Genomic DNA, 62,922 nt, shown 5'->3' on the forward strand with positions numbered 1-62,922 from the left:
GTTTGCTGCGCAGGCACACACATGCACATCGAAGTGCATGATGAATGATGATGAATCCATGATCCCCTTTTATATTCCTTTCTCAAAGCATGGGGTTTGATATCTGTTCAAAGCACAAAAGAGAGGATAAACAAGCATCAGTCATTTTTAACAAGAGAAGGTCAGTAAAGGGAAACAAACAAAATCTGTCTTCAGTTTATGCTACCCATAAAAGAAACAAATTCAAATGTTGAGCTTTTGAGGGAAAGCAATGAGAAAAAACCAACCTTTTAGGATTAAAAAATAAATAAATAAAACTAAAGCAACAAAAAACACACCCCAAATCTTGGCAGAGTCGTTCTAGGAAGGAAAAAGGGAAAAACAGATGAAGGAGACAATCACTTTTTATTCAATGAATGCCAGAAAGTGCAAATGGTGCTTTTGAAAAGCCTCAGAAAAAAGTTAATCTAGCTCTGTCAATCATCTAGCCTGTTAGCTCCTAAAACCACCTCCCTCTGATCCGGAAAGAGAAGTCCTGTTGATATCAGAATGACCCTTGTGGGTATGAGGGAGCAACCTCTCTGCCCAGCAACTTCGCCCCGGTGAGACACATTCCAGAGGCTAACGCCAGGCTTACTCTGCACTCGGTAGCAGTCGGTGCATTCAGACTGAAGTATTTTGACAGGTAGGAGGATACCATGGCACGAAGCCATAGTACCAGCGCTGAAGAGAGAGGGGAGAGGCCTTGCCAAAATATACTCCCTCAAAGCTAGCTGCTTACTGTAATCACACATCATTTATTGAATATGAAAGACACTCTGATACAGGCAGGGTGCAATGACCTTGCAATTTATTTCACTTTTCTTTGTCACAGACAAGACACAGCTGGGTCAGATGGAGGTTCTTACCCGTTCTCTGACCAATATATGCTTTTTTCCCTGCCTAACATCAGTTTTCTTTACGCAGACCAATTAGGAGAAATTCCTCTTCAGAAGTGAGCAGCTCAGATACAGTCCAGGTATTTACACTGACCCAGCTCAACTGCTCACTGCCAAATCTGTCCAGAGCACTATCCAGTATCTCAGTGGTCTCCAGATACCGTAGGGGCCCTGCCTTGCTGACCTTGCCCGTGCTTGCCCAACGTGGGAGGGGAGACCACCAGAACTCCTCCCATAGCCATCACAAATAGGACTCGTCCTTGCATGGTGCATCCTGACACTTACCAGCTTGGACTGTCAGAAAAACAGTGCTGAGTTTTTTTCAGATACCGTTTTGGGAACATCTTAGGGTATCACTCTGAGTTTCTTGCTACTGGAATGTACAGCCCTTATTAAATATGTCTGTGTAATTCCCAGCATTGGATGGTTTTCTTGAGTTTTAGCAGGTTCATTTGTTTTGTGGCAAACAACATTACCACATATAAGATATTTATACAGAGTAGGATGGAACCTGTATAAAAATACTAATCTTGTTAGGCAGCTCCACGTTTTAGATGCTGCCCAGTGTCTGAGCTCTCCTCTTGTCTGCAAGTCCTTTTGTTTAAATAATTAGTGTGTTTTGTTGGCATTATTAGGCTGGAAGGCTTGACTGATTTAGAAATTTTAAATGTATACATTCACCTCCTTTCGCTGCAGCCAAATTCCCTTTCAGTCTTTTCATAGCATACAAACAGTGGTATACTCCCTGGAAACTTGACTGACTTCATTTAACTGGAGATAACCAGGATAAGCATTTTATTGACACATAAGTAGATAACAGGATGCGGGCAACTTTTGGCAGATGACCATCTAGTAACATGACAAATGTCCTGCTTTCATGCCAAGTGCTATAAACTACCGTATATGCACTGCCTTTTTATAATCCACGGGGCAGGTTACATAGACAGGACAGTTCAGAGATCTGTTCTTAGGAAATATATATGCTGTAGGTAGCATATGTAGATTGATTTAATTATTGGGCTTACCTGCAGAAAGTCAGTAGCTCTTAAACGCACGTAGCAGCTTAGGATCAGAAAGCACTGTACATATATTCATTCAGCAGGCCCCCGCAGTACTCCTGTGGCAGATATCCCTTTGTTCCAGCTATACTGTAATTTTTTTTTGCTTCAGTTCTGCTAATTAATATTCAACAGTGCTTAATATTATTCTCCCAGGAAAGCACTGCATTATTTCATTTTGCCTGAACGGATCTTCTCTATTTGTTAATGCACTCTTTTCTCTTTGTGTTTTACAGGGCACTAATATGCTTTGCGTGTTCTTGCCTGTTCTCTTGATCCGAGGTCACAAAATATCATAGTGCAAAATGCAGTCCAAGTCTTTTTCCTCATAAATGAAATGAAAGCAAAATATTCAGCTCTGTAGTGCTTTCACAAATCAAAGAGTAAGTGAAGGATTTAGGATTCTCTCTGATGAAAAAAAAGAAAAAAAAAAGCTTACAGAGAGTACTAAGAGGGATAAAGCCACGTAAGGCAAAAGCAACTAAGGTAATTAAAAGAGTTGTGTATACCCCTAGTCTTCACAACTTTTACTCCCAGCACCTTGGAATGTTGTTAAACAATAACATGAACTTGCCAATTATTTTACCTCATGATGGTCTTGCAAGAACAAAAGGAGATCAGCTTCAATACCACTAGAGTCACCCAGGCACTTCTGAATTTCCTAGTGAGTTGGGATCCAATCAGTTTCAGAAAGGGATCCAACCAGTTTAAGAAAGGGGTCTCCCAGATACCACACGATGGATGTGGTAGAACACAGCCTATAGGTCCCTCTTGAGTCCCCTCTGTGTTTCCTAACACTTAAAGCCACACAAACAGATGACATGCTCAAAGAGTTGGAAAAATAAACCCAAACTGGTGTGAGAATGTGGCTGGGGAAAATCAGCTTATGAAAGCCAAATCTGACATTAGTTTTGGACTTCATTGAATTTATTTTTTGCACAACCATAACCTCAGCTGTTGCTCTGGGAATTACAATGTAATGTTTTTCTTCACAGCCTTTAGGCCATCAATTAGTGACTTCTTGGAGATTGTTACTGTTTGTATAACATAAAATATATCAAATTTATCTGCTTTCCCATGGTGTCCAATGAGAGGATGGTGGAGCCATTCTCCTAACTGAACTTTAATTCTAACTTCAATTAACTAAATCCTGATTCATAGGCACTGCTGCTGTAAACATCCTGAGCACACTCCATGTCAACTCACAGTGCTTCTTAGAGAAAAGCTCACTAAAAATTTTGTTTCTAGCTGCACTGTGATGAACTAGCTCATTACTTTCATCAGTGGAGCCTTAGACTCCTCTCCTATCTTCATCTCTGTTTTAGCACATACATTAATTGACCTTTTGGGATAGATGTTGTGAAGATAGTGTAGGACTGGTGAGAATCCTTTCCTAGCATCAAAGCTGGCTAACGGCTCTGGAACAGATCCATCTCCTAGGAATGATGGAAGTCCCTGCATATAAAGATAATTACTGTGAATTTTTTAAATCAGGGAAATACAAAACTTTTTTGTTTTCATCTTCTTCAAGGGCTTATATGCTTTCTTTCTGGTAACTATTGGAGTTCCCCATTTCTGCAGTTCATTTCTTTTACTTACAGAAAACAAAAGTACCTTGCATAAGTCCCGATATTTTTGGTGGTGTTTCCCAGGATCCCCACTGAAGTGCATGAGTGTCACCTGCACAACTGCTCGGAGCAGATCAACACAGATCTTCCATTTATGCAAGCAAATGTCACACTGCAAGTTACTATATGTGCACTAAGCTCTCTCTTGTTCCCTAGTTTCAGGGCAAATAAATCTTTGCTATCAGACATTCAAAAACACAAAATGCTTCTCAAATATTTTGATTCTTTTTCTTGCAAATAGAGTATAAAACTAAACATAAAGGTCCAAGCCTAATGAATTATGTTATAAATAACCCAGTGCTTGACATTTCTTATTTGTGCATAGACATTTTTTTCTTCTTTTCCATTTTAAATCACGATTTATAAACTAGAGTTTCACAATCCAGCTGCTAGCACTAGGAATCCATTCCAGAACAGTCCTGGAAAGGACGGCAGGTCATCCAGAGCAAAAGCTGTCATTGGTTCTTCCAGGTGGTTCCTCACCTGACAATGGCACTAGCTGCAGAACAATGCAGATGTAGCGACAGTCACTGAAAGAGAGTAAGAGGGGAAAAAAAAACCATCTCAACAGAGGTTGAAAATTGATTACAAAAAACTCTGAAATAATTTACATTATTGAAATCCAACTTTGCATATCTGAACAGTTTTGGTAACACATGGGTAGCTTGTACTGCATCATCATGGAATTTGGAAAAAATGAGATTCTATTCTCCAGGCAGTTTTCATTAATTTTAAAAATCATTCTCTTTTACAGAGTTATTTCCTGCCTTTTGTTTACATTGGAGGTGTGAGCAACTTCCAAGAAACAGGCTGGACTTTTCACTAGGAGGTTTGTTCCAACAGACCAGATTCCCATAAGGAGTACTCAGGTGGGAGGTCAGCCGCCACATTTGGCCTGGTTTTCAGTCATGCTGCAGGCATCAGGTCCATGCTGAAAGAGTGGAGAAGGGACTCTGATGTCCAGGAGAAACAACAAGCAACTGCCAGAGAACTAAGGGCAGGAAAGAGCTGCCTGGATGCAACACAGAGTAATCATTGTGTCCTTATATGGCATGTCCAGACCACAACATAAATGCAATCAGAGTAGGGAAAAATGGACTGGGAAAGTCTTGAGATTATTATCAACACTTACCAGCACCATTTCTGTGCTTACTGCATTTCTATTTTCTTCAGTGGAAAGATACCGTGCTGCCAATGGCTCTTCCATAGCTAGCATTTCATTTAGCTCTCTTTGCACCACCATCTGTGAAGATAACAGAGGAAATAAGGACAAAAGAAAAGACAGAAGCTAGAAAGCAACAATTCTAGAAAAATAAGATGTAAAATAGCTTAAGGAGGAACAGGAAAACAAAACACACAGTTAACAGAGCAAAATGTTGGAAGGCAGCCTGGGAGGATCACTGTATTGTCCCATGTTCTGTTAAGGCATGCACTATTTTTCCCTCTACCTTGAAATTTTCATCTCAGTTTGTTCAAAAATTAGAATGAAAACCAGAAGATTATATATTCTAAAAATGGATCTGTGTGTTTTGTCAGAAAGGAGACAGATGAGCATAAGGCAGTGGGATGAACCAGAAATTTCTTGAGGTCCATTCCAACTCCATCTCCTACGATCCCATGATAAGGTAGAAAGTTAGCACAGTCAGATACATAACTGACAAAAATAACTGATCGGGTTGAACAAATGTGAGAGACAAGATCATTTTTTTAAAGAATTCTTAAGAAAATACTGTATATAGGATTTATATTGTGACAGAATGATCTAAGTGATTTTGGTTTATGTTCCAGGATTAGTATCTTGCTTCACGTGAATTGGAACACTTGTTTGTGTTGGATGCATCCCTTTTAACAAATCCCCAGCGGCTTCTTTTTCAGATATAAATAAAGTTGAAAAAAATATGTGAAGTGTGGATGAAGGAGGAAAAACAGCAGGTCCAGACTCCCTGGTACCATTCAATGGCAGCAGATGCCAAGCATAACAAATAAGTCTTACAACAAGCTTTACACACTATTCACCTTTTTCAACAAAACTCTGAGGAAAAAAAAAAAAAAAAAAGAGAGTTTAATTCTGCACCTCTTGATAAGCCCTTTACAACAATCCATAAAACATGAGTATCTCCAGTGCAATGAGAGAATCCAGTGCTTGTTCTTCCATCTATGGCTACAGTCTAAAACTGAGCAAAAGGGATCAGTCTGCAGAAGTTGTGTAGGTCCAGAGGTAACAGATACCACCCTGTGACCCAGAAGAAAGAAAGTGACCCAGTCTGCTCCCTATTCTGACTAAGATCACATAAACACAGACCACTCTTGAAAGACATTGTTCAGACTACCGTGTAGTGTGTTATGAAAGTGTTCATCCACACATGATCAACTCTGCACATATTAGAAAGTTTTCTTATTATATGCCAAAAACTTTCCCAGTTTCCCAAGCCTCTACTTCTTGCCGTATTATGAGGGAAATGCACAATGGTTCACCATCACTTTTCTTTACATCATGCTTTATAATTTCTCATATATTAGATTAGTATCATGTCCCTCATTGTTTTATCAGCTTTTCCTCACAGATCATGTTATCTAACCTCTTATCCTTCTTGTTGCTGTCCCTGGAAGTCCTTTTAGTTTGTCTGCATCTTTCTTAGTGTGTTCTGCAGACACAATCTTCTTGACCTCGGGCCTGAGCATTGAGTTGAGTAAAATTAAAAAAACATCCTTTTCTCATGCCGTATATAAAACGCTCCTGTTAATATTCCCAGAATGAAAATTGCCTATTCTGCAGGTGATGCCCTCAGGATCAACTTGTGGTCTGTTCTGCACCCTCTCTTTCCTGACGCAGTTTTGTTTCCTCACCAGTTAGTCCTTATTTTGTATTTGAGCATTTCATACTTGCTTCCTGAATGTGATACCTTTTTTTTCACTTCTAACAGATAATTCTCAAGTTCTTTAATTTCAGAATTTAATCCTCTTTCAGCTCTTCTCACCTATAAAGCACCTACAAATTTTTAAAGTTGGAATCTGTTTCATCACAAAATCTGTTTCATCAGCTAAATCATGACCGAAGGACTGACCCAGAATAGATACCTGCGGTATCAGCTCACGAGGTCTTTGCATTTTGGCTGTGAAGCATTGATTATTCCTTTTTGATATGGCTTGTTGACTGCCCGTTGTGGTAGATGGATGAGACAACAACTTGCTGCCACTTACCATCAGTTTCAGATAGCTTCTCTGGGAAGCAGATGTGTCTTTGAAAATGCATGTTAGGGTAATTACTCAAAGCTATCAAGTGAAATGGTTTTTCTGTAGTCAACAAACTACTTACGGTTGCGGGTCAGTGACGTGCAGTGGCTTTGATTCAGTAGAGTAGCTTTTTTTAATATTGCAAGCCACTTCTTATTCCTTTGTTCATATATTCCTCATTTTCTTGGATGGACACCGCGTGAAGCATTTTGTATCTGGCTAACTGATGCACAGGATTTACGACGCTTTTCTGGTGCACATCTCCGTGATTTTGTGACTAAATTTGGTATCCACTTTGTAAAGAAGCATGAAGACAAGATCCAGTCACATCGCTTTCACAGTAAGTTTTGTTACATAGAGTTGTCTACCAATGTAGCTACTTAACCTAGAGCTATGGTAGTCCCTGGGCAGTGGAGGTTTGAAGTCACCACCAGAGGGAGTCTACCCAGCTCCAGAGGTAACGAAAAATATTCTGTGATCTCACTAGAAAAGACTACTTTAGACCAAAAATTTTAAAAGAGTGCCTGAGAAGACGGAAATGAGGACATGAGTGGCAACCTTGAAGTATGTTCTGGGTATAAACTATGTTTCCAAGTGTAGCTTAAATACCTACATTAGAAAATTACCGAATTCATAAAGTAATATGCTGCTTATGCAAGCTTTGACATAAATGTCTGGGAAAAGGGCAATCTAATGCATTGCTTTTCTTTGAGGAATTAAAAATACAAAACGCTTTGACTGAGACCAATGGATTTTTCCAAAAGTTACATGCTCATCTAAAATAACAGGTCTGATGTCAACAACTTGGCTTAGCAAAGAGAAATATATTCCTGGAAATTGGTTAGAGCTGTTATAAGGGAACAAAAAGCTCTCTAGTCCAAAATAGCATTTTCTTCATTTTTTTATACTTCTGGTTAAATAACAGTATGGGAATTTCCTGAGGCTGATGATATATGTTCATGTTTTTTTAAGAGAAGGAGTAGCTTCTAAATAACATTACTCTCTAAACCATAAAAGCTAGAATGCATTCCCATCGTATTGAAGTCATAATTACAAATCCATTAACGTTTTCCATTTGATTTAATTTGGATATTCTAATGCTTGGATCTAACAAGCAGCACAATGTCAGCATTTAAGTTTTTCATCCATCAGAACCTCAGAGATGACTTTAATTTTCTCTGTGTTTTAAAAGGCTTAAGTAAAAATGTATAAGCCCTGAAAAAAAAATTAAAGGAATTTATCCCATGTAATCTTCAAATTCATTACACTAATCACGATCTTGAGTCAGTATGCATAAATTGCTTAGATCATACTGAAAGTTGAAGAAATATTGAATTCTTTTGATTCTATACTTAATCTCACACTGCCTCAGGGCATATGGCAAAGCAAAGCAAATGGCCATATCTTTATATACCTGCCTATGTTCTCATTGCCAGCTTTCAAGTACTTCCTGATTGCTCCAGCCATATCCTCAGAATGCCTCAAATACAGGGGAGAGAATACACAGTGCCTCAAGATATGTCCCTGTCCCCCGATCCCCAACCACTCCTCTGTACCCAGTAAAAGGATGTAAAGACCACTGCTGGACCATTTCTTGGAGCCTGGAGGGGGAAGAGTGCTAAGCAGGGTCAAATTCAGTTCTTTGAGAGATGCTAAGCCTTCCTCATCCTTTCTCCATGACCAGTTAGTGCCTAGACCTGGCAACCTGTATCGGACAGCACAGCAAACACCCATCTTCACAGCTTTGTGCTGCCTAAACATCTGTGCAAAAGCACTGGTGCCAGTGCTCAGCTTGCATTTCTCCCAGTCCTCTCAGTCTTCACCAGTTCTTCAGATCATGTTGCCTCTGGGACAAGCCCTGCTACAGGAGCAGCCTGCTCCACAAAAAAAGATGCATCCATGTAACTTTCTCCAGCCTTCCTTGATGAACAGGTACACAGAAGTCAGCTTGGCACATGGACTAGCTCGATGACAGGGTCACAAAATGAAAAAACAGTAGCTGCCAGACGTATACTCCTGTTAATGCACTGTCAGGGACAGCAGAGATGGTGAGGACCATGCAGAGTGTCCTGAAGACTCACCCGCAGGCACCAGCACCCTCTCCCGCAGGGGCTGATCATGTCCTTTCACTGCATAGGCTGTGCTCCATCCTCTCCTCCTCCATGTTACCAACCCTGTCATCTGGGGAGGGAATGGGATATCTCCTCTGCTCTGGACAGCACAGATGAGGCAGCTACTCACTCTGGACGTGGCTCCTACTGCAGTGAGAGCCCCAAGTGGATCTTTATCTTGATGGAGGCAGGCACCTTCCTAGCAGATGCCTATAGCTTGGACAGCAGAGTATGCTTCTAGGAAGTTTCCAGAGTGTTTAGGTAAAAGCCAAAGAATAACTAAAGTTCAATCTAACTAAAAGCATGCAAACAGTTGTCGGTCTCTCTACACCCCTATGCAAATCAGAGTTGTATGTACAACCTTTCTATCTATGCTGCTGAAAAAACTTAGCCCAATGTAGGAACAGGAGGATCACCACAACAAAACAGAACTACAGTCCTATCCCAACCACTACAAAAATTCTCCTCCACATAATAAAATGCATATAGGATAAATCTTCCAAATGTCAAGAAGCAGATCAGTTGTATTTTAAAATGTCAAGACTAATTAATCTAATAAATATTGAACTTAGTTTAACTATGGGTGACACTACATCCAATCAACGTCTAAGCCTTTCTCAAGGTTTCACCCATCAAGTCTACATTCAGATTTTTGTACTGAACCAGATTTATTTAATTTTTATAGATCAAAAATACTGCAACTGAGTAATAGTTCAATCATTGGGTATGAGAACATAAATATTCTCTAAATGTGAAAACTGATTCTTAACTATTGTTACAAAACTATCATGTTTTCTTCACCACTTCTTATATGTGCTATTCATTACTTATTTGCCTTGCAAGTCCTATTTAATATTTTTAGTCCTGTGTTTCTGTCACTAAGTATATGGGAGTTGTTTCCAGGCCACTTGGGCCAAAATCAGCCAGGCTCATTCAGATTGCAAACCCAGCTGGATCCTGCCTGGGCTGGCAAAATCACTTCTGACTGCTCATCTCAGCTGGTCATTTGGAGGATGAGCACAGCAATAACCTCTCGTAGAACAGAGCAACAAAAAAACACAATCGCATCCTCTGCTAACACAGAGGGAACTGGGCCAGACGTTTGGGTGACCTATCTGCACAGGGCAGGTACCGCTCCCAACCCAGGCCTCGAACTACCTGTTGCCACCGAGCAGTTCCCAGCATGTTGATCTCACTGTTTTGGCCGTTCAACAGGTGGATTCCAGGCGTTCACCAGGTGGGACCAGCACCACAGGCAGTTCTGCTGCAGCAAGCAGTCAGCGACTGCGGATAGACAGGTGAGCAGCTGGGAAAATGTTGCTCTGAAACACCGCATGTCCACGTCTGAGCATCTTTTGAAAACGAACGCCTCAACATCGCACATATTTTGTAGAAACTGAATTGGTCTATGAAGAGGAAGGTGAGAACGTTTGTTGGAGGAAATTATTCAAAGTAATTAAAAGAGCTCAAATATCTAGAAATAATTAATTCCAGGGACTGGTTGTGTTTGTTGTTCTGGATAAATCAGCTTGTCAGCTGTTTATGATCCCTATTCCGAGCATCAAGCAGGAAGTGGGAGGCTGCTCTTCCTTCTTCCATTTTAATCTGTAGCACTGCAAACAAGAAGGAGGAACAGACGTAACAGTCCACTATCTTTATATTAATATGCCAGTACACTGGCAGCGACAGGAAGAGAACTTAGTGATCTCCAGGACAAAAAAAACCCAAATTGTTATACGCTAAAAAGTTTGCTTACCAAACTTTGGACTGATATACATGTACACACTGATATAGATATACACACTGATAGATACAGAGAGTGTATATAGACATAGAGAGTATATATGGAGTATATATGCCCTATATCGAGTATTACAGAGTATACACTATATATACACACTATATACCTCTCTCTCTCTCTCTCTAAAAATACTCTATGTACACTGATATATATGTTCTATCTCCCTAACCTTCCACTTTCCATGTATTGTTTTATTGTGGCTTTTCCCATGTGAATCTACTTATTTTGTATCTAAAAGACCAAAGATAAGAATGCTGAAAGTTTGCTTATGTCAAAGATCACGTCCACCTGAGTTGTCCAAGGTAAGGGCCAAAGGTAAGGTAAGACTTGCTATAGGTTTCCTGTATGGTAAACAGAAAGAGATAAGGGAGACAAGTAGGGGTGATCTAGAGTAAATTGGAATTGCTCTCTGAAGGCGTGTATCTCCTGCCATCTAAATAGGAAACATAGAAATGAGGATGCTTACATTACAGGCAATTTAATATCATGCTTAAAATTAGGTAAGGCAAAAAGGTCCTAACAATCAGTCTTTATCCAAAAGGGGAAACCTGCCTAGGATAGAAAGTCCCTCCTTACAGTAATACTGGGATTTTTAAGGAGGACTGGTTAGGTGAAGTAAAGACAATCCCATCATGTGCCACTCTGGAATCCTCATGCAGAATTTCATTAGTATCACTTTAAGTTCATATTAAATTCGTTCTGAGCAAGTTCAGTGATTTCACTAACTAACTTACTGTTAATCATACTTGCAACCTACAGTATTGAAATGAGATGCTCGATGCCCTGTTTTTTGACATATACAACACTAGGTTAATCAAAGCAAATAAAATATGTTGTAGGATACAACATAAGGTAGATAAATAGAAGATTAGAAAGCTGCATGCACTTTTCTGCAGCTAAATTTCTAGTTTATGCAAGTCAAGCACTTTAAAAACCCCTTCTAAGACATCAAGTGAATCTCAAATGTTTGTTTCTGAAGCTACCATCTCTTTATCAATTGATTCCTTACTATCTTAGGACTGTATGCTCCTCTAAGGAGTTCCCTGAGCTCTTGATGCTGTTTTCTTACCAAGAAATTGGAAAATGTGATTATGAACCTATTTAGACAATATGTTGACTGCTTTCTCAACGCTCTTGAGAGATTGTTTCTTTGTCTTACTCTGTGTTTACCATCTGTTATCACTTGAAGTACAAACTTGAGAGAAACATTTTTCCAAGCCCAAACGTACTCCTCCACAAGATAAATTTAGCTGGAGAATAGTGAAATAAAAATTGTCAAAGAAAGACAATGTTGTAACGTCAGATTTTGGCTTAACGTGTCTGAAAAGATTTTCTTAAAGAAAATCAAATACATGTCTTAGATATACAAATATCTGTATTAGATACTGTTTTAGCTCCAGTGGCAACTGCACCAGACTCTTCTTCTGCACTGCTGTTCAGCAGATGTTTGCAAGCTTTCCTGTTACTTATTGGGAAAGCCATAATCAACATTAAATTGATAAACTAATTGTCATAACAGCCAGAGACAGTGCTATTTGGAAGAAATCAATTATGTTAGAAGATTTTCATTTTTCCTACTTATCTTTTGCCTGGTCTGGCTGTAATGTAGACAGATGCCCCAAGTCAGTTTACAGCAAAATTGTAAATGATGCAAATTACAGCTGCATTTGGGCTGTGGAACTTGGAAATAAAGCAAATACTGGTTTGTGCATACTCAGTGCACAATTTTCAATGAAAAATTGCTTTCACATGCCCTTATCTTATATGTTCACAAAGTAGGAAAAAAATCTCAGTGAATTGTAGATTATGCTTCGAAAAAAATGACCAGAGACATTTGAAACAACTTTTTCTGGCGTCTAGCTCTCTTAATCCATGCAAATGCAAACATTTTTGGAGATATTTTTAAGTTTGAGTGTGTTTTTTGTTTTCTTTAATTTTATAGCTCTGTGGTAGTTTTTTTTTTAAAGCAGCAGTAGTATATGAGCCAATGTGTCTGGAGGGGAGGGAAGTAATTTTTTCTCAGACTAATTTTGGATTAAGTATTATTAATAGTATTTCTAGTCAGGTTAATTCTACAGCCACTTCATAATTTTTATGATGATAAATGCCACAATCAGCCAACAAGCCACATTTAAGATTAAGGCTCAATAACTTACAGGGTTTATGATTTAGCATATATGCATGTGCTTTGCTGAATGAGATTTTCTCACCTAACCGCATGTGTCCTGAAGTCAAGCATCTATCAGAGACGAAGAGATCTCATCTTCAGATCAGAGAAATCATCTTTTCCTTTGACTGTCTCCTTCTGTAGCCTACAAATTGAGCTCAACAGCTTAGACTAGATTCCTGCCTTTTAGCTAGTTGAAGTTAAACAGGGATAAACTGTACCCAAAATGCATACGGAAGTTCTACGGGGGAACCGAAGTGCAGGGGTTTAGAGCCATGCATTGGATATACATGTTTGATTTCCGTTGTCTTACTTTCTGCTTTAAAATCAAAGTGAATTACCTCAAATCAACCACATACAGTAAGCTGAGAGGGGCAAACTATTTTAAAGCACTGAACACCTATACAAGAGCAGTTGCAGCATCTCTCTTCTTTTGCATATGCGTAAATGCAGCAGAGGAATTGCTGGAACCCGAAACCCTGACCTTTCACAAGCTCTTTGGAGATCCTCTTGGCAATGTATCCAAAGCCATGAGAACATATAAAATACATTGTCTCCAGTGTCTAGAATATAAATAACAAATATTGTTTCTTATCTATAAAAAAAAAAACTAGTTGCAATATTGCCCTCGTCTTCTATGTGAATTTTATAAACATATTAGCCATTATTATAGTTTAATGTTTTAAGAATGCAGATCTTCTTTCAGAAAAACTCCTGTGATCAGTAAAACCTGTTTTTGTTCCTATGGGAACAACCGAAAACTCTCAGCCACCTTAGGATATAGCAAGGCCCCCATCACTGGGATCCCACAGCACGGAGTAGGCTGTATGTGAGTACCACGGCCTCTGCTTTGTGCCAAGTAAGCAGGAAAATATATTTCCTTCCCACAGGCTCAAGACTTGGCAGAACAAGACAGTGCTCCTGATGTTTATGTTTGTGGCAGTGAACTGCAGACGCGATTACACAAATTTTTGCTGCGTGTCACTCATTTTCTTCCATGCTACTATCTTCTCTACCTTCAGGCTTTTGCCAGGATTCTCCACAAAGTTCTCACACATGCAAAAAGCCTCCTCTTCTTTCACATTCTTGCCTACTCTCTCCTCAAATCTTCTAAACTAAGATTAGCCCAAGAACTTTAACTCTTTGAAAGAGACAGACAACATAAACTTTCTTCACCTACCAAATGATAATGCAAAACTATTTTGAGCTCTCGTCTTACTAAGTTCTACACTAGATGGAGATAGTACTGCTGGCTGAAAGACACACACTGAGATGCAGCACTGGTTACAGGATTTTTTTAACAAAGTATGTGCTTTCAGCAGGTGATATTTTTTTTTCAGTTTAAAACCAGACTCTTAGAAATGGATTGCTGGGTTGGTTTTTTTTTTCTCCCCTGAAACTGTTTTCATTATGCTTCTGACTCTAATGTTCTCACTAGATTAAATTTTCCCTGGAGAAATTAGATAAAAATAAATGGTAATCTTAAATTCTCCCCTGGTGAAGCAGTGATGGTAAGAGCTAGGAGGCATTTCTGAGCAGTTCCTAATGCAGTACCAGAAACTAGCTGCAGAAAAAGAGGATCACCTCTGACCCTGTCTCCCAGCTGAGGAAAAGCAAATGGTTCACAGTTGAAGAAACTTGGAATTCATTAAAGAAAAATTGCATAATAGCTACGTGAAACCTTTTCTCTGACTAAAGGGATTTTTAAATGGTAACTCTTGATGTGCCACACAGGCATGGCACTGACAGAGACTGTGCACTTACTCATCTCTGATGTTGTGTTGAAGGTCCAGCCTCCTTCTGCCTGCTGCTCTGTTTTTCTTGGCACCTCTGTGTCGTCTAGTTTTGGATGAAAGAATGAAGATGACTCAAAACATCAATATGAACAGATAGCTCTAAAATAGGAGTCAAAGAATATGCAGTGAGAAATGAATTTGTGCGAATATCACTCAGCAGCTAAGATTGCATATGAATCTTTAAGCAGACTGACCACTTCCAATGCTCCTACCTCTAAATGAAGTCCTAGCAAGTCAGAGAATAATAAAAAATGGACGTTGGCTTTATTGATTTGTAGTCAAAAATCCTGTAACAAGTTATCCCTCTTAAAATGAGTTAAAATTGATTAATGAAATGCTACAAATTTTCATACCTTATATGGACCCAGCTGCAGACCTTATATGATTTCCTTATGTTCTCTGAAAGTAGGAAAGCAGGTCAAGACAGCTTTATATTTATAGAAATGTATGAAATTGACTTAGTCATGGACCATGGGCATGCAGTTACATGACCCAAAAATTTTACTGGGCTGTAGTTGAAAAAATAATTACTGGATATTTGGGAACCCTTAGCTGTCTTTAATGTCATTAAGACTATGCTTCTCTCTATGGCCGTAAGTAGATGCTGGAAGAAGGGTTAGCTTCAGGCAAGTGCATATGATGCTTCTTCCAAGTATTGTCTCACCCCCAACCATTCTGGGGCTTTTTAGACACATGGCTTCTACTTTCGCAAGGGATGTCTCAGGTCTAGCATCATCCGTATATTTTTTTTCAGCATGACTCCTGTATTGGGACAGAATTCCTTCTGACCGTTGAGAGACAGTGGTCAGTGAATGGGTGACTGAAGCCCAAAGGAAATCAGAGTATCTCGAAGGTTGCTGTGTGCCTCTCATCAAGTTGCAATGGCCCAGTTTAGATTTAAGTCTAGTAATGCCAAAATAAAAACAAAGCTTTGCTGAAAGGCATCCTCTCTCTTACAAAGCGTAAGCAGTGGAGGACAATCCCGATAGCAGACAAATGCATATCACAATAATCATCGTTTCTTGATTAGTTCCCACCTGCCATTAATGCTCATGAAGATGGAAAAAATTACTATTCTACATCATCTTACTATTTTAACAGGATAAACATACACAGCTAATGCTACTAGAGCTTTATATTTTAATATACTGCAACATTAGATGAACTGGGGATCCGAAATTCCCATTCCATTAATTGATTGATGGCAGTGCCTGTCAACTACTCAAAGGCAAGTAACAGAGTAACCAGTAATGGAACCGGACTCTTTCACATATATAAAAATTATTTTTCTCTAGTGAATGGAAACGCTGACCATTCCCTGGCAAAGAATAAAACAAAGGTGACAGAACAAATTATTTTTTTTGTAAAATATGCAATTAAATACCCAGATGGAAAGATCGCATATGTTTCACAGAAGAACAGTCATCATGATCTGAAATGTAATGTTCATTTGGCTGACTGGATGAGTGGGCACACGTGTCAAATGCACAGATTTTGTAAATATTTGTGATTTGTAATTTTTCTTAGGAAGGTTGACTCACTGCAGAGCTTTATTACTTTGTGCAAGTGCAGGCACTACACGATAGCACATTATTCCTTTTAGTATTTTATAAATGGGAAAAAATCGAATCTCCAAAATTCACCTACTCTAATTCTAAGCACTCTGGTCATTGTTGTTTCCTCACTGCATTTAACCATTTTCTTACAGTATCTCCTAGTAAGGAAATACTCCTTCAGTATTTCTTGAACATTTATCTTTTATTACATTTTCAGAAGAAAGCTAATGAAACATTATATTTTATATAGATTTTGACTATTATCAATAGTCAAATAACTTCTTGTAACAATATTGCAATGCTTCAGCATATCTATGGCCTGAACTAGGGAAATCACACGCAGTCCTAATACTGTGATATTGTTCATTTTAAAAGCCATTTAAAATTGAGAGTATTATACTCCTCAGTGAAACCTGTTTCTGCATGACAAAAAGGAAGTTTTTTATTGCATAACGACTCCCAAGAGTGCTTATGCAGAAGACATTTTTGACTTCCATATCTCCTCTGAAGGGCTGGACTGCAAAGGCTCGCAGAGCTCACTGATGTGGGCAGAAGCAGGAGTGCTATGGTGAAAGTTTTGTGCAGCAGACGTATTGACTTGGAGGAACTGCTGGCTGGTGGGCCAGAACCAGAAATGACCATTTTTGGAGGGTTCTCAATTTCTCTGAAGGCTAATCAAGAAAGTACGGGACCTGACAAGGGCTGACAAAAGGAAAGGATGGGAGAAAATAGAGAAGGAAAGAAATAAAAGCCCATCCCTAGAAAGAGGTGTGGGTAAGGCTAGTACTGTGATATCGAGGCTTGCTGCCTAGGTGAAGAAACTGTTGAAATGTTAGGTATTCTAGAAAAAAAAAAAACAAAACTTAGCTGCCTTAGGTTGGGCATCCAAATTAGTAAACACTTTAGGTTTTAATTTTTCAGTCTTTGGTCACTGCCTGTGTCATGGGCAACATACTCCCACAGGAATACTCTGAAGATAAAATTAATCAGTGCCTGTGACATGCTGTGACGAACCTCAGAGAAAAGCTCATGAGGAGATGGGTCCTTTTATCTTCAGAGTAGGGTTGGAATTGTTTATAATAAATGATGTACAGAGCTAACTGTTAGGAAACAATAAGGAAAATCAGTGTCTGTAACCGTGTGGTCAATGCTCCTTGGGAAGAGAGCTCCTATAGAAACGTTAGCATGTAACCAGGTAATTAAAGCAGGCATAGCGGGTATACACAAAGGGCTGAAACAAGTTCCACGTGTAAACTTAGCCTTGATGTTCTACTGTTTGGGTTCTTGACTTTGCAACCTTAACATCCTTCTCACGGAGCATTACAGAGGTGGATTTATTGGCTGCAAAGGAAGAGATGGCTGCAGTTTCCGTTAGGATACATGGGTAGCTTTCTCTTCTCTTCCCATATTTGTTGAATGGCACACATATTAATACCCACACTGACAGTGATGAGGCATGTTTTTAAATCGAGTTTTTGCTTTTTGCAGTAATACCTCACCGTCTCATATGGGATTGACTTTTTGCAATCATCTAAGTTTTCCTGCAGCATTAATGGTTTTCCAACTTATTTCTTTGATTGGTTTTCTCTATTTTGGATTATTTTTCCACCCAGACTTACTAACCCGCGGTTTTTCAAACTGAAATCTCACTTAGTCAAAACCCCAGGTCCTGTACTTATCTTTGTATTATTCCTGGTCCTCTCTGCCACAGAAAATATCTGTAATAGATTTCTGTGGCCACAGATCTCAGAAGAACTGGAAAAGTACGTAAAAAAACCCTCAGCCTATAAATAGAATGTTACTTTGAATCAGAGACTAAACTCCTTACATACTTTTCCTAATGAGTGACAAAAAAACCCAACCCCACAACTGACATCTTTGCTCTTCATTTTATTCTGCTTCTGTAGCATACTCAATTGGTGTGATAGATGACTACTTCAAGGTATTTCAGAGAGCTGATTTACAGTCTAGCCACCTGAACATTAAAGGCACGGGTGTGAATCTTGATGAAGTCAGAAAACTAGTCAGTGTAGTGGAAAACTATTAAACACTTAAGTACTATGCTAGATTAGAAAAACTTGTCAGAAATCTAAAAAATTTAATACATATCATATGATCTTTCTAATCACAGCAAATAAAATTATGGTCAGATATCTTAACGTATAGTGTCAAAGGACACAGAATTATTACTGAGGTGATTGAATCGTAATTTCTAGATAAAGCGTGCACGTGTCAGTTATTCAAAAAGCTTCCAGGAACGGGGTAGCAGAACAGGAATGCCACAAGAAATTGGAAAGGCAGCACGAATATAATGACAGTGGCAGCTGAAGAGCAATGGGCTGAGTTTAGGAAAGGAGTAAAAGTGTGAATAGAGTATATTTAATCTCATAGTCACTGCAAACAACCTAAGCGTCACTACTATTCTAGTTTTGTACAGAAAAGGGAAACATGGATATGCTAGAAAATGTCCCATTCCCACGGAACTTAAAAATGCTATCAAACTTGGTAAATGGCAGCAAGTTATTACATCTTCTAGTAACAGTGATATTGTAGCTATGTTGGTCTCAAAACACATCTTTTACCACAGTAGTGGACAACTTTTTCTCACCTGAGGAAATATGGGAAAGCTTGGCCATTCCTTTTCCATCTACTTCTATACATCTAAGAAGAGATATTGTTAGTTTTGCTGGAACATTTGTTCATAAATCTCTTCTATTTGGTAATTTCTTTTTCATTTGCAATGGGAAACTTAAGAGTTCCAGAGCTTCAACACAAATTTAGCTCTCTTGAGTGGGAGATTTACAAGGTGTCATTCAAAGTACTGAGGCCCTCCGATGTTGGCAGGGATGAGGGACATTCTCTCTCAACTCAGAAGTCCACATCTCTGAGGAGAGAACTCTCCACAGTTTCTTAGTCTTGAGCTTGTGCTGTACAGATAAAATTATGCATGGCACTTACATGTTTCCAAGATAACATGGATTTCTGTTTACGTATTTACAACCTCCTTATGAGGTGATCCGGAAAAAGTCAAAGGAAAGCAACATGTAAGACCATATTCTTTCCGGTTAGCCCTTACTAGGCACTCTGCAAACATTAGCGAAGTGCCACCCTTGCCGCAAAGAGCTTAACAGTCTGTAGAAACAGACTCATTCTTCCTACATGAAGAGCGCTGTCCCAATTGGACGCAGTTTAGAAATTAACTTCAACACAGCAAACATTAACAAAGCCCTCGCGAAGCACAAGCACGCTGAGGGGATGAAACCTGCGCTTTATCAAGATGGAAAATCAAGATACATTTTGAAACTTTTTTCAGTACAGCAGAAACAACAATAACAGCTCAAATCAAGCGTAAGTATCCTCAGTAATGCTTACTGCATAGACACTGTCAACATCTGACTTCATCTTTTTTAAAATTAGCATAACTTAACATTTTGGAACAACTGATGTCATTTGTGAGCTAACTCACAAATGGAGAGGGAAAGCAATGGGCCTGCAAGTACTCTATTTGCACAAGACATCACTTTAGTCGTGATTACCACTGTACCCCACTAAACAACTGTTCTGCGTGACTTGGGGGTAACACTTCCAATTCTCGCTCCCTAAGGAAGATCGCATCTTAAACAGTGCAATGAGCGGAGCTTCCTCACAGAAAAACTGTTCTTAATTCAACGACTGATACGAAATGGAAAATAAAATTTCCCGAACTTCACTTTCTTCCAGCTGTGTGGTGCAAGGCGCAGGGTGGAGGGTGTGAGTGTCAGCCTCGCAGCACCGATCTGTCGAGCAAGGAAGACAACGTCAAACGCCCGGCAATATTTCAGAGGAAAAAAGCTAGGAATGGCAGGGTGAGGAGCGGGGTGGGAAAGGAGCCTTTCCTCCAGCCGGAGCTTTCCCCGGCTTCATCCCCAGCAGAGGCTTCACAGCCAACACGCAGGTCCACACCTGCCTCAGGCTGCACCCACGCCAGCCCTCCGCGGGCCGGGAGACCCCGGGACAGCCAGCTTTCCGCACAGACACGCGTGGACGCTGCCTTCGTGGGACGAAGACTTTGCAGGGTTGGGCGGACAGCGACCGACCGCACGGAACCATCTGGCAGCGGCACCGGCAGCGGCACCGGCAGCGGCACTGTCAGCGCCACCGGCACCAGCACGCCAGCACGCGTGCCCCCGCCGCCCCCCCTTGGTGTCCCGGGAGGCGGGAGCTGCCGCCCTGCCCCCGCCCCCTCCCGTCCGCATCCAGCGGCGGGCACGCAGCGCGCGCTGCCGCCACCTCCCCCCCCGCAACCCCCGCTCCCAGCCCCCGCCAGTCACGTGGCGGGAGGGGGCGGGGCGTCCGTCACGTGAGCGCGGGGGGCCGGGCCTGGCGGCGGGGCTGGAGGGGAAGATGGCGGCGGAGAGGGAACCCCCGCCGCTGGGGGAGGCGCGGCCCGCCGACTTCGAGGAGTTGGAGGAGGGCGAGGACCTCTTCACCAGCACCGTGTCCACTCTGGAGGTGAGAGCCCGCCCGCCACCGCGGCCCCCGAGCCCCGCGGCCGGGCCTGCGCCCGCTGGGCCCTCCCCTCCCCGCCAGGCCGCCGGTGCCGCGCTCCTGACGGGGGTCCCCGGCCCCCCGCCCAGCCACCAGCCCTTCACAGCTCGGCCTCCAGCTGCGGCCCTTCCGCCTCCCTCCGTTCTGGGAGCGGCGGCTCCTCGGCGCTTCCCTCCCGGCGGGCGGGTGGCCTCGGCCCCGCGGGGGCTCGGTGGTTCTCCTCAGGTGTTCTTCTGCCAAAAGAAACCGAAAACTCTTTCTGCAGGTACCGCTATGCCAGGTCGCCGCTTTCCCTCGCCTTACCCCCTTCTGCTGCCGGGGTAATAAATATTTCCACTTTTCCTCGTCACACGACGCCAGTTTCGCTGGTCCTCCCCCACCTTAGACTTTTCGTGGATTAATAACAATCCTTTTGTTTGTTTGTTTTTGTTTGGCTTCTTTCCGAGGCTTCACCCCTTTCCAGTTTGCAAGCACTTGCAGAAGCTGACTCCTCTCCAAGCCTTCTCGGGCCGGAGCCGGCGCAGTGGCTCGGCTGCTGCCGTCGGGCGGTGCGGGGACCCTGCCGGCCCAGCGCCGTCCGCCGCCGGCGGCCCGCGCCTCCGAGCTGGAGGGGCACCTGCGGGCGACCGGGGGGAGGAGGCGTTCGTGCAAGGCGTTATAAAACCTGCGGTTGTTCAGAGAAGTCTGTCTGAAATACACGAAAACTTGTAGTGAGTACATCTCTAAACCGTGCTTGCTTTCCGTGTCAGGAGTCTAATAAAAAACAAACGAACAAACAAAACAAAACGACCCGAATGCGTTGTTTTGAACGCACTGAAAAATGGTTGTGCATTCATTCAGTATAGTGCGAGCTTTTCTCCTGAGTTGTTGTGGTCGTGTTTCACCTATGTGTTTTGCCAGTATCTTCTGGAAGAACTTTGTGCTTCCTGAACACAGTTGCCCATTTGAAAAGAAGATTGTTCCTGTTCCTTTTTTCCTGAAGAGTTTCCTGTCCCTGACCTTTACAGTAATAGGATCAGTGCATGTTTCTTTGTTTTGCTCTGGCTGTTCCCTGTCCTTAACAAAAAAGGCCAGTACATAAAGAGGATCTGAAATGCGTTTTAACGTCGCTTGCCTTCTCTCAAGTCACTTTATTTTTTTTCTTTTTATAGATGCATAATCTGTGCATTGGTAGAAAAGGATCTGTGGAAAAATGCTGTGACAGAATAGCGAATGATGTGAACCTACAGTTGACAAGAATTGTATCAATAGACTTCTGTGCATTGGTTTGTGATACAGTGTGTATTATTGGAGTCTTGTTCTGTGCAGAACAGACTGCAGTATGACATAAAAAAACGTCTTTACTGATATGATCTAGAATTAAAGCTGCAAGAGAGATGATAGATTTAGTGTCTAAATCATGGTTACTATGAGAAGTCCTCATCTTGCTGATTAGAAATAGTTACTCCTTCAACTGGAAAAGCTGGCAGAAAAATGCACTTTGTATTGGATGGTTCGGCTGACAGTTCCGTTGTACTGCTTTATTTTTGTAGACAGTCTACTTTGAAGAAAGTAACGAAGTAGAAAGCGGAAGCCTCTGTGCTTAAAGAGAAGCTTTGAAAAGCTTTGTCAGTAAAGCTTTTTTGACTTCTTATCAGCTACAGCATTTAGAGAAGAGCCTTAATCTCGTGATTTTCCTGCAAATTTGGAGGGAAGAGATCATGAAAATTGACTTTGAACTTCTCACTAGCTTGAAGATAGATTGTTTAACTCAAGTGTAGAGGGCACCTTAGTCCAGAAAAGAACTATTATCTCAGCGTGTGGACCTAATTAAACTTCTGTATTGAGTGTTGTTTTAATCTTGTAAATATTTGTGAAATAGCTGTTTTTAAATGGCAATGGAAGTTCTGTAGTAACAACAGAATGGCATCGCGCTTTTCATAGTTGATCATGTATTTGTTTGCTGATACCAGAGGAGAGAGCATGGCAAAGGACAGTGAGGTCCAAAGCCGAATTATATGAAGGCTGTGGTACGTCAAAAGGGTTCCCAACTGGGTTTATCTTGTAGCTGCCCATTTGCTTTTTGTGTGATTAATTTCAGACCTCTCCTGTTTTTGTTCTTGCTTTCATTCTCTTTGCAGTTCAGAAAAGGCATCCTCTTCCTTTCTTACCTATGATTTGGTTGTGTGATGGAGAAGCTATAATCTTCTTGTAGGTCTTCCAGATAGCTTCCACGTTATGAAGTCTCCATTTAGAAAACACATGCTGACTTGGCTAAATTTCTTCTGACAAAATATAAATTTAATGTATATTATGAACAGCAAATATGGGATATTTAAATACAGGAAGGCTTACTGACTTCAGTGGCTTATCTGTATAATCAAATGGAGAGTATTGTTTATTGCAGTTTGTATTGTCTGAAGAGATGGAGCTGGAGCTTTAACTTTCTAGGTGCACATGCCAAAAGTTAATGTTTTGAATTAAACCCTCTTAATTCTAGAATATAGAGTGCTAAAATATTACACAGAGGTGTAACACCTGGCCTTTCTGGGGTGCAGTGAGAACTCATTCTAGGACTTGAACTTGCTGGGTGTCAGAGTATGAGAAGGCTTTGCTTTCTGTGAATGTAGAGCACCTGTGAACTCTGGTCGAGTGGTCTCTAGCCACCAGAGTTGCTTTTATCAATGAGAAGAGCCGGATTGAATTAGACACATGGTCTAAGCCAAGATTGCGTTTACAGCGATACGCAATGGTGGATGCCGTGTGAAGAATATTGCTGATGGTTATATGTATGTACTTATAGTCACCTGCAGTACTGCCCTAGCTATCAAGTTTTTGTAGCTTAAGAACTTCCAGAGCCCTAGGTACCTTTACAACATTAATAACTTTCTGTGGACTTATCTACTTGCTAAATTTTCAAGTGTATCGTTTTTTTTGTTGTTTGGTGGTTTTTTTTGTGATTTTTTTGTTTGTTTGTTTTGTGTTTTGTTTTTTTTTTTTTAAATGGTGTCCACAGTATGCACAACAAATAGTTCTGGATGTTAACTGTGCATTATGAGAGGAATCATCCCCAGTTATAAATCTGGAATCAACAAATTACTAATTTACTGTCTGTGTCCTCTGCCACTATTAGGCAAGACTGCAAACAACTCTATGAAAGTGGCTTTCGATGACATATATGAAAAAAGCATATTGTAGATATTCTGAAAAATTGTATGTTTACTATTAATCTCAGTTCGTTTCCTCCTTCTTTCTCCTTGCCTTAGTCTGTTTCTTGACCACCTTCCTTGCTTATCTGTTGTGCCTCTTCTTACTTAATTTTCCTAAACTTTGCATTCATTTCTGTGTTGCCTGTCTCTACCTTTTGTAAAGCAGGTGCCATGTGAACATGTAGGTAAGCTGCCACGTACTCACTTTAACTGTAATTTTTATATTCCTGTTGGTTTTTTTTTGTAATGGAAGAATAAATGGAAGCACTTAAACAATGAGTAAGCAGTAGATGTGGTAATCTGTCAAGGAGTGTCACTTAGAGCAGGGCGTGTATATGATGGCATTGCTTGTTTATCAGTTTGTGTCAAAGATCTGCAATATGCATTTGTTTTTTGTACAGAAGGCAAAACATTAGACTGACACAGAAGTCCAAATGTCTTGTCATGATATCCATTGATTTTAACAGTGAAAATTACAGAGGAAGCAGTAAAGACCTCATCAGAATATCTGAGAGGAAAATATGAAGTCCTTCAACACTGTGCTATACCTTTGCAGAAAACTAAATCAGTATCCAAGATTAACGGGTGTAATTCTACTGGAAACGTGTGTCTTGTTCCTTGGTGTTAATTCCAGGCTGTAATGGAAGCATCTAGCCATTGGTTCTAGTGTGATTGCTTGTGTCCTCTTATGTACTGCTGAAAATGTTACTGTCTTGATGTTGAGTCTATTCTCTCTGCCCATGCTGTGATTTGTGAGCTTCTGTAACCCTGTTTCAGACAATGAGCTGGGTTAACTCAAACAGCTAGAAGAGTGTGATGGTTAGCTTTTGTCAGCCTGCTATGTCCTGACTGAAGGAGGCTAGGAGGGATTCAGACAAGTAGTTGAACTGGGTTGGGGGGGACCTTACTATTAGGAGAAGGGAGGATGTCCAGAATTCTAGGGCTGTAATTTCAGCCAACAGCAAATGTGAGATCTTGTTCTTGTTTCTTCATAAGCTGTAAAATACTTAGTTGTTACCGCTGGGTGTCATGCTCAATAGAAGAGGGGGAAATTGAGCTTGTTATTGCCTTTGCAAATTAGAATGGGCCTCTAGGCCTCTCAGGAGAAACTTGTTATCTAGAAAACAAATAAAGCAGGATCCTGACTGTTCTGCATACCTGAGTGTCCTGGCCACTGGATATCTTGCTTGTTGCATGCTTCTCCCAGCTTTCTTTTGGGTCAGAAGTCACTCAGAAATTTCACAGGCATGAACTTTTCAAGAAATGGACCTGTTTGTGACATTGTGTGAAGTGTTGGCATCAAGTAAATTTGAAGTTTCTCAACAGCCATGCTGTCTGTGTGTGTCTGTGCTATGAGATTTTTTTAGTCTCATCCTGTCTTTCTGGTCTGATACTCAGATTTTCACTGCACTACTAACTTCTCTTATAGCCATCTTAATCGCCATTTTAGCTATACTTCATAGACATAAAAAAGCAAAGTTGGGGTACTGTCTTTTAGCTTGCACCTGTAGCAGAGTGCAACTGGAATAGCTTAATATGTTAATGGTTGGTTGAGTGCATGGATGCCTTTTTTGAGAGGCCGAATAGCGTTCTGACCCACTGACTATGTAAAATAATCAGATTATTAGGAATTACTGACTGTTTCTGATACATTCAGGACTGTGGTTTTCTGAGTTTTCATAGTTCCCTGAGAACTATGACTGTTTTGAAGATAACAAACTAAACTTGAATCATAGAATGGTTAGGGTTGGAAGGGACCGCAAAGATCATCTAGTTCCTACCCCCCTGCCATGGGCAGGGAAACCCTCCACTACATCACCTTGCCCAAAGCCTCAACTTTGTTGCAAAACTCTTAAAAACAAGCTGATGCTGTGTCCAGAGTTAAAGTCTTCAGACCACAAATCGTTTTAAGGAAGTTTCTGTAAGTTATCTTCTTCATATAAAGTCCCAACTGTTTGTGAAGATATTTAACCCCATCCTTAATTTATCTTGTCTGAGAATGACAGCTGTTTAAAAATACCAAAGAGGCACTGAAAGATCAATAGGCCAGGAAATACCTTATTCAGCTGTCAGCTTGTTGTGGTTTAACCCCAGCTGGCAGCTGAGCCCCACACAGCCGCTTGCTCACTCCATCCGCTAGGATGGGGAGCAAATTAGAAGGGTAAAAGTGAGAAAATGTGTGGGTCAAGATAAAGACAATTTAATAAGTAAAGCAAAAGCCGTGCACGCAAGCAGAGCAAAACAAGGAACTCATTCACTCCTTGCCATTGGCAGGCAGGTGTACAGCCATCTCCAGGAAAGCAGGGCTGCATCATGTGTAATGGTTACTCGGGAAGGCTAATGTTGTCACTCCAAACATGCTCCCCGTCCTCCTTCTCTCCAGCTTTTATTGCTGAGCACAGTGTTACCTGGAATGGAATAACCTTTTGGTCAGTTGGGGTCAGCTATCCAAGCTATGTCCCTTCCCACTTTCTTGTGCACCCCCAGCCTACTTGCAGGCAGAGTAGCGAGAAACAGAGAAGGCCTTCATGCTGTGTAAACACTGTTCAGCAATAAAAACATGTGATCAACACTCTTTTGGTCACAAATCCAAGCCATGGAACCACACAAGCTATTATTAAATCAACTCTTTTCCCAGCCAAAACAGTGCACAGCTGAAAAGGTATTTTAAAGGAAAGACATTTTAGCTGTAAATCCTTGACAAAACTGAACTGCAATATCTACTATTATTAAAAACAGAACTTGAGATTTATAACAAATGTGAATTTATTATGTATTGATAAAATAAATAACACATAGGCAGCACTTCTGTTTCACTAAAAATCTTCCTGTAAGAGTCACTTCTAGACTCTTGGTATGTATTTGTCTTATATACAAATTATACCAGCTGCATGAAAAAGCTTTGCTTCTTGATCTTTCTGAGATTCCTCTGTGGTCTGTTTGAGTCCTCTCCTATTGTGGGCATTCTCCAGTTGCGGTTCGTGGAAACTGAGATACATGAAATTTGTAGAAAGCCATCTGTAACTGATACACTAACTATAGCTGTGAAGCCTGGTATCCAGTGCAGAATTCTTGGCTTTTTTTGAATAGTGCCAAGGGGAGGATCTTTCGCAGCTTGGAGACAGAAAGAGATCCATAATCCTACCAGGATTGGGGATCTTTCCATGAATTTATGGTCATTCCTAGGAAGACTCTGTTCCTTCTTCAAAGTGGGAATGGCTTTGTATTGGCCTCTGGTTAACTTGTTGCTTTAGGCGCATAAATATTTGGGTTTTAATGTTATGCCATACGTCCATCAAATTTAAGTTTCCAAGGCAAATCTTGTGTCTGGTAGGGTTTCTTTTTGTGATTATAAGCCAGATATAGTCAAAAGTAATCATCAGTATGAAACTAGCTACCTTAGATAAAACAGAAGATAGGCTGGGGGAATAGCTTGAAGGTGTGAGTATGCTCTGAGGGCTTTTTTCAACCACTCATTAATCAAGAGCGCAATTAAGAGATAAAGCTGAAAGCCATCTGTTGTAGAACAAGTGATCGTGAAGGCTTTTGTTCTCTGTGCGTGACCATGTTACAGCTGTTTTTCATGGAGGTGAATTGACAAGCATGAGCTACGTGTCATTCTGTGTCTGTGGTAGTGCAGGGTCCCCACTACGTCCTAAACCTCAGATCTATCAAAGTTTAAGTGGGTTGCTGTTCAAAGTTGAGTAGCAGCAAAACTGGTTTGGAATGATTATCTGTAACATTGCCAAGAAGAATCGCTTGTGCTGGTAAAACCTGAAACTGCTTGAACCTCACAGGGAAATCAAGCATTTCTGTGCTCTGCTCTTGTAGCTAAAGTACGAGATCTTGAACTCACAGGTCTACGGAGCAGCACTGCCTAGAGAGACAGACCATTTCTTCCAGAATATACTACTTCTGAGTTCTCAAGTCACTGAAAAGTGCTGACTCTTACGTGTGACACGTACTATCTATACTATCATTGACAGAATAATGAAGCATGTAAAGTGTTGAGGTTTTCTTGAATTTCCTAGGTCATTTCATCTAAATTAGTTGCAAGTCTTGTGACATGACTTAAGGATCACAACACTTCACAGAATGAACAAATACACCTTTATTACCTCTTTACTGTTGCATCATTTTGGCATTGGTTTAGAATGCGATGAGAAGTGTACATGTGACTGGTGGATCGGTTGCTTCTAAGGTTGTAAACTCTACTACCTACTTACAGTTGCTGCTTTGATGCAGAGTCTAGGGCAAAATCCAATAAGCAAGGCTGCTCCTACCGTTGCTTATCGCTTTGGTTTGTTTATTGGTTTCCCCACATTGTATCTGGGTTTTCAGAGAGCGGCAGCCTTTGACAGAGGGAAGGGGATATAGCCTCTTCTGCTATTTGGATGGAGCAGTTCCTTGTTGCAATCATAATCAGGTTTAGAGGAATATAAATTTTCTGGTGTTCTTAAATTTGCTTTTTTCTTCCTTCTGACTTCTGCAGGGAAAACTTTGGGCTAACACCCTTCTGGGTCAAGAGAGTCTTGATTTCATATGTCCTCTGAAAAACTGTTTTGTACTATGTCTGAATTTGTCTGGCAGGATTTTTACTGTTTCTTGCTTACTTCCTCTGTATCAGAATTTCAGGTGACTGAGGCCTGGATAGATGTGAGGGACAGGATCTTGCTCTGTGCTGCTTGAAGTAAGGCAGTAGTGCCGTACTGCATGTCAGGATGTACATGGAGACTCAGCTATAAGGAAGGCCTCTCTCTTAAACTGTTCTCTCTGCTACGTTTGAACATGAATGTGAAAATACAACCTGGACAGATTTTGTCAGTGACTTTTAGGTATTTTTCAGGCTCTTTTTCATCTTTTGTAGCCTTGGGTGTTTGTTAAGCTGTAGCCTGAGATGTTTACTATCTGTTCTGAATTCTGGTTCTGAACTTAAATTATGACAACTCTGCACAAAAACTAAGAAGCAAGCAGTGAAACAATTTAAAGATGCTCATTTTAAAGTGCATGCGTTTATGAATAAATATGCTGCTGTTGAAAACTCCTTAGCTATCTACCTTGGATGAAGTTGTGAATAGTAAGTCTTGCAAACTTTCTAGAGCTATTGAAATAACCATAGCTGATACTTATTCAACAAGAATTTTCTAACTAAAGCACTGATCTTCAGTTGGGTGTGTATTTATTTTGTGAGTAAGCTATACATTTGGTAGCCACCTTCAGTATTGATTTTCCTGAGTGTCTTCAAATATTTCTTTTTCACAGGACAAGTTCTAGTCTTCACTGAAGTAAAAGAACTTTGTCTATGGCAAGCCTAGCTTCCATGTCAGTGCAATGTGACCTTCTGTGGCAGTAATCCCCAAATTCAACCTGTTGCAAAGACACCAATATTTCTTGTGGCTGCAAGCAGCCTTGATTTGTTTGAATGACATTAACACGCTCCTTTAATCTTCGGAAAACTGGTATAGAGCCCTTGAAGACTTCTTCATTAATTTTTTTTATGTACAAATCCAAATCTAGATACAAGCCTTTCCAAAGGAACTTAAAAATCAAATTACATTCAGCAATACTAATAAACTTATTCTAGATATTTCTGTAGTATCTTTTGTTTCGTCTTAATTAAACTCAAGGAAATGGGTGACTTTTTTTCTCTCTGACAAAGAAATGAAAAGAGCTGTTGACTAGCTCATATCCTTTGTTCATTGTTACTGTGCTAGGAGTAGGAAATGGAAATAGCTGACAGGGTTTCCTTTCTGTACATCTTGCCTTGTTTCTTTGCAATGAAAGAATGTTTGTTGCAATAATTCTTACATACTGACACATGCTAATTATTTCACTTTTTTTTTTTAACAGTCAAGTCCTTCATCTCCAGAGCCAGCAAGTCTTCCTGCAGAAGACCTCAGCACAAACTCCAATGGTCCAAAGCCGGCAGAAATCATGCTAGATGATGACAGAGAAGATCTCTTTGCTGGTAATTGCTCTTTTCTTTTAGTGTGTCTGCATAAACTCTTTTCCTCTTGAACTGAAAGGAACGTGTTTTTTCTGGGAAGGAAGGTTAAAACCTTTTTATGATGTAAAAGGTCATTTTTTTGGCTATAAGGAAATATGAAGCAGTAACCCAGCAACAGAAATTTCGATTTTAGTTGTACGCAGTTTAGTATTGTAGCAAATCTTAACTGTTGCCTAACCTGTTGAAAGTATACTTCCTGGAAAATTCACAAAGTAGTGAATTAGTGCCTCTAGCTGTCATCAGTCACTCTTTCCTGAGTTCAGCAGTCATGTATTTAATTGAAGTGCTACGATTGTCTGCTTCTTGTTAGGTTTCTGAACTTGCAGGAGTAACATACTGACAAAAAAAAATAGCCAAGATTCTTCTTTGACCAAAGTTGGTTGTTTTACCATTGTTAACGCATCTTGCTATTGATTGTGTATTGTTCTAAAACAATATAGTTTTTCATTTCAAACTCAAAGTAGAAAACTTAATCTTGTTTAGTAGTGAAAACAAAGTGATATGTGACTCCTTTTTAGGATTAGCTGAGTTTTGTTAAAATTTTGTTGGTAAATTGAAAATAGGAATATATTTTCACCAAATTTGCATGTGTGGTCTCAGGCATAAACACTTCTAATTACCCTCTTGATGTTTTATCTTTTTGTGACTTAACTATTAATTGCTCTTTCATATATTGAATTAGTGGCACTTTGAGAAACTTATTTAATAGAAAAGTTTAATTTAAATTCCTTAAACAGTTTGACAATGATGTGTCAATTTTTTCTTGTGGAACTTCACAGCACGTTAAGTTTAATACAGGTTTCTCAGTGTTGTGTGCTGTCAGTGTATAGTGTGGCAGTGTTAGCTGGTTAGTAACACGTTCTGCTGACAGTGATAACGGTGTTTATCATTATGTAATTAACAATATTCACATCTATTTGTATGTGAAAACATGATCTAAGTTACATCCTAGTTTTTCTACTTAATAACCATACATAAGCTGTCTCAGTCCTTTTTCCAATTACAAAGAAGTAAAACTCAGATCATATTGCAAGCTGGAGGGTATTTCCTTTTTTGTAAGACTCTTTTGTTATTGTGAAAAGGTAACAAACTGGCATATGGGACCAGTCCTATCATTTCACTACTGCACGATTCTGTCTCTATTATTTGACAGTACTTCATGTTTTGGAGAAGGATGTGTGAGAGTTTTGATAAATAGTCAATGGAGAAGATATTTCTAATGCTTCGTTAATCAGTCACTACTTTGGTGTTGGTTTTCGACTATCCTAATACGGGGTTACAAGTGCAGGAACATTAACTATTCAAGAAAGGAGGGGTAATATTTGGAGTATCTCACGTATGGCAAAAGGTGTTTCTGAATGCTGCCTCTCCATGCTAACGCTTTTCTTATTACTACATATCGAGTGAGTCAGTTGACAGTCTGCTTTGAATACAGTTCTCATCTCATTGATTCCCTGATGTAATAATTCAGAAGAAACTTTATAACCTTTAGTTCTTGGCTATTTTATATAAATATGTGTGTACACTTGCCCATTACCTTTGTTCTGAACTTTCATTTGCATATATTTGAACTTTATTTCTTCATGACACTGTTAGAATGTATTGACTAATTCACTAACTCTCTGAAAGTGTTTTAAGAGAGAGAATAAAGAATAGAGTATAATCCTACTTCTTTTGTATTTATATTACCTGATCCTGGGTCTCAAAAAGACCAGCAGTGCTTTAGCAACAAAGCTTTCTAGTACTAGTAATTTGGTTATTTAGCTTCGGTATACAAAGCTGGCTTTTTATAACCATACAGCCATCTGGCATGGATATTTTAGGAAAGCCAATTTTCCTTTGGATAATATTAAGAAAAAAAAAAAAGGTGGCTGGAGTAAATATTGAGGGGAACAGACAGAAGGAACAAATGTGAGCAGCCAGATTGTTTCAACTGAAGTGAATGCTGTAAGGAAAACACACAGAACTGATTTAATGAGTTTGAGTTTTGCTGTGGAAGACATTCTCTTAAATCCATGTAGCACTGAACTGAAAGCATCTAACTACTGGATGTCTAACAGAAGTTAAGACTGGTCTTTAAGAGGTCAGTTTATATACAGACTGGGACTAGTACAAACTCTTAAGCAGTGGTGGAAAAACACGAGAGTGATTTATGGAGCCTAAGGCAGAATATGACATCTTTCGCAGTATCCTGTTCTAAGCAGGAAGTTTGCATAATACAGTTGTACCCTAGTGATGAACTTCTTTGTATCACTGTCAGCATACGCGTTCCCCAAAATGACATCTCATTTGTGTTCCAGTGCTGTGCATTCACAAGTATGACTATTTTTTCTTTCTTAGGACTGTTTTGCTAGACAATGATGTTAATCTATCTGATTAACTTTCTGATACTGATTTGCAATTAATAGAAACAGTGTGAGAACGCAACCTGGGATGTCTATTTTCTTGCTTGCAGCATGATTGCATAAGCCTGGCTTTCTGTGAAAGCAGGACTTAATTTACAAGTGGGTGTGACTGGGTATTTTTCTTAAACATGTTGAAATTCCAAAGAAACCTATCTTTGCACAACTTACAGGAGCACTTAACTGGAGAGAAAGAGAATGATTCTAACTTACGTTGTTCCTTTATATTGAATTATTAGACACTATAGAATCCAGGTCAAGGAGATCCTATGGATGAGTCCTGAAAGGAGACACTGACTCTTTGGAGACATAAACAATTATAGTTTTGCAGACTTATTTGTAGCAAATGTGATGATATGCCTGTCTAGCTATTGTAGGCTTGATAAATCTTTTACATTATTCCATCTAATAATGCAACCTAATAGAAAAAGAGGTGAGGAAAAGCAAATTATATAGTTTCCTGTAGTGTTTTAATGCATTTCAGAATCTGGGGTTTTTTTTTGGCTTTTTAAATCATACTTAAAGCCTCTTTGCCTTTGTGTTTCTGCAGCAGCTACAGGATAGTATATGCAATAAAATGTTTTAGATATTCATTACCTTGTCTCTGATGACTCATAAGTGCTTGGACTGAACTATTAAAACAGAGTTTCAAAGGTGGAAGAAAATGAGTTTACCATCTGCCATTGGAGACCAGTAAATTTTGCTGCTGCATTGATTAGTATTGTGGTTCTTGGTTCTGTGAAAAACAAAACTTAGCTTGCTGAACCCATGTAAGCGCTTTCACCCTTGGAATAAAAGTCAGTGTGTTGATTATTTGGCCAAGAAAGAATTACTTTATCTTGCCTTCTAGAGCTCGTACATGTGAAGATCGTAATGGTCAGTGCTCAAAATCAGGTAGTATTAGGAGTATCTTGAGAGGCCTTGGGGTGTGTCTTAAAACCTGGCTGTCCATAAGCTTCTAATGTAAGGTGAAGAACTAGATACTGAATTAGTCTTCCAAAACGTGGGCCTAAAGTTCTGTATATAACTGCAGAAATGTGCCATGGACTGCCTCTGCAGGACATAGCTGTCTCTGCCCTGCTTCTAGTGCCCATAGACGACAAGCTGTGCTCTGTGGCCATTTCGAAAAAATGGAAAATTAAAGTTTTTCCTCTCCCCTGGTCTTGTAAAAGATTACTTTTGATGTTCTTTGGGTTTTTTTTAAGCTCTGAAAGGTGTTTGAGAACGGACAGTCTTATGGAAACATCTAAATGGTGTCCTGGGGGAAAGTCCATGGATTGGGGGGTGATGTTTGGTTTTGTTTTTTTCTTCAGGTCATGGTATGTTTGTCTTGGGCTTTTTTCCTAGGAGTATGATACAGAAAAGGAGATGCTGATTTTGTGTACCAGACAAGCCATGTACTTAAAGCTGAACAGCAAAAGTTTCTAACCGATGGTGTCTGTCAGACCGTTGTCATGTAGTGTGTCTGATCAGAAGAGTTTGGTGCAGATGCCTTGCTGCTTTTTAGAAGTTGATTGTTCAGTTCTAAGTCTCTTCTGCAAGATACAAATGGACAAAAGCATGTGAACCTACATTTTGAAGTCAGAAGAAGGCCGCCTTATTAGTGGCTGACTGTTCTGTTAAAACTATTTCTGTTCTCAATAAGATTATTCTTAGTATTCCTGGTGTAACAGTAGGAGTCATGGGCTATCACTTAGGTATAGTAGTTTTCACAGTCAGTTCTATTAAGACATCTGTCTCTGAAATACTGCTACACCTGGAGAAGCCTTTTTTAAATAACTTGTCCTCTGTTCTGGACAATACTTTCTACTTCAGTTTACTTTCATGTTTATATGGTCACCTGAGTAAACTTTCAAAGATAATAAGCCAATTTAAACACTTGAGCCATGTGAGAATTTGAGAGGTCTGACATTTAGAAGTGTGACCAGTAAAAATAACTTACTCAGCTGAAGTGAGCTGCTAGTGAGGAATTGCAAACTCGTGTTTTCTAAGTTGATATTTGACAAATTCTGGTAGTGAAAAGTAAAGAAATAAGAGCTATCTAATGCTGAGATTGAGCCTCGTGCTTGAGAGCTGATAGAAACTTGGTGTAGTTGACTGTAGGATGTTAATTAAGCATGAATAGTTGTCTACTGCAGCAGGATGAGATGTTTTAATATTTTTTTTGAGCTAAGCATCTTGGCAGTGATCCATAACAAAGACTGTTTATGGATTGTAAAGTAGATATTTTTGTGTAGAAGTCTAACACCATTAGACTGGTGAGTGCTTAATATATGCTGATAACTGCCATAGCTGATGTGAGTGTTGGATCTTGGTTTTCCTCATGAAAGTTGGGCAGAGCAGTTGCCTTTCTTTATGCAAGAAGAGCTTAGCTTTTTGAGAACTTCCCAGGAAAGCAAGACATCTAGATTTCATTTTTGATGCAAATATTAATACAGAATATTTAAAAACAATAAAACACCCACAAAACTAGAACCTAGTACCTAAGTTTTCAGGGAAAATCTAAAGTGAGTGAATCAAGCAAGGGTTTCTGAAAGTACCATTAGTTTCTACTCTGAAACTTAACAAATTCATATTTCCATGGGAAAAACAAACAATCAAAACAAAACAAACCCAACAAAGCACAAAACGAACAGAAGAATTGTCATCTGATTTCTCGAAATGAAAAAATGTATATAAGAAGCATAAATGCCAGAGTTCATCAGAACAAAGCTATTTCTTGGGAAAGAGATCTTACGCATATGCACTATTCAAAGACTGCTTTTTTGAGGGGGGGGGAAGCTAGAAAGTGTAAGAGCCTGCTGGTTTTGTGTAGCGCTAATACTTCTTTTTCGATTAAGAGTCTTGTAATACTTGTGTTTTGAACAAGAAGTACAACATCCTTGTCTCCGTCCTGCACATTCTCTTCTGCTATCTTTTCCATTTCACTCTTCTAGATTTGCGTGAAGTCTGGGATGCATGTGAACTTGGGGGTGAGAGGTAACTGGAGGGAGGATGGCAGAAATTCTCCTTTCTTCTTCCTAAAAGAACTGACCTACTGCTGTCAAACAAGCAGATACTATTTTCTCTGGGTGAGTTCCTCCAGGAAAATAGAAAAGGAGAGCTAGTAGGCAGCACATTTAAAAATTTGCTTATGCCCAGCCAACCTGGAGTCACACAGCTTTAGAATTACTGGCTTGAATGAAGTCAAGTGTTGCTGGTCTTGCTGAAAGGAAGCTTCCCTGCCTTTCCAACTCTTTGTTCCTGCCGCTTTCTCTTTTAGATAAGAAATGCACCAGTTTAGCAGTGTCTTCAGCTATCTATGGAACAGTGGCAGGGGGCTAATCCTGATTGGAGTTCATGTGATACACAACCTAGAGCAGTTCATGATACTAATAGGTGTGTTGATACAAGTCTGAAAAAGGAGTGGTTGGAAGGAGTGTTCTGTTTCATCTGATAGCACTGCTGCTTTGTTACATGGAATCCACACTTTTTTGATGAAGTAGTACTTTTACAGTAACAGGAATGTTTTTGCAGCTGATGAAAGTGAGAAATCTGTGCGCTTTGAGTTGTTTCATGACTTGTTTTATGAGCCTGTCCAAAATTGAAAGGTGCAGAGAAGTACTTAGTGATGATTAATGGTTTGTTTCCCAAACAAACACATTGGAATATGGCTGGTGATAGCCATTCCACTTCAATTCTTCCTTTTTCTTTGTTTTATAATTTCTTTATATTTTATATTATACCATATTATATATATATAACATGCTATGTTACAGATATGTATGTATTTTTTTCTGAGAAATGTTTCTGTGAAACAGTCATTTCATTTGCATAATGTATAACCTATATGTTGAATGCTGTTAGCCACCGAAGGAGAGAACTACCTTTTATCCATGTTTAAATGTTGTTGTTCTGCCAATCTAGAAGTTGGGGGTTTTTTGGAACTTCTTGTTCTGCCAGTCTAGAAGTTGGGGTTTTTTTGGAACTAACCTCAGCTGCAAAAGCTTGACTTCCCACCTGATCTAAGATTTTGAGTTGAAGTTTTTTATTGGTTTAAGATGCAGTATCCTTCCTGTGGCATTTGAGGGCAGGACGCATCAGCAGGATCCTTCAGAGAAATTATCAGTAAGAATAAAGAAATGGTAGGAAAATAAATCTTTTTGAAGAAAACTTTTAGACAAATTTTGTTCATGTTAAAATTGGAGAATATAAAAAGATGCTTGCTTTTAAGTTTAGTTTGAAAATACTATGGAAATCTGTAACTGGAAATTGGGAAGAGCATTGCCAGCAGGTTGAAGGGAGCGATCATTCCTCTCTGCTCAGCCCTGGTGAGGCCACATCTGGAGTGCCGAGTCCGGGTCTGAGGTACGTGATACAAGAGAGGCCTGGACACACTGGAGTGAGTCCAGTGCAGGGCTGTGAAGATGATTAAGGGCATGAAGTGTGCAACTTAGGAGCACAGTGTGAGGGAGCTGGGGCTGTTCAGCCTGTAGTAGAGCAGGCTTGGGGGTGGTCCTACAATGTTTATGGATACCTAATGGGATGAAATGGAGAAGAGGGAGCCAGGCTTCTCAGTGGTGCCCAGTGACAGGACAAGAGGCAATGGACTTAAACTGAAATACAGGTGATAAATAAGAAAAAAAGTCATTGAGTTTTTTAAGTGGTGAGGGTGGTCAAGCACTGACACACGTTGTCCAAGGAGGAGATGGATTCTCCATCCTTGGAGATGCTCAAAACCCACCTGGATATGGTCCAGAGCAGCATGCTTTAGCTGACTCTGCTTGAGTTAGCCTAGATGATCTGCAGAGGTCCTTTCAAAGTTCAGCAATCTTGAGATAATCTCCAAAACAAAGTGATGACAGCAAACTTTGTCAGCCTCAAGCCAGAATGAACATCTACTTCAAACCAGGTTAAGGCATAGTGACCTTGAAGTTTGTTTTTTCGATTTATTTTGGGCTTCAGTGTCAAACAAAATTTAGGCATATGGTCACTTTCATCCCTGAAATAGAGAAGCGTGGTTTTGTTCATTATGAAAAGCATGAAGGATTGGCAAAAAAAAAGTGTTACGGAAGAATGGGAAGCAGAATATCTCTTAAGTGGCAGCAAGGATAAAGCTGAGTAGTTTTGATACATTGGTTATGAAATATCATAATATTACTTTTGCAATAATAAACCATATGGTTCATTGGATGCTATTTTCAGTTCTGTGTTTACATTACTAGTAAATTACAGGCTGTTCTGTAGAAACAAACAATTCAGGACACAAGTGAGACTTTTTCTTAAAGGCAATATAACTATTTCACAAATTTTAGAGTAGATCTGATCTTTCGAACTCTGCTTTTCTTAAACGTTGAGTAAGGACTAGTGATACCATTATATGCACTTTTTTAAAGCAGGGTTTAAAGATGTTTGGAAGAAAGATGGCAAATTTTCTTTTGAAAATTCAGTGGTTCATACAGACAGAAGTTACAAGCACAGGTCTGTTCCAAATTGCATAGTAAACCTTTTTGGTAACTTTGTATAACTCGGAGTGGACCTGTTCTAGTGCCTTTTTACCTGCTCGGTAAAGTACTTGCCACAGGAAGTCTAGCTTGTAACAAGACTTCAGATTGGTCAATTTTGGTTTAAGATGAGGGTTCTGTGGTCAATATTATCTTTTAAGGAACTAGAATTCTTGCCCATTCAGCAAGAACCACAGCGTTAGTTATTTAAACTAGAACAGGAACTTCTCTGTACCCAGGAAGAGTGTAGTATGCCAGTGGTCACAATCAGTTGGTGGAGGAAAGCTTGCAGGATTTGTAGAGGCAGCGATTTACGTAAATTAAAGGTAGATGAGCTGTCTGCAGTATGAAGAAAGTGTTCAGTTTCTAATGAACTGGTTTAAGCCCCAAGGAAACTGAAGATAGATAGAGACTAAAGATAGTCTTACTAGTCAGAATGTCTTACCTGCTGATATTTCTGTTTTACAAGGTGGGGGTGAGGCCTTAGGTGGGGGTGAGGATGTATTATGGTTGCATAACTTTAAATAAACACACGGCTTGATCTGCTCAGTTATCAGCCTATATGACTAAATCAGCTGTTGTTCAGAGTGCAGAAACTAGAATTGGTACAGATGCTGAAAAAGAGCTCTGTGTGTGTTTAAAATATCCATTATTTTTCGCAACATCCCATGCAGAAATAAATTTGTCACTTGTAACGGCTTGAAAAGACTCTTTACCTAACAGCATGTTTTTAAAAAAAATTGCAATATTAATCTCTCCTTAACCCATTATACACTAAAAGTTCAAATGTCGCTTCTGATTTTAGTTGTGTGTTGAATGAAGTCCGGCACAAATGGATGCTATTTACAGATGATCTTATTAAACTTGTACATTGTAATTTTTTAGTGTGCATTTTTGTTATCTTTGTATGCACATCCATCTCTATTGTACAAAAACTTCTTTGCTAATTCAAAATATTTATCTAGAAGCAACAGAGGAAGTGTCACTGGACAGTCCAGAGAGAGATCCAATACTTTCACCAGAACCTACTCCTGCAATCACTCCTGTAACACCTACTACCTTGGTAGCTCCCAGAATGGAATCGAAAAGTGGAACAGTCCCTGTGATTTTTGATAGATCCAGAGAAGAGGTACGCAGTAAACTTCTAAATTATGGAAATGTCTTGTTTGTTTTTTGAATTTTTTTTCTTCTTTTAAAATGACAGTTTCTAAACGTTGACTCAGGAGATCATCTTTTGCTAAGGGGAAGTATGTAAAAGAAAACCTATTCTGTTTGTTTTGCATGTAAAGTTTAGTAATAAATCTGACTTATGAAAGTACCATAACAGTTCATTACTTAGGTGATTGTATTGGAGATCTGTAGTGTAAGGAGTAAAATGTTCCATTCTTTCAGAATAGGTACTGTAAAGTGTGTGTAGGAGCAAGCTGCGAGCTTGATACAGGAGAAATGTTCGTGATGTATAATCACAGAATGGTTTGGGCTGGAAGGGACCTTAAAGATCATCTAGTTCCAACCCCCCTGCCATGGGCAGGGACACCCTCCACTACATCAGGTTGCTCAATGCCTCATCCAGCCTGGCCTTGAACACATCCAGGGGTGGAGTATCCACAGTTTCTCTGGTCAGCCTGTTCTGGTACCTCACCACCCTTGTAAAAAATTTCTTCCTTCTATCTAGTTGAAATCTCTCCTCTTTCACTTTTAAGCCGTTGCCCCTTGTCCTATCACTAAACACCCTTGTAAAAAGTCCCTCTCCAGCTTTCCTGTAGGCCCCCTTCAGGTACTGGAAGGCTGCTAGAAGGTCTCCTTGGAGCCTTCTCTTCTCCAGGCTGAAAACCCCCAACTCTCTAAACCTGTCTTTATAGTAAAGGTGGTAACTCTAACTAGCATGTTACAGGTTTCATTCAGCTTGGATTTCTGAAACGGTTGTTAATGGGAAATGAAGGAGATGGTTGTTAGCATTGTCTTTCTTGCTAACAAACAGCCGAGGCTATTAACACTGCTGTTTACATTTGGTGTTCCATTCAAAGCCTGGGCATTGCCGAATGCCATTCATTCTGGAGTGTTCTCTTAATAGTGCCTCTGCTGAATGAGTTTGCAAACAAGACTTGCTTGTGACTCAATGATAGCTGCTTCCCCAGGTAGATAAGGTGGCATTTTGTTCTGTTTTTTCCCCCTTCAGCCCTAGTACACTGTTCCTTCTGCCATGGTGTTTAAGATCTTTGTTTTCATCAAACTTCTGTATAGTACATGAAAGATTATGAAATTGTGCATGATTAGAGCTCAGGCAAATGTCAGAAAATTCTCTTATTTTTCCCTTCCCAAGTTCTTCTGCTACAGATACCATTAATAAAAAGAAATATCTGTCCTTTGATTAGAGGTATGTGGAAACATTGCAAATGAGAATGGTTTTTGAACCATAGTGTCTGCTGGCATTCGAGGAGATACAATGAACATATTCCTAAGATAAATATTTACTAAAAATTTTGAGGCCAAGTCCTGAGGAAAGGCTGTCATACTAAAAGCTTTTGCAGGAAGGCTTAAAACTAAGATAATAGAAGCATAGAATCATTTAGCTTGGAAAAGACCTTTAAGATCATCAAGCCTAACTGTAAACCGAACACTGCCAAGTCCATCACATGAAATTTGTCGCAATGGCAGTCAATGTTAGAAATTATATTCACTTAACGTTGAATGGTGGGTCTGCAAGCGTTTTCTAATTATACAAACGTACTGACTTTTCCTCCTTCCTCTATACCCTTGTCCTTGTAACCGTACGTGATATGAATGCACACCACCTTGTTAAAACATATGACATATCTTTTTCCTAGATTGAAGAGGAAGCAAATGGAGATTTGTTTGATATAGAAATCAATGTATCAGACCCAGAGAAAGTTGGTAAGTTCATTGAGCCTAGTAAGTCAGATGGTAGACTATCTTGTCCCTTGAAGACTGTTCTGAGACTTTAGCGTCATTTCTAATTCAGCTATCTTTTGGCAGTTTTTAGTATCTAAATGGAAAGCTATTTAATGTATATTTTGAATCAGAAAGTGCGTGGAGGGATTAAACTAACTTGCCTTAGGATAAGTATCTTAATTTTCTTACAGGAGATGGCATGAATGCTTATATGGCATACAGAGTAACAACAAAGGTAACTAGTGCAACAAATATTTGCAGATAACTTTGTATCATAGCTAAGTAAATAGACCAGTAATTCATAACAATTTTTTTTTTTAAGACATCACTTTCCATGTTCCACAAAAATGAGTTCTCCGTTAAAAGAAGATTCAGTGATTTTCTTGGCTTGCACAGCAAATTAGCAACAAAGTACATGCATATTGGTTACATTGTGCCTCCAGCGCCAGAAAAAAGCATTGTAGGTAAGCGTGGTTCCTGTAAGATTGAATTTAAGCATGTCATTTAAGTACTGTAATACAAATTAAGTATTCTAATACCTATTGGGCTTGTCAAATAAATACTGTCTGCACAAATATTACTTAGAGTTTATCGTGGTCCAAACTATCAATTATTTTTCGTGTTCTCAATTTTAAAAAAGTTCAGGTTAAATTGCAAAGATATGTACTGGCCTCTTCCTAACTCAGACCAGTGTTGATAATAAGAAGGGCATTTGTGTTAATACATGGCCTTCTGTTTCTTATCTATCATTCTTTCTTCTCTGTTGCCTTTCAAGAGCTGATTAGTCTATCAAAGCAAAGACATTAAATGTAAGTTTATTTTTAACTTGTGTTGTTAAGAGTTGCCTGCAATATTCAGAGCTTCATATGTACTCCCATCTCTCTAATACTTCAGCCTGTTTCTTTTGGTCATAGTGAATGATAAAACCTCTAGTTAATTCTTCAAAGTTCTAATTCAGAAAACACTTTTGAGTGATGCTAGTCTTCATGAATGCCTTGAAGCATCAGATCCTTTCTTCATGAACTAAGAAGCATGCCTGATCCATTAAGGCAACTTCTAGGTTTGTGAGCTCTAAGTAGTAGAAGTTCTTTCAAAACAACTAAACATCTAAAACAGTAAAACCTGTTGAAATCTTTTGGCTTGCACTTATGAATGAGTGATTGGACTTTAGAAAGCTGTTTGGTATGTAGGGAATGCAGGATTATTTTTTTTGGTAGTCTAGTCTGTAAAGCTAATCAGAGCAGCAGCTTTTCATATAAGTAGAAATAGGCAGATTGAGTAGATGTAGGCAGCAGAAAGCTTGGGAAACTCATGCTTTTAATTCTGTGAAAAGCACTGCATTTTTCAGTCTCTAATTTGATCTGAATTTTTGATAGTTCTTCAAAGTAATGTATGATTCTGTAACAACCAATTGTTCGTGTTATAAAAATAAATTTAATTACAAATGCTAACAGGACTTATAAAAATGGAATGAGGCTTCTAGTCATGTCTGCTGGATGATACAACATTTAAGGCATTTATGACAGTGTGCAATTACGTGGAAATGTAGTACTTGCATCACAGTCAAATTCATCTGTAAGACAAAGCTTGGACTAGATGCAAGGTACCACTTGAACAAAACCAGCACAAATACTGATGCACCTGGGAGTGTGTAAAATGGTGGGACGTGTTGCAGTGTAAGCAAGCACTGGCTGTCACTTCAGATCCTGTATAGAGGCTTTGTTAAGCTACACATAAGTTGGGAAAAGTCACATACTATGTAAGACATTATCCAAAGAGCATGAAACTCCCACATTAAGGTAGAACTTCAGTGCACAGGTGGTATTTAGTTCTCTCCAATGATATGTAGCTGTACATTTCTAATTCTGGAGAAAAGAATGGATTTTAGGCAGATTTTAAAATGAGACATCTTAAAGCAGAGAGCGGGCAAAACAGCTGAAAATAGGATGACCTATTGTGTTTGCATCACACGGGTATTTTTAAAGTCTTAGTACTAAATATCATATATTCAGTGTTACGCATGTGTATTGTACAAAAGTCCTTTGTCTGTTCATTCTGTTACACTGTTGATAACGCCTGCAGTTTTAAGCGCCAGCTTTATTATGATGGCAGGTGAGAGGGACTGGCATTTCAGACCTTAGCCACAAATTCAAATGGTCAGTTACTGACTGTGGAACAACAGGATAAAACTGAGTCAGTAGTTAGCTGAAGTTGGACATTCATCCAAACAGTGTCACTACTTACGTAAGTGTGTTGGAAAATCATGCTTTCTGTTTTTAAGAAAATAGTCTATTAAGTCATGGATCCTTTCCGGTGAAGGATTAAGAGCTCTTGGCCTACAGATACTGCCTTTACACTTGCGTTTGAATAGGCTTATATTAGCAGAGAAAGAAACCTGACATGGTATCTGGAAATAACAGTCAATATCACAAGTTAGGAAATTCTCATATTGGTAATTTGATTACATACTCAGTTTTTTCCCCTATGAACTTCTGTTGCTGTCAAATGTGAAGGATCTTTTGTATTAAACTACAGCATTTCATGCTTTCTGCAGTGAAACATTAACAAGTAGTAGCACTGCAGTGCAAAAAGATGTCATGTGAATTGCCTCACCTTTGTTTGACTACGTTAATCTTTGTACTTAAAGACATACTTGATTTTAAAGATAAATTTGTGGATTTACATAACGCTACAGTTGTGTAATATACCTTTGAAAAAGATGCCAATTGGATGTGTTTTCATCGTGTTACAGAGAAGGGAAAAACTAAGGCCTCACTGAGAGGTTAAGGGTCCCTTCTTGTTCCTGTAAGGAAGCTGTTTGTCCCCTCTGTGGGTTACTGTGTGAAGCTTCTAAAGCCAGAAGGGAGATCGGGTGAGGAACAACTTTGGGAACTGTTGACCTAGCAGGTCACAGAGTACATGTTCAGAATCTCAGACTTAGAACTTACAGCTGGCGAAGCACAGAACTAGCAGAGTGGGAATACACTACAGGTAGAAATGAGATCTTTGGACTGTGTCATATACCTCTCCTGGTGTTTTAGGAAATAAGAATAATTATGAGTGTTCAGTGTTTCATGGTGTTTTTTATAAGACTCAGGCTCCTAAACTCTCTAAATTTGGGTCTTTAGCATGAAAAAATATTGACCTCAGTCTGACAGAGTTCTTCTGTTACTGAGGTTGAATGTATTTCCCATACCACGACACATCAGTAACTGTGGCTCACCTGTCATAGTTTTTTGGGCAGAGGAAGCGATGTAAAGCTGAGTACATTTTGTTCTGCTGATTGTATTCTTCATTCAGTTTGCGTACAGAATTTTCAGAGCTGGTTAGTTTGCCTTAGTTGATTAAACAACTCTTAGGTTTAGAACTTACCAATATTTTCATTCTCTTGTATTTTTAATAAGCTTACCAATTAATAGATTTATAATGAGATTTATTTTCCTATTCTGCTTTATTTGGGCAACTCTTTTCTTCTTCTGAACATGAATGATCAGACTCTGATCTTCATTTTGATTGTCTTCATAAATGCAAATCAAACTACTTTTGTAGGACTTTTAGTGACAATTAATGTATTACAGGAAATTTCGTAGGGCTACTTCCACAAAACCATGCAGCGTGCAGTGCTGATGTTTTTGCTGTTCCTGTGTAGTGTTTTGCATTGTAATTTGACTTAATTGCATAAACTTAAGTGAGCTTTATCTTCTAATCACATCATCATTTATTTATGATAAAATAAAAATTAATATGATGCCATTTTCTTCAAAGGCATGACCAAGGTTAAAGTAGGCAAGGAAGATTCTTCATCTACTGAATTTGTAGAGAAAAGAAGAGCAGCTCTTGAAAGGTAAGGTAATGTATGTATCTAACTAAAACTTGTTTAACGTCAGAATGACTTGTAATATACTCTTGTAATATACTACACGGGCTCCATAATGAGGTCTGGGCTGTCTCTGCTTACATGGATTCTGGAAGCTGTATGCAGCCACCAAATTTTTGTGTAGAAATGGAATAATTGCCATTAATAATGGGAAATATAGCCTGATTCATAAAGAGGATTATGGCTAAGTCTTTTCAAACTGGTTAGTGTTTAAAATTGAGATTGCAGAGATCCAGTAAGTAAAACTTTACCTGTTTACTTAGGCATTTTGAGTTTAAGCAATTAAGGCACTTCAGCAGTATATCTGTTTCTTAGAAAATCAACTGTTGGGCAGGGAGGCAGGTGAAAGAGACCTTCAGTCCCTTGAAAGTAAAATAGTTTTCTGACAGCTTACAGTACATTGATGTGACTAGCTGAATTTTGGTGTAAGAGGTACTGGTTCTCTGTCACCCAGCACTGATATGCAACTAATATTGTTCAAGTGTCTTTGCCATGGAAGAGTACCGTCACTGAAATACTGTGTCATTTTCCCCTGTTGACATGGCTAGTAAAGCTTGTAGAAAGTAAGTGGTAGAACTTACACAAGTATACAGCCTTAATTTTGCTGTGATTTTATAATATGCCCATTGCTGTGATGCAGTTGCATCATATGAGAACAATACACCATGTGACAGTTTCAGTTAATCTAGAGAATTGAGGAAAGACAAACGTTTTAAATTGTATGTTAAAAGACCTGTCTAACAGATCATGTACGAAGGTCTTGAACTTCTGGAGTTCCACAGCCAGTCTTAAACAAAAAATATCTCTTCAGAATCCTGATGATAATCTTTCCATTTCCTGAGAAACACAAGAACATCTGAAACTATTCTGAACTTCACAATACTGATAGGTTGTTCTGTCTTAGTTACCTCTTACTGAAAATTGTCAGGTAGCTTAACATTTGCCACTTAAAATTGCACCCAGAAGTTACTGAAATTGTTCTGTCACCTGGCATGAAACTGTGAAACACATTCTGGTTATACAAGAAGTCTACTGCTAAAAGAGTGGTGCTGTGAGATAAGGAGAAGACTTGGAATAACAGCTGGGATTAGAGTAACTTGGCTTAGATAACTGAAGAGATACTTCCACACAACTTTAGGTCTCTGTCTGTATAGAGATGACTAGTTTCCCCCTTGGTCGCTCACTTGAACAACAGAAGTAGGATTAGAAAAAGTTTTAATTCATAAGCTTGTGTGCATGCCGCTTTTTCATGTATTTGTTAAAGGAGTTACACTAGCGTACCACTTCTAGTGGATATTGAGCACTCCTCCCATATTGAGGAATGGACTCCTCAGGACTTTTGATAATGTTGAGAAGGCTTCAAAGTATATTCCATTTGTTTTATTCAGAAAGACTATGAATATCTTGTCTGACCAGGAGCAACTTTTTCATCATGCCAACTTTAGCTGTCTTTTCCTTTCAGAATCGAAAAGGTACATTCCTACTGAGGTGTTCAAATGATATTTAGAGTCAGTGGTTCTGTTGCTCTTGCCTAAACCTGATGAAAACGTATTAATGTTCCTCAGAAAGTCAGACCAAGGAAATCTGCTTCAATTTTCTTTTTGAGCCGAGAACTATGGGGAAAGTGGGCAGGAAAGCAGTGTACCTTGTTACTGGAGTTCACTAAAATTTATACTCTGGAATAGTGAACTTATGTACTACAGGTCTGCCTACCAGATGTCCTCAAGCACATTGCCACTTGTCTCCAGTGAAAATGTTAGAAATCACCCTTGGAGAAAAGGCAGAATCCCTTGGATTCTCTAGCAGTCGATTTCTAAAGAAAAATCTCATTTTTTGCTTGCCGCATTCAGTTGTACTTACCTCTGAGTATGGAAGAAGAAAGGAAAAGTTGAGGAATCTAATGTAAAAAGTAGTTTCACTACAACCCTTAGCTTCTTTAAGAATAAAAATAAGGATCTGGTGGCCATCTCTAATGGGGGATGGAAAAAATACATAACATTTACAATATCAATATACTCAGATTTTCCGTTAAAAATCCCAGCCAACATCACTTTCTAGGACAGCTTCTAAAGCAATTTATGAATGTAAAGGGGCTGCTCTGGTACTTCACAGCTGAGACTTAAGCAAAACTAAAGCTTTGCAAAAAGTGGAGTGTGCCATTGACAGTATTCTGTCACTGCATCTTAATTGGCTGTCATGGTTTAGCCCAGCTGGCAGCTAAGCCACCACGCAGCCGCTCACTCACTTGTCCCTCTTGGTGAGGTGAAGAGGAATAAAATGTAACAAAAGGGCTGAGAGTGGAGATAAGAACAGGGAGGGGTCACCGACCAACTATGGCCCCGGGCAAAACAGACTCAGCTTGGGGACAGATCAGTTTAATTTGTTAACAGTTACTTCAGAGACGCTAACAAGAAAAAAAGCTAGACCTTAAAAAGACCTTCCCCATACCTCCCTTCTTCCAGTCTCTACCTTTTCCCCCAGGGGGACAGGGAATGGGGAGGTTGCAGGTGAGTTCATCACATGCTATTTCTGCTGCTCGTTTCTTAAAGGAGGAGGACTCCTCATACTCTTTCCTCTGCTCCACTGGGGACTCTCCTCATGGGAAATAGTCCACAGACTTCTCCTACATGAGTCTTCCCACAGAATGCAATCCTTAACCATCAGATTGCTCCAGTGCAGGCTTTTCTTATGGAGCCACGGCTTCTTAGGGCTCAGCCACCCACTCCAGAGTGGGGTCCTCCACAGACTGCAGATGAATCTCTGCTTTGTCATCAGCGTCCAGCAGCGTAAGGGGTCCTTCCCACAGCAACCGTTCTCTATGACCTCCTTCAGGCACAGGCATCTCTGCCCAAGCATGGGCTTCTGCATGGGCTGCAAGTGGATCTCTGCTCCACTGTTAATCTCCATGGACAGCAGGGGGACCGCTTGCCATATCACCATGAGCTGCAGGGGAATCTTAGCTCCAGCACACCTCTTCCTGCTCTATCTTAACTCACCTTGGTGTCAGTGTGGCTGTTTCTCTCAGGTCTCAGTTGTCTCTGCTGCAGCTGCGCGGGGCCTGTTGAACCTTGGTAGTCCTGGCAGGATGAACTCCACCCAGCGGGTGCCTTGGGAGCAGGGTACTTGGGAGCTCTCCACGCTGTGCCACTGTGGCCATCTCCAGTCAGGTGGTGGCAGCCCAGCGTGGGCAGTTGCCTGCGTGGGAGGCCAGGGGGCCAGCCCCCTGCTTCCCCCCTCTCTTCACTGTAGGTCCAGCCTGATTCAGGTTCCTTTGTCCCCTTAAACAGGGTATTTGCAGAGGTGCTGGTTGGCTCAGCCCTGGCTGGAGAGGATGAAGAGTCCGACCTGGCCAGAGACCAATCTGTCCACTTTTGGAGCCCAGGGAGCTTTTTAAAGATTGTTACAGGGGCTGTCTCTGCAGCCCATCCTCTGCTACCAAAACACCATCACATTGCCAATGTGGTGGGTTTATAACACATATGTTCTTGTATTCCTTTGATCTTTTGAGGTACTAGGTTTCTGTAAATCATTCATGTACGCATCAGACACTTTCTCTTAATATGTAACGTTACAATTGGTTATGACAAACAGCAGTCTTTAGCGGAAGAATACTAATCAAAACCAACAGGTTTTAGATCTAAGCAGAAACACAAGAAAATTGCAAAGGGAAGGAGTTGCATCAATTTGGGTTTTTCTTTTTTGGGGGAGTGTTTTTGTGTATGTATGTATGAGGCCTTTAGAACTAATATGAGTTGAAGGCTTTAGTCTAGCCAAGAAATAAATAGTTCATACTTAGAACATAATCAGCTCACTTACCAAAGATTTCATTTAATTTTCAAATTCGTCAGCCAGAATTATCTGTAACAAAAAGTCTGTCCACTGCACCGTACAAGAATGTTTAAACAAGCTCATCTATTTTTTGTGGTGTAAATTGGCTGTTATTAGAGAAGGAGGACTTCACCCAGGTGTTGAAAATATGAAGTATAATATTTTACCACTGTGCAATACACAGTTATGGCACATCCCACCTTAAGGAGTTTCTGGTGTAAACAAACTGTGTTAGAAACCACTGCACACACCTTTGGTGTGTTATGTTGTGCTACGGAGTTCATGGGGCTGCATAACTATCATAGAATCATAGAATGGTTAGGGTTGGAAGAGACCTCAAAGATCATCTAGTTCCAACCCCCTGCCATGGGCAGGGACACCTTCCACTACACCAGGTTGCCCAAAGCCTCATCCAACCTGGCCTTGAACACCTCCAGGGATGGGGCATCCACAACTTCTCTGGGCAACCTATTCCAGTGCCTCACTACCCTCAGAGTGAAAAATTTCCTTCCTATATCAAATCTAAATCTGCCCTCTTTCAGTTTAAATCCATTGCCCCTTGTCCTATCACTACACGCCCTTGTAAAAAGTCCCTCTCCAGCTTTCCTGTAGGCCCCCTTTAAGTACTGGAAGGCTGCAATAAGATCACTCCGGAGCCTTCTCTTCTCCAGGCTGAACAGTCCCAACTCTCTCAGCCAGTCTTCATAGGAGAGGTGCTCCAGCCCTCGGATCATCTTTGTGGCATTCCTCTGGACTCGCTCCAGCAGCTCCATGTCCCTCTGGTGTTGGGGACTCCAGAGCTGAATGCAGTATTCCAGGTGGGGTCTCACGAGAGCAGAGTGGAGGGGCAGAATTGCCTCCCTCGACCTGCTGGCCACACTTCTTTTGATGCAGCCCAGGACACGGTTGGCTTTCTGGGCTGCAAGTACACATTGCCGGCTCATGTTGGGCTTCTCATCAACCAGCACTCCCAAGTCCTTTTCCTCAGGACTGCTCTCAATCCATTCTCCGCCCAGCCTGTACTTGTGCTTGGGATTGCCCCAACCCATGTGCAGGACCTTGCACTTGGCCTTGTTGAACTTCATGAGGTTCTCACAGGCCCACTTCTCCAGCCTGTCAAGGTCCTTCTGGATGGCATCCCTTCCCTCCAGCGTGTCCACAACACCACACAACTTGGTGTCATCTGCAAACTTGCTGAGGGTGCACTCAATCCCACTGTCCATGTCGCCAACAAAGATGTTAAATAGCACCAGCCCCAGTACTGACCCCTGAGGAACACCACTCGTCACTGGCCTCTACTTGGACATTGAACTGTTGACCACAACTCTTTGAGTGCGATCATCCAGCCAATTCCTTATCCACCGAGTGGTCCATCCATCAAAACCATGTCCTTCCAATTTAGAGACAAGAATGTTGTGTGGGACAGTATCAAATGCTTTGGACAAGTCCAGGTAGACGATGTCAGTTGCTCTTCCCCTATCCATCAATGCTGTAACCTCATCATAGAAGGCCACCAAATTAGGCAGGATTTGCCCTTAGTGAAGCCATGTTGGCTGTCACTAATCACCTCCTTATTTTCTATGTTCCTTAGCATAATCGCCAGGAGGATCTGCTCCATGATCTTGCTGGGCAGAAGTGAGATTGACTGGCCTGTAGTTCCCTGGGTCTTCTTTTTTTCCATTTTTAAAAATGGGGGCTGTTTTTCCCTTTTTCCAGTAAGTGGGAACTTGAGCAGACTGCCACAACTTCTGAAATATGATGGATAGTGGCTTAGCAACTTCATCTGCCAGTTCCCTCAGGACTCGCGGATGCACCTCATCAGGTCCCATGGACTTGTCCACCTTCAGGTTCTTTAGATGGTCTCGAACCTGATCTTCTCGTGCAGTAGGCGGTTCTTCATTCTCCTAGTCCCTGCCTTTGCCTTCTGTGACTTGGGCTGTGCAACTGAAGCTCTTGCCAGTGAAGACTGAGGCAAACAAGTCATGGAGTACCTCAGCCTTCTCCATATCCCGGGTAGCCAGGTCCCCCGTTTCCTTCCGGAGAGGGCCCACGTTTTCCCTAGATCTCTTTTTATCACTGACATATCTATGGAAGTTTTTCTTGGTGCCCTTGATGTCCCTGGCCAGATTTAACTCTCTCCGGGCTTTAGCTTTCCTAACCTGATCTCTGGTTGCTCAGACAATTTCTTTGTATTTTTCCCAGGCTACCTGTCCTTGCTTCCGTCCTCTGTAGGCCACCTTTTTGTGTCCGAGTTGGTCCAGGAGCTCCTTGTTCATCCATGCAGGCCTCTTGGTGTTCCTACCTGACTTCCTCTTTGTTGGGATGCACCGCTCCTGAGCTTGGAGGAGATGATCCTTGAATATTATCCAGCTTTCTGGGGCCCCTCTTCCCTCCAGGGCTTCATCTCATTGTACTTGACCAAGGAGATGCCTGAAGAGGCCGAAGTCTGCTCTCCTGAAATCCAGGGTAGTGAGCTTGCTGAGCACCCTCCTGGCCTCCCTAAGTTCCAGGGTTTGTGGCAGCCTTACTGGAGTAAGGATTTGGTGAATGTTTCAACAGTTTAGTGGCCTAGCTTGTAACTCTGTGTGGGACTTAGCCTAAGCATTTGTTGGAGGAAGGTGACAGAATGCATAAATTTAGTTTGAAGAGTCAGCGGAAAGGCAAAGGATTGAAGGGCGTGGAAATGGAATGATCAGCTGACCCTTTAGAGGTAACTCTTAAAAGTGTTCAAGCCCTATTACATAGAGAGGTTATATGCTGCATTGTACCTATTCTTCAGGTGAAGGACACTTTCCAATGCTTCCAGGCACATGAAATCTGTTTTGTTATCTAATATTTTCATTTTTAAAATTACAGGTATCTACAACGAACAGTGAAACACCCAACCTTGTTACAGGATCCAGATTTAAGACAGTTCTTGGAAAGTTCTGAGGTATTTAAGTTCTCTTGAGTTCTTGTATTTGTTTCTAGCTATGGTAACCTACAAAGCCATGTATTCTCTTTGTATAAAGACTTGATCTCCTAAATTCATATGAAATCAATTTGGATTGTACTCTTCATGGGACGGAATGCTAGAGGCTACTTAGGTAATGGTGTGCCTCTTATAAAAATTAAGAGTAGTAGTGACGAAAAGCTGTTTGCTGTCCAGTGACTTCTCAAGCAAGTTGGTTTGTCCAGTTCTGAGTGAAGCTTGTTATACATGGTGAAAATCCATAATTGATGTTACTGATTGTTAAGTAAGATCAGGAAATAAACTGGCTTGAAAGCAGCTGTCTTGCCTCTAGGAGTCCAACTTAAAGTTTGTTGGTAGGATAATGTGAAAACGCCTGGCTGCTGGCCAGGCTAGATGTTTTGTGAATAGAGGACTGCAGTCAGACGTGATATCGATCTGTCACCTTTCACAAAATTAATTGTATTGCTAAAGATACATAATATCTTTTTATAAATGTGCATAGTGGATTGACTGTAATACTGAACTGTCTTTCAGCCACTGTCAATGTCTTAGTTATACTAATAAGTCACAGAGACCTCACTACTGACAAAAGCATTGTTGATAGATAACTTACAGTGGATTTGTCAATGCTGCTGACAGACGAAACATCACACACAGGGTAAATGGTCTGACATAGGGGCCACCTTGTATGGCATGTGCAGACTAGCCTGAATAATCATATCAATTAAATTTAAAGCTTGTTAACTGACCCCCGAGGATTTCTAAGTACGTAAGTGAATACACGGGTTTTTTTGATACGCATGAGATAGGTTTTCAAATCTGGCCTATATTGAAAAGCAAAAAGACATCAACCTTTCATAATTGGCACACAGTGCAAATCTTGCATTACAATTAAATATTGGACAGAATTTCTTTCATCTAATTTGTTGTAAATTTAAGCTCTTCTGTTCCTGTAGTGGTACTTTGTTCTCTGTAGTGTATAGGTGGCTAGTAAGGACCTTTGGCTAGTTCATAATAATTTTGGACAAGTGGGTTGTTTGTTCCATTTAAATGTAAAGATGTAGAAGAAAAGTAAATAGTCTATATTTTTAAGTTTTCCTCCTGAGAATGTAAAGGTAGCAAATCTGAGAAATTAGATTCTACTATATTGAAACACATAGGAGTAAAGAAAACACTATATCCTTTTCTTTCCCCCTTGTGCCCAGTTAAACCTCCATCCTTTTAACCAGTCTGTTTGCCCTTATTTGTCATTCAATTCCAGCTGCCGAGAGCGGTTAACACCCAGGCTCTGAGTGGAGCAGGAATATTGAGGATGGTGAACAAGGCTGCCGACGCTGTCAACAAAATGACAATCAAGATGAATGAATCGGATGCAGTAAGAGCTGATTTTTTGGCTTGAATAATGAGACGAATTAATGAGCCTCAACAATTGCATTTTCAAGCTGTAGAAGTAGAAAATGGGTTATTAATTTGCTTATTGGCTTGAATTCTTAGCTGTATCAGTTGACCACCCTGGCAGTACATGGATAATTTGCTTCTTTAAAACCAGAAATGTTGTTGGTAATCTAATTTGTAATGCTTGACTCTTTCATCTTTTGTCAGTGGTTTGAAGAAAAACAGCAGCAATTTGAGAATCTGGATCAGCAACTTAGGAAACTTCATACTAGTGTCGAAGCATTAGTCTGCCACAGAAAAGGTAACTTTACTTTTATGTGGCTGCATAAACTGAAGTGCTTAGAACTGTAGGAAGTAGTGATGAAACAGGAGCTCAGTATGTCAGAGTGCTGAACTAATTAAGAGTTATACATTGTAATTTATTGCAAAAATCTTCTAATTGTACCTTTTCGTTTAAACTACTCTAGCGTTTTTGTATACCTGGTTTTAATCTTCATTTTAAGCAGAACATCTGTCGTTCTTAAAGTCACTACATTGATTTAGCATAATTTTTTTTCTTGCAGAGATTCAATACCATACGCACCAAGTGACTTTACTACAGTAGGCATCTATAAATGTATCTCTAGGTCTCAAGGCAAGAGTCGTTTCCTTCTGAACAAAAAGTGGCTGCATAAATCCATTTAAACATCTTTTGGTTCAGTATTGTTCTGCTAACTGAGTTTAAATTCTTAAACAGGAATTTACTATTCTTAATTTGGTCCACATAATGACACATCATCCAGCCACTTTCATTTCTGGAAAGTTAAGTAGTCTCAGAATATGAGCTTTTGGGTTACTTACTTTAGAAAGAAGCAAAGCCTGTAAGTTTATATTTGAATCACCTGTGCTGCTGTTTTGTCAAAAGATTGCTTTCAATCAGATGATTTAAAAAAAAAGAAAACAAAACAAAAACAACAAAAAAAACCACTGAGACTTTGATTTGTAGTTCAAGTAAGTCCATAAATGTGCCTTCTGACACTACTCTATTATGTTAATATGTGGGGTCACCTTTCAGCTCTACACTTTCAAAAGTATGTGAATGTCATAAGTTGCTTTCCCGTAACTCTATGAGGAATTACTCTCTGTAATGGAAAATTGGAGTGTTAATTTACTGTTGATTTGACACCTGCTCATAAATTGGAAAAAGTTGTCTTTTTTTTTTAGAGAGAGTTATGTTCAAATTGTAAGGCTTTTAAAAATCTGAAGACGTTTTGCTTCTACAAACATATCTGCTGTTCTGATGATTATGCAGAAGCAGCACAATTGCAAACAAACCTGCACTTTTAATCCTGAAGCAATTTGGATTAAACATTTGTTCAAAGGTCCTTCATAGGACTTAACTTTGTACAGAATGACTTACCTGGGATTTGATGAGACAATTGCCCTAGTATTTGTTAATAAATAAGCTCAAAACTTTATCTTCATAGATGCCAGCCATGCTTATATGTTGTTTTTTTTTTTTTTTTTATGACATGTCAGAATGTGGCAGTACATTACAGTATGCACAGTTAAAGGTACTTTAGTCAATAAAACAGCCTAACAGAAATAAATTCCGCTCATGGGAGTGGTGGTTTTGTGAAATAGTCTGGTTTTTTCTCCACCTTAACTGCATAGAACAACTGTGCTATAAACCTGTTAAAATTGTTTTGAATTTGCTCTGTAGGTGACTTGGCTTTTGTTTTGAGGGCTTGCCTTTTCTCTAAGCTAGGCAGTTGGATATTATGGAAGTGACCATTTTTTCTGTGTCTTTTGCTGGACAAAGTAGACATGACATCAACAGGCTCAGCGAAACATTTACTGATGGATAGTTTTTTGTGGAGGAGTTTTTCCTCCTAATTGTGGTTTCATTGTGATCTTTTTGTGTATTGTATCCTCAGCTTTAGGAAATACAGCTTATATTTTTCAGTTGATGAAGTTAGGGTTGAAATAGGGCAGAGTTCTCTTTTCCATGATCTATGCTGGAGAGTAACATAACAAACTAACTGCATTGTACTGAACATTTCTTCGGTATTTCAGAGCTTTCAGCCAACACAGCTGCCTTTGCTAAAAGTGCTGCCATGTTAGGTAACTCTGAGGACCACACTGCTCTATCTAGAGCTTTGTCACAGCTTGCAGAGGTTGAGGAGAAGATAGATCAATTGCATCAAGAACAAGCTTTTGCTGATTTCTATGTGTTCTCAGAACTGCTTGGTGATTACATTCGTCTCATTGCTGCGGTAAAAGTGAGTACTACTAGGGAAAATACTGATTTTTGTGTTTAAAGTCACATTCCTGAATTCATAGATTTAGGATAAATGATTGTGTGCGTTTACAGATGTCATAACACAGTTAAGACTTAAGTTTTTGCCTGAAGTTCTAGCGGAGTAGAATGAATTCATCTGTGATCCAGTGATGAAAATGATTGTGATCAAAAATGGGAATGGATTAGCAATATCCAGACAAAATATATACAGTGAACATCATCAACTTTGAGTAGTACTAATTGTGCACAGTATTTGGGGACACCATAAACTACTGTGTCTAAGCATTCTGTACTTGTTTTTTTTCAGGTTACTTATTTTTACAGTATGCTTATACATTTTCGGGAACATAACTTGGTTGTATTTGGCAGATAGCCAATCGTTTCTGTAAATAAGAAACAAATACGATTTATGGATGTACATCTCATTAAAGAAATATTCAGTTTTGGTGTATAAGTCATGCTGCACAGCATAATTAGGTTTTGACATGGGAAGGAGGTGTCTGTGAATTTTATCCAGAAATATCATTGACCTTGCCAGGTTGTTGGGAGTATATATTTTCCTTTTTATTTTAATTTCCTTTATTTTTATTTTTTTTAATATGTATACTTTAATTGTCCTACCTTAGTCCATTGCTAACAAAAATGTATTGCTGAGCATGCATGTAATCCGTTTGCATGAAAAGTTCACTGAAATCTACATTTAGAGAGTATTTGCATAATAGAGCATTTTGTAGTAGTTGTTTTGGTAATGTTTTGATGAAATGAGGAATATAAAATGGTTTGGGGCACTAAGGTGTCTGTTCTGAAAAGGCTTCTTGAATACGCTGTTATTTGTGGAAAGTATTGAGCTGTCCACGCACGCTGTCAAATGAAATGCAAGAAGACGTGGTAGACACAGTGAGGTATCTTTCAGTATACTTGTTCCAGTTTTATCCAGAAGTACCTTTTCATACTAGGAAATTAGATAGCTCTAACAATTCCAGTTGTTTGATAAATTTTTCTGTCCTTACAGGGTGTGTTTGACCATCGAATGAAATGCTGGCAGAAGTGGCAAGATGCTCAGGTCACTTTACAAAAAAAACGTGAAGCTGAAGCAAAGCTCCAGCTTGCCAACAAACCTGATAAATTGCAGCAAGCTAAAGATGAGATAAAAGAGGTAATGTTATCAAACATTATTTTGGAGGTCAGACTTTCTGCATTAACACATTCATTCTGCATTAATGCACTACTTTATACCATTTTTATTTACAAATCACTTACACGTTTGCTGTTTTCCATATTTGCTGAAATTGTTAAAAGGAATTTATTTAAAATATTAAATGTGCGCTATTACTACTTGTTGTAAGATCTGTAAGGCAGTTCATACTGTCTCTACAGAGTCTTGGGAGATGGGAGGAGGGGAAAAATATAATATTAAATGATGCTTTTAACTATTAACAGATCACTTGGGTAGGCAGAGGAGCATCTCTTGGCTTCTAAAGCTAAAATCCAGCTAAGACAACTAATGGAGAACTGTTCTCATGTTTTGCTTAATTATGCAGCATATCTACCCATATATATATATATATGTATGTATATATGGTGTAATTTCAGTAAAAATAAATCTAACATGTTGAAGTGTCGTAATTTATACGCTTTTTCTATCATGCTTCACTAAGGAAATTGAAGAGGTAGGACAACTTAATTATTTCACATTAATATGTGCAGCAGTATTATAATTATGCAGCAGTGTTCTCCCATTAATTAACGGGAGATCATCATTGTAGATTTCAAGCTCTCCTATGCAGTTACTTTGTTTGGCTTCCTCATTGATCACTAACCACATGCTGCTTTGTTCTTTCTGCCCTTCCATGTATTTTGCATATGGTGTTGAAGTTACTCATTTAACTTGGCTTTCTTTTTCTTAAAAAAGGCCTTATACTTGGAAAACTTTGTGTCACTCTTGTGTGACCATGTTCTTGCTGGTTGCCTCTCTTAATTCACCCATCCATCCACAATACAAGTGAGCTGGAACTCCTAGTTAAAAACACTTCCTCAATATTGGAGTAGTAGGAAATACTCAAGTGATACTTTCTCAGTCCCCATATTAAAAGAATTAATTATGTTGTTCCTGAAGGATTTGTTTTTCCTATTTTATTGGATGATAGAGAAGATTGTTAGTAAACCCACAATTTGAATGTGCTGATTGAAAGTTATTGCTGCCATTGAAGTATGTTCAGAGTTGCTCAATTCTGTAATACTAGCCCTTCTGGCAGAGGAATTGCAAAGTGGAAGCCTACAGAGCTTGAGCTTCATCCATGCCTCAGTTGTTTTTTGCAGATAAAAGGCTGTAGAACAGCCCTAGAAACACCTTACTGAACAAGGAGAAATTTCTCCTTGCCAGAAACAGTCAGATGGCAAGCTATTACCTAGTGATCATACGTATAGGACCTGGCATTTGGGCATGGTGGAATTGGGCTGTTGGATCCATTAGGTCTGCAGAGGCTTTTGCTGAAGTCTCGGGTACCTTTAGTTGCTGTGGTAGGAAGGCACGGGCAGTCTTAATCTTCCTTTTCCTTGACTGAGTTTTTCTAATGTTTCAGTTATTAGATAACTCTTCAGGATGTTCTTCGTCGAAGGACATCATATTATGACTTCCTGCATAGCTTCATAATTTATATCTGAAAAGGCAATAAAGGGACTCTCAATAAATATAAACTAAAAATATACATACACAGATATTTATTGGAACATAGATGATGTTCATCTCATATCACAAGAATAACTTGACGCTGCACCACACAATGCTTTTGTGAATAAATAGCACCACTGGATTGCTAACAGGAATATACTATATTGAAGTATGTTGCTTCCCTGCTGCCTTTTTCTGAGGAAGATAAGTTTTACTGGATGCATTTGCTCCCATGAAACAGTTGATATGTTGAGATGAACAGATACAGTTGCATTTCAAATATCTGCTAGCCTGCGTGCCTCCGAAGTGTGAGGCCGATAGCTTTTTTTCACAGTATATCTATACAGATAGCTTAAGTTTAACAATATAACAGGTGTGTAAAAGCAGTTATAAGGTAATGTAGATGATGATGATGATCTCTCATTCTATAGGTGGATGTCTTTTACCATAAACTAAGAAGAAACATAACCTAGTGTCCTGTATTGTTACATGAATGCCACTGTCCCAAAATGGCAAAACCCCACAAGCAACATCACTTCCACTGAGTGTTCCTTTTGTGCTCTTCTTACCTGCAATAACTTTTCTACTCCTGATTTCTATGAAAGCAGTTCCCACTGAACAAGAAAGCATGTGTTTTGGCTTGCCTAGGCAATCATAGGATCATAGAATCACAGAATGGTTAGGGCTGGAAGGGACCTTCAAAGGTCATCTAGTCCAACCCCCCTGCAAGGAACAGGGATATCTCCAACTAGATCAGGTTGCTCAGGGCCTCATCCAACCTGGCCTTGAACGTCTCCAGGGACGGAGCATCCACAGTAAACACATCCTCAATAGCTTGTCATCTGCAACAGAAATATGGTAATCATATCTCTAGATCGCCATAGGCAGAGATGAAGATTTAATCATCTCTTCTGGGATTATGAAAATACAGGGAACTAACCTTTAAGAGTCTTCCACACTTGATTGGACAGGTAGTCACAGAAAGCTTACAGGTTAGTTTGTAAATGTAATAGTGGGTAAAGCTTTAGAGATCCTTTTTCTTTTCTAAAGAATCTTAAAAAAACCCGTTGTGTTCCTTAATAGCAATACTAAGATAGTTTTACATTCCATCTACAGATAGCATTACCTTAGAGATACCATTGTTTTAACTGCTCCAATGACAACCTATTATACAAATTGTTACTTTGAAATTGTTATTGTAGGACTTTCTCTTAATTATGCCAAAAAACCAAATAGGTCCTTCTCAGCTCTTGAGTGACTACCACTAATGTACTAAAAAAAGTTCAGATACTGATAGACTGACGGGGCAACATAAAGTCTTACGTCTGTATGTCTTTCCTTTGCCAGTGGGAGACAAAAGTTCAGCAAGGGGAAAAAGATTTTGAACAGATCTCCAAAACCATTCGCAAGGAAGTGGGAAGATTTGAGGCATGTATAATTTTGTCCACATAAATGACAGTCTTACTTTACTTGAAATGTCAATATTATCTAAAATTGATTAAGACATTAATGTGCCATAATTTATTTATTAACAGAAGGAACGAGTGAAAGACTTTAAAAGTGTTATTATCAAGTACTTAGAGTCGTTAGTGCAAACACAACAGCAGGTAAGATAAAATTTAAGTTTTGTACAAGTTAATATTTAATACGTTCCTGATTAGGTTAGTTAAAAAAAGACAGACTCTAAGTATATCAGTTTCTAAAACATGAAGAACCACTTCTAGTCTGTACTGTACTCAAGAATAACATAGTAATTGCAGTCTCCCAGCTATCACTATGCTCCCTTGCACAGCTCTAATTCAGGGAAGCAAGGGAGAAGCTTCCTTGAGGGATATGGGTGAATAGAGGATCTTGTCTTCTCATTCTGAAATGGAAGTAATACTTTCACTTGTAGCTTGGAGTAAATTGTAATGAATATGTACTTAAGACTTGAGTACTTAAATGTTTATTGCTCTTTTTAAAAAGTATAAAATATTATTGACTATTGTAAAACAGTTTCCAGCGACTCAGAAGTAGCCCTCGTTCCCGAAAGTGTGTCTGGATTCTTTCCTTTGTTCATTCCAGGAATATAAGCCTCTGGCTTAGTTTAATTAAAAAAAAAAATAAAAATTAGTGGTACCCTTAGAGGTAAGAATAGCAAACTGAGCTATATAACTGTGTTGTGTAGCATTGTGCTCAATGAGTGGTAACAACTCTGTTGCTATGAGCCTATTTGTGTATTTATCACTTGTATTTTTTTCTTGCATTATGTAATAATGTGAGTGGATAATGAGAAGCGCCTATGTTCTTACTTGTGTGGTAGCGACAAGTTTACCACAAGAGGAGAAAGGTATATGTGTGTTCTTTTCCAGCATTTAGTACTTAATAGTGAGTGTTTTTCCCTTCTCTTCAAGCTAATAAAATACTGGGAGGCATTCCTACCAGAAGCTAAAGCCATCGCCTAAAAGAAGAATATTCCAAATGACAAGAAACTCTGGATGTTTGTCCTGGATAAAACTAAATTCCACAGTGAAATCACTTAAATCATCCAAATAAACCACTATATATTTTATGAATTAACATGTGGCTTTTTTTATATATTCTACAGCATTTTATTAACAAGCTGCATGTCCTGACCCTCTTTGAAGTGGACTGTGGCATGATGTTCTGCAATACATTGCTGAATTGAACACTATCATGTCTTAATACTTGCACTGAAACGTGCACTGCAAGGCCAGAAAGCTGATATTTTTGTTCTTTACAATACAATGTTCTGTAGTACATTTACCTGATCTTTATGAAACAAATTTATTGCATTGATTAATGTTCACTTAAACATTCCTGTACAAAATCATGTTTTTGTGATTACAGTAATAAAGGGATGTACCTTGTGAAACATTAAACACTCCGGTTTTGTGTCTGTAGATATTTACTGTTGTTCTTAGAAGTAGCACTTAGAACAAACTGAGATTGCATCAAAGGCAGAAACAACATTTAGCAAAGAATGCTAGAGATGGTATTAAAAGATCCACAAACAAGTATTTGTGGTAAACTATTCTGTTTTTTAATTCCGAGTCTTTGTTACAGGTATTCTTTTCACCTGAAGTTATCACTGCCTTGGTAGACTGTAATGTGTTAATATTCATAGGGTCAAAAGACTGACATTTGGGCAACAGACAGGCATAAACCAAAATCTCTTCCAAGTATTTTTTACAAAGCTTCTGAAGGGTTGAGATCACCTGCATAGTCAAATACTATTGTCCTGCTGGACTGGTAAATTTCATCGGTGTCTTCAGTGGTCTCAGGATACAAAAAGAAAAAATCTTCCAGTAATTCTGGTAGTGAGGGAGAAAGAAAAGTAGGTGATTCAGCTGAGTGCAAGCTAGTTTTAAGGTACTTGGATTTTCTTGAGTAGAAAATACATTCACAGGGACTAGTTATATCTTCTATAAGAAATCAGAGCAGCTAAACACTTTTCTGAAAAACACAATATTAACATAGGACATACTACTATGTCATTTTAATGACATACTGAGCTTGTCAATGGCATGTATTAATATTAATGGGAGGTATTAACAAATTTTAGACAAATGTTAACCATATACAAGAGAAGCTGTTGATTTCAGCTAATCATAAGACTGCAGGATGAACCCATGAATTTTTATTGTGTGTAGTCAAGCATAAAGAAACACTTCTATTTCCGAACAGAATAGAAGCCTAAATTCAGCTGGAAGATCATACGCTCTGATTTGTGCAACAAAATTACTGTAAACTTTCCAGATTGGTATCTCCTGTGGTTTCTGTATAGAGTGCTGGTGTTCAGTATTTCTAGGAATTTTCAAGGGAATTAGTACAGAAATTGTTATTTTAAAAAGATGTTTATCAAGCCTTTACCAAGTGTCTTTTAAAATGGTGAAATGCTAAAGCCTTAAGCTTGTAATACTTTGTGCATCAGTGTTTGAGTCATTTAGCTTATAACTGCTTTCTGAAAAGCTCGAGTATGCACCAGGCTTATGGTGAAGACGTTGATCCTAGGCATAACATTCTACTTCGGCTTGCATGGTGCTAATGAAAATTGACCAATAGCTCAACGTTAAACTTCAGATTTGTTCCAGTGAGAGTGAAGTGAAAGTGGGTACTTGCAGAATTAAAGATTCCACTTGGACATGCAGAGCTCAAAATGGGTAAACATATACTTTCATGATCTCCTGTCTTTAAGTATTTAATTCAATTTTCTTAACTGTTGATATTTTTTTTTCTGTGAGGATTAGAATTCAGTTGAATTATGGATCAGATTTCTTCTCTCTGTGATGAGAGAATGAGGAATAGCCTTCACATTAGTTTCCTAACAGGAGCTAGCATGACTTTGTCTATACTAGACAACTGAAAAGGAGAATAAGTTTTGTAGGTTTTTTCTTAAAACCCTAAGCCTGTTAAAGAACAAAAGGCAAGACGGCATTTCTGGAGTTCAGTGTCACAGAGGGTTGCTAATACAAAAGATTTGTAGTCTTTTTTTTGTCTTTTTTTTTTTTTTTTTATCACAAGATTATTTTGAACAGAAGACCCAGATTGGCTGTCACGTTTGGCTGGCTTAAAACTCTTGCTTCAAGAAACCGTTAATTTATTTTGCATATATTCCTCTGCGTTATGAAGATTGAAGGTTTGCTTATTGTATTTCCTAGCACTGTTAACATCCATATTAACAGATGTTTTCTCAAACCAAGGGAATGGAGGTGTTGCTGAACTATTTTCTCTGCTGACCTCACTACAGGATCCTGTACTAAATTTAAATCTTGTTTCCCTGAAACTCCAAGTCAGTGTCCCACTGTAGAATCACTAGCATGAACAAAACCAATGTTTGCAAAATGGTGAAATACATTTGGAATGCTGTATAAAAGACAAGGTGCTACTGAAGTGTAGTTTACTATTCACGTTAAAATAAACCATAGATGTTTACAACAATTTTAAATCATCCTCATTCTTGTATTCATCATGTCCATGGTGCTTTTAGAACTACAAATGTATGACGTGATGTGGCTCAAATTGATGACATGTTACCTCTTTCTTAAACTGACATTCAGGGTACAGTAAGTCTCTGATTCTTTAGTCTCTATCCCTTTTAAAATGGAATATTCTACTTCTCTATCAGT

The 62,922-nt window shown here is 39.4% G+C and overlaps 1 protein-coding gene across 3 annotated transcripts; it reads left to right on the plus strand.

Annotated features, from left to right (window-relative positions):
* Positions 1-20,645: 20,645 nt before the first annotated feature.
* On the plus strand, positions 20,646-60,675 carry SNX2 (sorting nexin 2). Of its 3 annotated transcripts, XM_086628837.1 has the most exons (16): positions 20,646-20,759; positions 29,834-29,951; positions 38,841-39,004; positions 40,704-40,770; positions 40,980-41,023; positions 41,111-41,252; positions 44,554-44,632; positions 51,350-51,425; positions 52,708-52,821; positions 53,049-53,142; positions 54,897-55,102; positions 56,135-56,278; positions 56,781-56,792; positions 59,141-59,221; positions 59,329-59,400; positions 60,187-60,675. In XM_086628837.1, the coding sequence occupies exons 1-16, from the start codon at positions 20,652-20,654 to the stop codon at positions 60,235-60,237; spliced, it is 1,572 nt and encodes a 523-aa protein (XP_086484963.1). In that variant the 5' UTR covers positions 20,646-20,651; the 3' UTR covers positions 60,238-60,675. The 3 variants fall into 3 exon arrangements, with proteins under 3 accessions (XP_086484963.1, XP_086484962.1, XP_086484964.1); XM_086628836.1 differs by lacking the exon at positions 56,781-56,792; XM_086628838.1 differs by lacking the exons at positions 56,781-56,792; positions 59,141-59,221.
* The last annotated feature ends 2,247 nt before the right edge of the window (positions 60,676-62,922 follow it).

This window comes from Tauraco erythrolophus, chromosome Z, assembly GCF_009769465.1.
Source record: "Tauraco erythrolophus isolate bTauEry1 chromosome Z, bTauEry1.pri, whole genome shotgun sequence".
In the NCBI taxonomy this organism is placed as follows: domain Eukaryota; kingdom Metazoa; phylum Chordata; class Aves; order Musophagiformes; family Musophagidae; genus Tauraco; species Tauraco erythrolophus.

Bases quoted from the DNA above. Each gene is read 5' to 3' on its own strand.
- SNX2 (XM_086628837.1), top strand. From the start codon at position 20,652: ATGGCGGCGGAGAGGGAACCCCCGCCGCTGGGGGAGGCGCGGCCCGCC. The intron at 41,253-44,553 runs GTAAGCGTGGTT...TTTTCTTCAAAG, and splicing joins GCCAGAAAAAAGCATTGTAG to GCATGACCAAGGTTAAAGTA. The intron at 59,401-60,186 runs GTAAGATAAAAT...CTTCTCTTCAAG, and splicing joins TAGTGCAAACACAACAGCAG to CTAATAAAATACTGGGAGGC.